Genomic DNA, 72,089 nt, shown 5'->3' with positions numbered 1-72,089 from the left:
TGGATGGACGACGCACTCGCACTAATTATGCTTGCAATACCGCACAAAGCCACGCTTTGGTATCAACCCCGCAAGAAACCCTCCTTGACTGGGGACTTCGGGGACTTGCACATACAGCCCAGCATACTTAGCAACGGTCACGTTTATGCCTCAGGGCATCTTCTTCGAGCTTCCTGCTCACGAGCTCTAATGCTCATGCCTCCGCGGCACCCCCGAGCTTCCTGCTCACGAGCTCTAACGCTCAAGCCTCTGCAGCACCCTAAGCTTCCCGCTCAGGAGCTCTAACGCTCACTCTTCCGCGGTACCCCCGAGCTTTCCGCTCACGAGCTCTAACGTTCATGCCTCCGCGGCACCCCCGAGCTTCCTGCTCACTCTTCACGACACCCCCGAGCTTCTCGCTCACTCCTTCCTGGCATTCCTGAGCTTCACTCTTATGCCTTCATAGCACCTCGAAGCTTCCCGCTCACTCATTTTCGGCACCCCAGAGCTTTAAGGCTCACGCCTTCCTAGCATCCCCAAGCTTTCAAGCTCACGCCTTCCTGGCATTCCTGAGCTTTCACGCTCATGCATTCCTGGCAACCTCGAGTTTTATGCTCACGCCTTCCCAGCATTCTCGAGCTTTACACTCATATCCCCTCGAAATAGTACACGTTAATGGAACATTGATTTCTTCTACCATTTGTCATTAGCAGCAATCAAATTCTTTTGGCGTTCCATTAACACCAGCAAAAACCAAATTAACACAAACGTTTGCATATTCATTGTTCATGAGTCACAAACTCTTGCCTTCACGACACTCATTCAACTAACACCTCATCGGTGTAACCTCGTCAACTCGATCTCATTCGTTTTCGTGCATGCATCACAGATTTATCATTTGCAATTCATATGCTCATTCTTAGTATGCTTACACAACTATATGCGTTCTCGAGTTTATACGTCATAACCTACCATATTTGGTGCCATGAGCATGTATACATCAACATGTATCATACACCTCGTACATTCGTATATGCCAATGCACATCGGAGCAACTCACATATGTTGCCTAATACAACAAGCATTCTACATGTATACATCAACATGTATCATACACCTCGTACATTCGTATATGCCAATGCATATCGGAGCAACTCACATATGTTGCCTAATACAACAAGCATTCTACATGTGCGCGCTTTTGTCTTTGTTGTATAGGTTAAAGAGTCCCTTCTTAATTAAGGAGTTCGGGGACTTGTAGGGGCTAGGCGCCTCGCGGACGTTACTTATGCTTGATGACATCATGTGTATAACTCCCCAACCAAGAAGCTCCTCTTACTTGGGACTTCGGGAACTTGTACATAGCTCCACTAATATGGAGGATTTGCTACATCAACAAGCATAAGTAGCACCCTCTTAGTGGTCCCACAAGCAATAGTGGGACCCAACCACGATATACATCTCATACCTCGACACTCAAAGTACCCCATGGTAGTCGGAAGCCGCCAAGAACTTACCAGGAAGCCACCTTCCTAGCCTTGCCAAGATGCCTCCATGATAAGCTTTCTATAATATAATAGAGGTTTCTTGTCCCACATTGAAAAACACGTAAAATAAGGAGCCTCATTCCCCTATAAAAGGAGACTCCTTCCCACTTACTCTACATCTCATTACATACTTTGTAATCCGTCTGGGCCGCAAGGCCCAAATTCATATAGTGAAATACTTCAAGTGGACGTAGTTTCCCGCTAAGGCGGGAGACGAACCACTATACTTCTTGTCTCTCTCTCTCTCTCTCTCTCTCTATATCAATTTCTCTAACGTTAATTAGACCCCCCTCGTTCACGAACATTAACATTATTTATTCTCAAAAATTCGTCAAAACATACCAGCCCCATTGATTAAGAGTAAACATAAAGTAATGGGAAGGTCAATATCACCATACAACAAAGAAGTCTCTTAGACCCAGGTCGTAGCCTCCCAGGCTCTATCCTCGACTTTGACTCACAAAGTGAAAGTAAATGAGGAGAAGCCTCGATTACCACTCATATGAGGAGGAGAACTAAATGAACAACTTATATCAACCCAAGTATGGTGAAGAAAATCATTCAAAAACCAATAAATCCGTAAATCCATAAAACTTCCCCAAATCTCACAATAGAAAACACAAGTACGAAAGTGCTTGCTAATAGGTTGAAGCCCATGCTTGATTCAATCATCTCTCCGTTTCAATCTGCCTTTGTACCTGGCAGACCAATATCTGATAACTCTCTAGTGGCTTTCGAACTGTCGCATTACTTGAAAAGACGAAGGAGTGGGAAGAAGAAATATTGTGAGCTAAAGCTAGATATGAGTAAGGCTTATGATCATGTCGAATGGGTGTTCTTAGAAGTTGTGATGGTGAGAATGGGTTTCTGTGAGGGCTGGGTGCAGTGGATTATGAATTGTGTGTATACCGTTTCTTACTCCTTCATTATCAATGGGGTGCTTAGTGGACAGATTATTCCAAAGAGAGGGATTCAACAAGGTGATACCATTTCTCCATACCTTTTTCTTATTTGTGCTAAGGTCTTCTCCAGGCTCATAATTAAGGCTAAGAACAGTAATTTGCTGCATAGGGTGGAGATATGTGTAGGGGCACCAAGTATTAGCCATCTATTTTTCGTGGATGATTCTTTTATCTTCTTCAAGGTTGAAGTGGCTGATGTTCAGATGGTGAAGGGTATTCTGCAAGAATATGAGTATCTGTTGAGCCAGCAGGTAAACTATGATAGAAGTTGTATTTTGTTTAGCAAAAATGTGGATTTGGAGTTTCAGGATGAGTTGGTTGCGGTCCTTGGAGTCTCTAGAGTGGAGAAGCATGACAGGTACCTCAGGCTTCTTACTGAGGTCAGCTACTCGAAAGAAGAAGCGTTCTCCTTCTTGTATGAAAATGTGCATACCAGAATGCAAGGTTGGAGGGAAAAAACGCTTTCGGTGGCTGGAAAAGAAGTCTTAATTAAAGCTGTGTCCCAAGCTATTCCCTCCTATGTGATGAGTTGTTTCGAACTCTAGAAGCATATGTGTAATGAGATGCAGCGATTAATGGCAAAATTTTGGTGGGGTGACTCAGAGGATGGCAGAAAAATACATTGGGTATCTTGGGAGAAGTTGTGTCGCCCTAAGGTGGAAGGTGGTTTGGGTTTCTGTGACAGGCATTGTTTCAACCTTGCATTGCTTGCTAAGCAAGGTTGGAGGTTGATCCAAAGACTAGACTCGTTGACTGCACGGCTATTAAAGGCAAGGTATTTTCCCAATTGTACTTTCATGGAGGCTAAGCTTAAAAGGGCGCTTCGTTCACATGGCGAAGCATTATGTCGGGTCGTGCAGTGCTTTAAATAGGTGTGCGATATCAGGTTGGTGATGGGGCCAATATTTCACTATGGCATGATCCATGGGTTCCGACTCCATATTCATTTCAGCCTTTCTCCCCTGTGATGGAAGGGACGGAAGAGTGGAGGGTGGCGGATATTATAGATGCTGAGAGTAAGGTATGGCTGACTGACATTATGGAGGAATTATTTACTAGTGAGGAGGTTAGCAGAATTGCTTCAATCCCTTTGAGAATCTGGTCGGCAGAGGACAGGATGGTTGGCATTATGATGTTAAGGGTATCTATAATGTTAAGAGCGGTTATCACACTTTTCATAATTACCAGAAGATGGAGCAAATGGCTTCTACGTCTACTGCTGATCGTGGTGGACCGCTCAAGAAGTACTGGAGTAAGATTTGGAGTGCAGTTGTTCCTCCCAAAGTCAAGTTGATGGTATGGAAGCTTGTGAATGGGATCATTCCTACCAGGTCAGTATTATCTCTTCGTCATGTGCCTATTTTGGACGTTGCATGTGTTTTTTGCAATTATACTATGGAGACATCCATGCACGTATTCAAGGAATGTGAAGCAATCCAATGCTTTTGGAGGTTGGGCCCACTGAAGCTAAAAGCTAGAGAACATGCAGCTAGTAATATGAAGGATTAGGTGTTTGATATGATTGATATATTGAGCACTGATCAGATTAATTACTTCTTTATGGCCCTATGGGCCGTGTGGTATGCAAGGAATCAGATGGTGTAGCAGGATGAGAGTTTTCAGCCCATGCATATGATTCAGTTGTGTGAGAGAAATGTTGAGGAGTTTCAAAAATATCATAAAAAAGCTACAAGGAAGGAAAAAAGGTCGTTGACCAAGTGGAAATGCCGTCCACGGGGTAGGTTGAAAATAATGTAGATGGAGCTTTCAAAGTTGATAGTGGTGTTGGAGCTATTAGGGTGGTGGTCAGAGATGATTTGGGTACGGCTATTGCCGCTATTGCTAGACTTTTTCTGCATGCACACTCGGCTATTAATATGGAGGCTGAGGCTTTCAGAGCTGGTCTTCTACTTGGTATTCACAAAGGCTGGACAAAAATAGTTATTGAGAGCGACTTTGCCATGCTGATTGCTGCACTCAAGAGTGAGGAGGAAAATTTCTCAGAGGTAAGTCAGGTTTTTAATGATTGTGAGGATTATATGACTGCTTTTCAATCAGTAGAAATTCGACATATTTTCTGTGAAGCAAATGATGTTGTGCATAGGCTTGCACACCTTGCTAGTTCTGATTGGCTTGATGATGTTTGGATAGATGAGACTCCTGATATTATTCAGGATGTGATCTACGAGGATTATTGTAATTGTTCTATTGTAGCATGGGATTCAGGTTTTGTGTTCCCCCCCCCACCCGGTTGCAAAATTCTACTATTAATATAATAAATGGAATCAGGCGTGGGGCTGAGCCTCCCAGGTAGGCTGAGTTCCAAACCCCTTTCAAAAAAAAAACACGAGTACGATTCCCAACCGTACTCGGTAAATCTCAAGAGAAAATAAAGTAAATTAGCGACGCGTCCCACATGTCAAAAGTATTCTCAAATCGATAACCAAACAGTCGAAATTAAACAAAATTATATGTCCCAATTCAAAATCATTACTAAGGCATTCCCAATGCCAAAACCAAAGGTCAAATATATGATAAATAATTATAGTTCCAGGAATCTAAAAATCAACGAATGAAAACAACATTTAATTCCGGAAATCACCTCGAAAAGTAATTCGTCAAAAATCATTATAAATCATAAATTCAAATTCGAGCATAGAAACTTACATTCAAAAATCACGATAGAAAATCCAATCAATATTTCAAACCCAAATAATATCCGAAACTAAATAATATGCTCGACAAAATAATTTGATAATTAAATAAAGCATTGATTCAAGAAACAAGCGCATGCATCGTTATTTAAAACAAAAGTTCACTCACAGTATACAGCTAACGTGGCCAAGCATACGGATCCTCGTCAAGCAATGGGTCGGTACCGTGTCCTGTACAAGATTACAATTCGTAAATGACGATTCAAAAGCTAAATACGATTCTAAAACAAAACCCTTGCAAACCAACATCTCCATCTCTTCTCGAATTCAACCCAAACTTCACTACTAATATCAATCTGTCGATTTAAGTATTCCATAGCGGAACAAGGGAAATCCGAAGGTCGGATTCCCATAAATCGACATCCGAACCTTCAAACTTCGGAAATTCACAACCGATATCAAACTTCTCCAATTTCCACCAAAATGAAATCTACGATTTCTACAATTGACAAGTAATTTATCTAGCTAAAAACAGAAAACCAAGACCTCTCCTACGCGCCGCCGCGTGCCACCCTAAGTACGTGGCAGCGGGTGGGGCCAACTCCAAACCAGTTCACCAAATTTTACCAGTAAGTTCATCTCAACAATCCAAACAACTTTCTCAACTACAACAAATCCGAGAAATACCTTGGTTGGCCGGAAATTGATCTTGATCGGAAGAAGGGGCGATTTGAACAGTAATAGCTTCAAATCTTCAATTCTCCTTCCACACCTCAAATTGGATCATGAAACTTGGAAGGTGATTACACACATTTTTATATGTGTAATTATAATTAAAATATTAGAATTAAGCTAATCCTCGAGTAAATTTATATGTAATTAATTTATTTTTATTTATTTTTTTGAAAGTAAGTGGAGTGATGGATTTTGGAAGTAGTGCGAAATTGGAGCAAAATAGAGTTTCCGACAAAAGGATGAACTAGTTGGCACGGTCAAACATGGTCAATATCAGCAAGAAACAGAACATGTACGATCAAGAACAAGAATGTCTACGATATTACTTTGAAGAAAATTCAAGGAAAGAAGAAAAAGAAAAAGAAATAACACTAAAAATGATGACTGCACTATCATTCAATTAACCAAACGGTTAGTTAACATGATGATTGTTTAGCATGATTGTTGCCACCTGCACATCATCCATCATCCTCTTTCCATTTTATTTTATTTTATTTTCTCTCTTGACCAACCACTTGCTGCCACCTCACACTCTTTCCTTATCCTTTCTTTTCTCTCAGCTGACCACTGTGACTAATCCTTTCCTCTTATTTATAAAACGCAGCCATCGCTTCTCCTTCACCAACCCTACAGTAGCCGCACACCCCATTCCTCTTCCTCTCTTCAACACCAGCCGCAACCCACCTCCATCTTCATTCTCTCTCTCTTCCCAATTTCTCATTCTCCACCATTTTTCAAGGAAAATCAAGGGACTTTTACTACCCATACCATAAATTGCTTATCAGCACAAAGAAATTTTACTTTTGGTAAAGAGTAGGGGCTTAATACCAAGTTAAGTTCATGTTTGCCTATAGCAAATTATGAGCCTAATTTGTGTTCCCTCTCTCTTCTAAACCTTTCTCTTAATTTCTTATGTATTGGATAATGTATTTGAGTATGGGTAGTGAGTAGTTTCATTTTGGAAGTTAGGATTGTGAACCCTAACTCATCTTATGTAAATATTGATGCTTACTTTTAATAAATACAATTTCCATTTTGTATGCTTTAAATCAGAATTTATTGGTCCTTAGAAGCATGTTTCTAGACTTTGTCAATCTTCGAAATTATGTTGTGGCCAATTGTGATGAATAGATTGATATATTGACAACTTATTAGTCTTGTTACATCTAGGATTTAAGTATGGTGACTATTAGTTAGCTTAATTGTAGCTAAGCTTGCTTGGGTCTCTATTATTTTGCTCTCTAGGCCTCTAATTTTAGATGTTGCAGCCTTGATCGGTGTAATGCCTAAGTTAGGAGTTCATTGTGGCCCTAACCGGCATAATCGATACACCGAAAGGATAATTGCTTTAGTAGCCTTGACTGATACTAGATACGGGACTTAACACATATAAGAAATGCATCCATTTATGAAATTGGCATCGATGTTTACAAGATAGTTAGTGTGAATAACTCGACACTCCCATGTTTCCATTAATTTGAATTCCAATTTTAATTTCTTGCTTGATAATTAGTTGTTTGGTTTTATTTTAGTTTGCTTTTAATTGAGCTAATTCTCAATTCAAAACTCCCAAATAAAATTCGACCTTCCATTGTGCATAACTTATTTGGGCTACATGTTAGTGGCTTTGACTAGGCTTAGTGTGAGCTAAGCCGAGCATTGCCGAGGTTTGGTGCCTTGTGAATATTATTTTACTTTATTTTATTTTTATTTTTTATTGTATGCTTTTAAGTCATTCTAGCACCAATTACCTCGGTTAAGGCCAACACATAATCCCTGAGGTACGATAACTAAGGTCCAAAAACTTCCTTTACTTAACACGATTCGTACGCTTGCGAGAGTAGATGTATCAAGTCAGAAGGATTCATCAATGAAGGATGGGTGTTCGATTAGGACCGGTTTCGTTGAAGATGGTGGCCGGAATCGGAAGAAATCGGCGAAAACTCTAGTTTGCTACAGTGACTTTGGAGCTTTGATTTGCTCTTCTCTGGCCAAATCGCCGTGACCCACTACCATTGGCGTGTCAAGGAGGAGGAGGCGGTCCTAACCAGACTGGTGGCGGGTTGATTGGTGGGCGGACGGTGAAGAAACGTCGGAAAAACTCAAAAACTTGAACTGTCAAGGAGAGAGAGAGAACGCGGGGAGGAGAGAGTGAGAGTTACCGTGGTGGGTTTCCGGAATTGGAAACCTACCATATTAAATTTCTCTATTTATACAAAATTACCATGAACAGTAAATTTAGTTTTTTGATTATAACTTTTGCACATAAACTCTGATTTAAACGTGCCACATGTCTGCGGACTCGATTTAACATCCTTTACGACTTTCATGAAGAAATTTTTTTTCAAACACTAACTCGAACAAAAAGTCAACTATTTGGTCCACTAAAATTATCGAAAACAGTGAAAGTAATTATTGTTTACCGTCTAAATGACTAGTAAACTAGTAAATTGAGATGCATGACGTGACACTGAATCTTCATCCCAGGTTATGGGACGATCCTACTCAAATGATCATGGTCCAATTGCTCCTAATAAGTTGGATAGCACAAATTTCATCTCATGGTCCAAACATGCTAAATTGAATATACTGGGAGAGGAAAACTCGGATATATTACAAGGAAGTAAAAGGATCTGCCAGAAGATGATGAAAATGAATATGAAACATGGGTCTAAGAAGACAGTCTTGTTCAAGCCTGGCTTCTCAATTCCATGTAGAGGGATGTGAAAGAAAATTATAAGGGACTCAAAACTGCAAAACAGATTTGGGATGCAGTCAAGCTGACTTATTCAGTGGCACAAGACGATTCTCGAAATTATGAACTCCAAATAGCTACAGTGTCTACAAAAAAATGGGGCCCCACTCCGTGATTACTATAGCAAGATTGAAAAAATGTGGCGAGAATTTGATATCCTAGATCGTGTCAGTCTCACGTGTGCATACTACATTACTGTTGCAACAAAGAGAATGAGTAAACATCGTGTGTATATGTTCCTCACAGGTCTTGACCCTCATCTTGATGCTGTAAGAAGCAGGGTGCTTACTACCAAACCATTATCTAAAATTGAGGAGGCATACTCAATTGTTAATGCTAAAGCTAATAAGCTTAAAACAATGATGTCTGGGCCAACTATTGCCAATGGTGATTCATATCCCATTATTGGTGCTGGTTCGGTATCTGTGGGTGACTCCATCTATGACTCTTGATACTGTTTTGCTTGTCCCTTCCCTTTCCCATAACCTATTATCTATCAATCAGATTACCAAAACACTTTACTGTTGTGTGATTCTTTACCCTTGATATTGTGTTTTTCAGGACACCTCCCAGGGGAGATGATTGGTCGTAGTGTTAAGAAAAGGGGGCTCTATTACATGGAGATGACACCTGCTGTGACCGTCGTGCTAGTGAAGTCAATAAAGTGCAAACCTCTTACACCGATAAGGATAAAGTTTGGTTATGACATAAGAGACTTGGACACCCATCATTTAGTTACTTAAAAATTTGTTCCCTTTGCTCTTTCAACATTGTAAGGAATCCAATTTTGGGTGTGAGACTTATCTTGGGAAAAAGTCATTGTGTAACCTATCATTCCAGTTTCAATAAAAGTAGTGCACTATTTGATTTGATTCATTTTGATGTTTGGGTCCCTTGCCCTTCTACTCCTTCTAGTATGCATTGGTTTGTACTATTCGTTGATGATTGTACGCGAACGTGTTGGGTTTACTTGTTAAAACATAAAAGTGAGGTTTCTTATGTTTTCAAGATTTTTCATTCCATGATTTAGACTTTATTTCATACTCCTATCAAGGTTTTTCGTTCTAACAATGGTGGTGAATATGTCAATCATGACCTTCATGAGTACCTATATAGAAATGGCATTATCCATCAGACCACATGTCCTCTAACACCTCAACAAAATGGTGTGGCTAAATGAAAGAATCGACAAATTCTTCAAGTAGCCCGCTCAATCTTGATCGATGCTCATATGCCTGAATACCTTTGGGGTGATGTCATCCTCACAACCACTTATCTTTTGAATCGCTTACCCACATAGGCTCTTAAGCCACCCACTGAAGCCGACCATATCGCCCTAGAAACACCACTTTAAGCTCTTGGACAATTCTTCACTCTTCCACCTACTCACACTCTTCCACCCAAGATCTTTAGTTATGTGGCTTATGTCTACATCCTTTGTAATCAAAGGAGTAAGTTAGATGCTTGTGCGAAAAATGTGTTTTTGTGGGATATGCTTCTCACTAGAAAGGATATAAATGCTACAATTAATCCCTCTACTCGCAAAATGCATGTGACCATGGATGTGACCTTTCGTGAACTTGATATTTTCTTTTCCTCGAAGACTCCTCTTCAAGGGGAGCATATATCTGTGGAAGAGCAGTCTTCCTCAACATCAGAGGACTTTCATTTTCTTATGGGAAAAGATATTAAAGGAAGCCAAGACAATGGTGATATGACAAACTCATCAGAGAAGTCCTTACTCATACGACACTAGTACCAATATCTCCAGAGGACGCTCCTGAGTAAATTCAAACCCTTTACTCATAACAGATAATGTTGTTCATGATGTGTCTAACTCTAATCCTCATAATGTCACACATGATATACCATATCTTTAGTCCAATTATGTTGTGCATAATGAGGATGCCATAATTGATAAGCCCAATATTGAGTCTAACGACCATATACATAGTAAAGGTGACCCTGAAACAAGACCCAACCTGGAAGGAAGTGAGGTCCCAAAGTATCAGTTACCATCTCGATCTACGAGAGGGAGAACCAAAGTCAATTATGAACCTAACCCTAAAGCCAAGGCCAAATATGCATCCAACTAAAGTGTATCGACCCATAGATTGTCGGAGTCATATGCATCCTTTGTATTCCAATTATCTACTATTGCCATTCCAACTAAAGTGCAGGAAGCCTTAGCAGGCGCTAAATGGACCCAACCAATGAAGACTAAGATGGAAGCCTTGGAAAAGAATAGTACATGGGAACTTGTGCTAAAACCTGTAGGAAGAAAATTGTGGGGTGCAGGTAGATTTACACATTGAAGTATGCAGCTAATGGAACACTCGATAGGTATAAAGTAGGGCTTGTCGCCAAAGGCTACACACAAACATATGGAATTGATTATCAAGAAACATTTGCACCAGTGGCCAAGATCAGTACCATATGCGTATTAATGTCTATAACTGCAACTTTAATTTGCCTCTCAAGAAATTTGATGTGAAAAATGCATTCTTACATGGAGACCCCAAGGAAGAAGTATGCATGGACTTACCTCCAAGATTCATAGCACCATCACAAAAGGGTCTGGTGTGTAAATTGAAGATATATATCCCAGTATGGACTCAAGCAATCTCCTAGAGCATGGTTTGGGAGGTTTAGTGAGTCAATGATGACATTTGGCTATAAGCAAAGTAACTTTGATCATACTCTCTTCTTGAAGCAGAGAAAAGGCAAGCTGACTATTCTAATTATTTATGTAGATGATATGATTGTAACAGGAGATGATCAAGAAGAAGCAAAGAATTTGGAGGATCACTTGTCATCTGAGTTTGAAATGAAAGACTTGGGTGGGTTGAAATATTTTCTTGGCATTGAGGTGGCTAGATCAGAAGAAGGCATTTTCTTATCTCAAAGAAAATATGTCTTGAACTTATTCACTGAAACAAGTTTTTTATCTTTCAAACCTGATGATACCCCAATGGAACAAAATAACAAGTTAGGGGAATATCCTGATCAAGTACTTCCAAAAAGGAAAGGTACCAAAGACTAGTTGGCAGACTCATATACCTATCTCACACACGCCCAGATATTTCATATGCTTTGAATGTGGTAAGTCAGTTCATGCATTCCCCAAGTGAAGCTCACATGAATGTAGTTTATCGTATTCTTAGTTACTTAAAGTCAGCTCCAGTTAAAGGAATTATGTTTTCAAAGAATGGAGACTTGGAGGTTGCTGGGTACACTGATGCAGATTGGGCAGGATCTATCACTGATAGAAGATCGACCTCTAGATACTTTACTTTTGTGGAAGGTAACCTTGTTACTTGGAGAAGTAAGAGAAACAAAAAGTTGTTGTTAGCTAGGTCTAGTGCAGAGGCAGAATATAGAGGAATGGCCCAAGGAATATGTGAAATGTGGTGGCTTCCTAACCTATTGAAAGACTTGTGGTTCAAGCCTAAACAAGCTATGAACCTATTCTGTGACAACAAGGCATCCATAGACATAGCACATAATCAAGTTCAACGTGACAGAACCAAACATGTTAAAGTGGACAAACACTTTATTGGCAAGGAAAAGGTAGAGTCAAAGATCATTGATGTGTTACATGTGAAGACTGAAGACTAGCTTGCAAATATATATTCTAACTAAAGCTGTTTCAAGTAAAGTATTTCACAACTCACTTGACAAGTTGGGCATTCGAGACATCTATGCCCCAACTCGAGGGGGAGTGTTGACATGAGCTGTATCATATCAATTAATCTTTATTATGATTTATTTTGTGTATCGATTAGCATTAGTGATATATATAGTTGACTTAGATCAGAATTAATTACTTTTCTTTATATGTACATGGTTGTAGTACTATATAACCCTTCTTAAGAGATGAATATACTTACAACATTATTCCTACACAGTTCAAGAGTTTAGATATTAAACGTCCAACTGTGAGCCAGCATCTTCCACATTTACACAGGATACCATAGCCATTATCGACCAGACATCGCAGCCAGTTGCCACAAACTCCACTATCTCCTTACCACATAGCCTATCAATCATTACATAATAGCACACCTCTCCGTGCATTTTGGCTGCTTAGGCTCAGGCGTGTTTGCAAGATCGTTTCTAATCTTTCGGATTACATCCTCAGACCTTTGTTGAGCCTCTTGGGTAGTCTCTTCTGCTCTTAGTCTTGCAGCACGTTCATCTGCTAACTTTTGTTCAAGCATCATGGTTTTCTCTTTCATCTTTAAATCAATCTGCATATTTGTGATTCAGGTAAAAGTATACATGAAAGTAAAAGTTCAATATTTACAAGCATGTAAGAACAACTTAATATTAGAGGCAAACACCTTGTGCGCTGAGATCTATATTACCCACTCTATCTTTCCAAATCCAAAGAAAGGAAAAATGAATTGTTTTTATACGGAAGAGCACCTGAATCATAAGACCAACAGCCAATGCGAAAAAATATATACAAATTCATTCTTTACAAATACAAAGATCTCGATCAGTTTAAAGGGGTTGGTCAATAGATACAAGACTACGGCACAGGATGCAGCAAACTGCAAATTGTAGTTTTAACTAAGCCAACTGTTAAACATGCTGATGCCATTAATTATTGAATGCAAACAAAATGCAGATGAAAATATACCATCTCAGTAATTTGTTTAAGCTGCTGATCATGTGCAAGCTGTATCTGCTCATTCAAACGAGATATTTCTTGTTTTGAATACCCCTTCGAAGCAACCTCTTCTTGTTGATCACGAAATTTCTGTCCAGATGCAACAATGTTTGATCATTATATTCAATACCAATTCTCAAAAACTTACCATAAATAAAAGAGAAAACAACAAATACCTTCACTTCAGCAAATATCTCATCCGTGTATGGCCTCCCACCATTCTGAGCTATAACCAAGTTTACAAGCGAGAGAAGCCGCTGCACTTGTTCAACCCTCTTGCTTTCATCCTTAGACTTGTTATCAAAAAGCACACAGCGATTTCCACAGAGACCAAGGATTTCCTAAATTGTTGCAAGAACTGATTATAAGTCTAGTGCATGCATGATAGGCTAATATCAAACAGAGTACTGGATCAAGCAATAAAAATAGAAGCAAATTCTTACATAAAATATTTCAAAATGATCTTCCATTAATTCTATATTACTAATAGATTTCTGTCAACTTCTAATGATAGTACTGCTCATTTGAACCAAGTCTACCTTATATCACCACACTCCACACATCATTAATAAAGACCAACTTTATTTCTGGGAACAACAAATGACAATGACAGTATGACACCAATAATTTCTGTAAAGAGGTAATATATACACATTTGATGTAAGCAATGAATAGGGAAGAGTTCCCAAGAACTGTCTCATTAGAGAGGACAAGCATTTTCACTAAGTTTGATATCATTTGGAAACAAATCTGGGGACCAAAGAAAAGAAAAAAATGGAGAACCAACAGGAATGCTTCAACAGAACTTCAATACTTCTAAACTCATGTCTCAACTTGATTGTTTTCTTTATCAAACTTATAAGTCCAAATGAAATACATGATGCTGTTAACAGGTACAGTTAAAAAGAATATCATATCCCGCTCATTCAGAAATGGAAACGAAAGTAGCGATGTTATCATGACATTTTAAGCTCGGGAAAGGAAAATAAAATTGAAGAAACAAATTTACCTTCAAATGCTCCGGGCAATCACGGCCCAAATAATCTTCCAAAGTCTCATCTTCTTCAAGCTCATCTCCTCCCGTAAAGACAACAATCATATAGTCAAAGATTTTACTTCCAAATAGAGTTTCCAAGCTACGGATTGCAGACTCTTCTTCTTTTGTAAAGCGAGTTCTAGTTGAGAGAACCACAAGAACACCATGGATTCCATCCTCGGCCAATGTAATGCATTTGGCAATTTCTTTGCTAATAAAGTCTGATTTGGCAGAATTATCAAAAAGACCTGCAGCATACCACACAAATCAAAACCATTGAAAAGCAGGTTCTTAAATGCAACTACTTTATATACTCGTAGAGCTAGTCCTAGACACATTTTTCAGATACATAATTACAAAACAAATACATGTTGGCAAGAATTTACCAGGAGTGTCTATAACATTAATTTGTTGTCCATCTCTCAAGATAGCAGTCTTCAATTCAGTAGTGGTCGTGACACCACTAGAGCTACGCTTGGCCTTGAAGGCGTTTTTGCCAAGAATGCTGTTGCCTGTTGCACTTTTTCCATTACCAGTGCGTCCAACTAAGACCACAGTGCGAGCAGCATTAGAAAAGGGAAGTTCCTGGTTAACATCAATCAAACGTCCACCCATTATACAAAATCAGAATACCTGCAACCATATATGTTTTATATTCTGTCAATGCTTCATAAACGAAGAAAGTATTGCAAGTATAAAAAGGATACCTAGCAAGCATATAGTCAATATATATTATCTTTTTGAAAAGATCCACAATCATTCTGTTCGAAGAGAGAGAGAGAGAGAGAGAGAGAGAGAGAGAGAGAGAGAATCGTCTGATGAACACCCGCATGCCGACAATTGAAACAAAGCAGAAAAACTGTGGAGTGAAAGAGACGGTACGATTGGAATAAAAGCATACAAGATCGTCTCGAAAGGAAACTCAACTCAGGTAGTGGAAGAGCGAAGCCAAGAACAAAGAGACTCTCTCAGAGGCGCCAAGAACAAAGGGACTCTCTCGGAGGCCACACAGAGAGAATTAGAGAAGTTCTTTGTTATGTCTCTTTGTGTGTGTGTGTCTGAGTTGTGAATTTATACGATCCTCCTCGAGGTTTCTGCTCGTATACTCTCGTACATTGATGCTGACTTAATTTACACAGAAAGAAAGGAAAACAAATTAATTCCTTGCTCTTTCCACAAGCATGGGAAATTGATTCCTAGATTGCTTCATGACCTTCTTTGTTGTATTAGCCTCCATTTTGACACATTACATATGATTCTCCTCATTGGACTGCCATTTTATGCAATGCTTTTTTCCTCTCCTACATTACGATACTTATTTGAATTTGCGTTTCAGAGTAGAAGATTGTATAGACTGAGACTGGTAATTTATAAAATTTTAGTGTATGGTGTGGTTACTTGCTACGCATTCCTTGCTGAGTAACAAGGATGATATTAAGTAGGCTTTCCTTGCTAATAATGAGGACAGTGTTAAGTGCGCTTTTAGTGTTGTTGCGGGGATTCTGGACCCAAAGACCAATTATAATAATGAAGATTTGGTGCCAAGCTCAAGTCATTCATGTTCACGGATTATGCTGCTCTTGATAGGTCTTCGGGGAGGGGATGGGGGAGAGAGTTAGCTCTTAAATCAACCTCTGCTTGATTTGGATGGAGGACTACTACTTTAACAGGATGGAGTATCATTTTTATCTTGCTCCATTACAAGAGTCGAGCTCAAGTCTCATTTTTACGAGTGAGAGGTTTCAAAATCGACTCTCATCATGTTTGTTATATGAAAAATAAAAAAATAGATGAAACTTATTATTTGTCGCCGCATGTAAGCAATCATTTCACTAGGTACTTAAGTAAGAAGAGAACGGACAACATTGTTTCTCGGAGTGCTAAATTCTGCTTTGATGGTAATGGGAAATGACTATGCTTTTGGACCACCTAACCCGTTTTTCAAGTTAGTGGGAATGAAGGCATTTTAGTATCTCAAAAACAGAACAGAGAGAAACGATAGCTGAGAAAAGAAAGTAGTCCAAACTGTGTAATTGACAACCACAACTGGTTCAAATAGAATGAAAGTGATTGACTGCTAGAAAATTTGAAGTAATAATTGAAGCAACTTCTCTACCACATTTTTTATGGGTAGCTAGGTAAATCTTACCCTAGTGTTTCAGCTTTCTTGGTGAAAATACAAAAACATAATGTGTTTTCTGAAAAAAAGAAAAATGAAAAAAGAAAAAAAAAGAAAAAAAAAGGGATTGATAGGCACTGTACAACAAAAGTGGGCTTTGGATACCATTTCTTACTCAGAGCAAGTCCAGCGGTGGAGTTAATCGGGCAAGCCACATCATTTTGATGATGTGTTGACTGGGTATAATGAAAAAGGAGCTTCCACCGGGCCTTGCTTGACTGGGCAAGCTTTGGCTGTGCATGACCCAGGTCAAAAAAATGGGCAAGCCCATGACTAAACTCTTGCCCAAAGTCATTCGGCTGCCAGCTCGATATACTGTGGAACGTGGGTGACGTCAGTCGGTGACGCGCAGAGCCAAACGCTGTAATGACCCAGAGTGGAGGACACAGACCAATCGAAACGCGCCATGTGGCCGACCAAAGACTGAATTGGTATTTTGTCGCGTAGCGACAGTGAGTGGGCGCAGGGGACAGGTGGCATCGGGCCGTTGGCTTGTTCAGAAAATTTGAAACCAACGGTCCTTTAATCTGGGCCGTTGGTTTCAATTAATGTTCACAATCCGACGGTGGATGAATTAATAGGTATATATATGAATTGTAATGGTAATGTTCAGAATCCAACGGTGGTGGAGTTTTTAATATGTATATACATTAATTGTAACGGTAGAAACGGTAAGAAAAAAATTTATAAAAAATTCTAAAAATTTCTCTATAAATACCTAGCATTTTCTTAACATCTCACACCCAAAAAATTAGAGTTCATAGTTACACATTCCTCCTCTTCATATAGCTCTCACCATTCAATTTTTCATTATCCAATATAGCCGAACAAAGGGGAAACACACGTCCAGTGCCCGGGCAAGAGGGAGATCAAAGTGAAGATACCCAAGATAAAAGGAGATGGACGGATGAGGAAGATGTTCAATTGTGCAAGTCTTGGAAAGTTGTAAGCCAAGATCCGGCTGTGGGCACAAATCAGAAAAAAAAAAAAAAACGACTTATGGTTGTGCGTGAAGCGACACTTTGACGCAAATTGGCCCAAGAGCCGATCAACCCAATCTTTGCAGGGAAGGTGGAAAATTTTGAAGGTTGAACTCTTTGAGTGGCATTGTGCATTAAGGCAAGCGAAAAATTGGTACAAGAGCGGTTCGAATGCGGTTGATGAGGTATGTATTTGTTGATAAATCATTTAATTTGTTGATAAATTATAGTAAAATATTACATGATAAATAATTTAGTAATTATAATATCATTTTAATTGTAGTAATTGTTTTTTGTTACAATTAAGATAATTAGTTGATAAATAATGATGTAATTACAACGATGTTTATATTTGTACTTATTGATTTTTGTTGTAAAACGGTAAAAATACATTCTTATTAAAATTATGACCTTTATATTTTTTGATAAATCATTTAATTTGTTGTTACATTATAGTAAAATATGTCTTGATAAATAATGTAGTAATTATAATATCGTTTTAATTGTAGTAATTGTTTTTCTTTATAATTAAAATAATTAGTTGATAAATAATGATGTAATTACAACGATGTTTATATTTGTACTAATTGCATTTTTTATTAATTTTTTTAATTACGTAGCAAGATGAAGCACATAAATTGTGGCATAACGGGATGAAGAAAAAAGGGAAGACCAAAAGACACCTGTTTCAGAGTTTTGATAGTTACGCTGTTGTGGAGGGCTTTGCACAATTTAAAGACACCCCTAGCCATACATCCGGAGGAACATCAAATGTAGGAAGTCAACATACGCACACACAACCAATTACTGAAAATTCCCCCATCAACTTGGACATGGATGTAGATGAGGTAATTGCAGCCCAACCTGCAGATCCTAATGTGAGGCCTCAAGGAAGGAAGGCTGCAAAAGAAGCAATACGGAAAGGAAAGAAGGCAGCGAAAGATCAAAGTCCTTTGTCAAGCACTCCTGAGTATAGTGAACAACCAAATAGAGGCAACCGCGGGCAAGAAAAAAATCGATGACGAATTTGCTCGAAGTCTCTATGAGGAAGAGAAAAGAGCATGTATCCTCTTGCAAATCGAAATGCGAAAAGAGCAACTCCTATTTCAAGAAAGGCAAGATCGAATTAAAGAGAGGGAAGAGCGAAATAAAGAGAGGGAAGAGCGTATTATGGAGATTGATACAAGTCAAATGACTCCAAATAGAAAGCGTTATTGGTCAAGAAAGCAAAAGAAGATAGCAGAGTAAGAAGAACTTGGCGAGCAGACGCCACCATCTATGGGTGGATACTATCAGCAACCAAATTACGGTGGTGCATACCCATAACCTCCTTACCCTGGTGCATACCCACAACCTCCTTACCCTGGTGCATACCCACAACCACCTTGCCCTGATGGATTCCCACTATCTCCCTTCACCGGTGGATTCCCACAACCTCCATTTACCGGTGGATTCCCACCATCTCCCTTCACCGGTGGATTCCCACAACCCTCTTACCCCGGTGGATACTATCCGCAACCACCTTACCCCGGGGGATATCCTACACAACCACAATTTTCACCTTTCTCTACCGGTGATTCCACCCACCCTAACCCTAATGATGAACCTTCAAACACAAATTGGATTCCTAGAGAGGATGAGGATCATGATTTGAATAATTAGGTAATTATGCATGTTGTGTAATTGTATTGTACTTATTCCTAGTTTTTCATTTATGTAAGCGACTATTTAATGAAATAAAAGTTGTATTTGAAAATTCCTCTTATTAAAGCACATTCCTCTTACCAAAATCATAGCACATAATAAACATAATACAAACCAAATTAAAATCACACTGACATAAAAAACATAGACATTAGTCAAATTAAAAGCACACCAACTTCTCAAAACATAATACAAGCCAAATTCAAAGCACACAAACATAACAAAACATAGATATTTAGCCTATTATAGTTAAATATATTTTATTTAAAATAAATTTTTTTTTAAAATCCGATTACTACAATTAAAAAAAAAGTTAACAGTAAAAATGAACAGTGAAACCCGCTGGTGAACAGTAGAATTACCTGAACAGTATTGTGAACAGTGAAAAGTGTTGACCGGGCAAGAAAAACAACGGGTGTAAACCCATGTCCAGTGGCAGTGAATAGTAACTTGACTGGTCGAATTCTTGACTTCTCGACTTTGCCTTTTCTTGACTACTGGTGAACTTGCTCTCATGTTCAGTCTAATAGTGACAGTGCCCAAAACATGTCTCACCAATCTTTGTAATGGTGTCTCTATAATTGATTTTTATTTTTATTTAACCTATGAAATAAAAAAACAAAAATGTTCCAGACTCACCAATGCGTTTAGAAGTCAAAAAATATTATTTTACAGGGAAAATAGTTCGTACGGTACCCCGCCTTTGGCTCCTTATAACTTTTGGTACCTGACAAAAAAAAAATATCAATACGGTACCTGAAGTTCTTGGCCCGACCGAAGATCGGTACTTATCGCCGTTAGTTCCGTTACGGAAGTTGTCAAGTGACAATTTTTGAAGGGTATTTTTGTCATTTCATGCCTCTTTTTTATTTTTATTTTATATATATATATATATATATATATCTCTCTCTCTCTCTCTCTCTCTCTCTCTCTCTCTCTCTCTCTCTCTCTCTCTCTCTCTCTCTCTCTCTCTCTCTCTCTCCTCCTCCTCCTCCTCCTCCTCCTCTCGCCTTCTTCTTATGCACATTTGGTCAAACACATGCCAAAAATCGCAACAGCAAGGTGTGTGATCCCAACCCTGGTTTCAGACCCAAATCTGGAGCTTGAGGGGAAGCAGATCCGTTACAGATCGCCTTCGTCCGCCGAACCCCTCGAGTCTCAGACCAATTCTCCGCCCTCCGATCTCAGGGAGCTCCGACTCCCTCTCCGACAAACTCTACAAGTACCGCAGCCTCCTCCTTTCAGTTAAATACAATTTTTTTTTCTTTTCTCAAAGGGATAACAGCTATCAGCTGCCTCCTTGCTTCACCGACCTTACAACCTGATCTCCATCACATCGTTCTTCTTCCAGGTGCCCAAAACCTCCTGAAACAGCGCCTATTTTTGTAAAAGAATGAAATTTTGATTTGGGAAGAGATCTGCATTTTTGGTTTTGATTTTCATGTTGGGTTTACATGCATCTTGATTTGAAATTTGTTCAGATTTGGTTTTTCTGCATCTTGGTTGAATCTAGAGAACTCATGTCAACCAAATTGGTACACCCAAATACGTAAAAGCGATGGATAACAGAGGATGCATATGGGGCAATTGTGAATTGAAGATTAGACTGAGAAGTTGCATATTTTGGCACTAATGGTTCTGCCAATTAATTTAGATTTTCTGGGTTTGCCGTGAGCATGATCTTGGCTCCATTAGCGATCTCAGACTCCCTCCATTAGAGACCTTTGGAGATGAGCTTTTGGCCGCGAGGGAGGACATTGGTGAAAGGTTGAAGAAGGACCTTCAGATTCTACCCATACCCAACACCCCTCTTGTTTTTCAGTCTCTCTCATCTTCTTCTGGCCACGTTGATCGGTGGAGGATCCATAACCAAGAGCTCAGAAGAAGAGGAGCTCTGAGAAGAAGAGAAGATTCTAAAAGAAGTTAAAAGACAGGTGTTTAGCTATAGGGAAGCCACGTCAAGCATGGTTAGGAATGGCTGACCACTAGTATTGTCCAGTCGGGACATGACAGGAATTAATGAGGATTAAGACATAAAATAACAAAAATACCCTTCAAAAATTGTCACTTGACAACTTCCATAACGGAACTAACGGCGATAAGTACCGATCTTCGGTCGGGCCAAGAACTTCAGGTACCGTATTGATATTTTTTTTTTGTCAGGTACCAAAAGTTATAAGGAGCCAAAGGCGGGGTACCGTACGGACCATTTTCCCTATTTTACACAAAATCAATAATTATTTTTCTTCTTATAATTCTTATCTTTCTTTTTCTATGGTGCAGAACAACATCACTCTCTCTCTCTCTCTCTCTCTCTCTCTCTCTCTCTCTCTATCAGTTTCTCTCAGTGTCTCTCTGTGTGTGAAGCATGAAGGGAGCAGTAATCTTCCGATGATCACCTGTGCTGTACATAAACGGATTTAGTCTTTTATTTCGGGTGGTTTCTGTGTGATCTACGTTTCATCTCCATCAAAATGGCGAGAATAGCATACTCATACGCAGTCAAATCTCATATTCGCACCAAAGGTACAACAAATAGTTCTTTTGAAATTTTAGGGTATAGGGTTTTTCTTTTCTTGTGCATGATTGTTTCTTTATTTTGGTTTTAGGCTCTTGCATGCATCTTTTCTTGAAAGCAGAACTTCAATTTTGGGGTTAATTTTAGGGTTGCTTTTCATACTGGTCAAAACAAAAGAAAAATAATGGACCTTAATGGACCTTTTCATGATCTTTAGGATAATGAAAGGTGAAATAAGTTTGATTGATAAAAATTGCTGCTGAATTTATGATTAGTTCATAGTATTGCTGTAGGATTTCTAGTCTTTCTATTCGGTGACGGATATCTGAAACCTAAACCTAGTTTCAGTTCTACATAAAATGACATGAAGTTCTGTGAGAAACGAGCAAAATCGTGTATGAATAGTTCAATTTCTATTGCTATTGTCATTTTTGCTCAGTTCCATAGCATAATGTAGTGCTTGCTTTCTAGATTTTCGATCCTTAAGTTGCTGATCTCTACAGGGAATAAGCCACAGTCATTTCAGACTCTAGCGCAAAATATGGCAAAAACAAAGTGATTATGTAACTGGTTTAGGCTACTACATATTTGAGCTTCCGAGCTTTACAATCACCGAAGTTTTGATTTATTTAGGGAAGAAGCCACTGCAAAATTTGAGTGTGTTGCATAATATTATCAAAGGTTAATGTTATAGTACAGTTAATACCTCTAGTTATGATCTCATTTTGATAGCAATTGCAAAATGATTACTTACGCTCTTTTGCCAACTGGTTTAGGGCAATATGATTTGGGGAATATAACTTATTAATGGGATTTAGCGAACATCACTTCTTAAAATGTTCAGTTTCTTCCTTTCATCACTTATTAGTTCTGCTACATGCACATTTGTTACTCTCTTTATAGCCAGGCTTATATTTAACAATATTTTACATATCAAATTTCAAGAAGAGGGAACTACACAAGTATGGTGCAGCACTGAGTAGTCCCAAGGCACAACTAGCACAACAGGTTAGCTTGCGAGTTTGTAGCTCATCCTATATAAAACAGTTTCTTTAACTAAGCATTAAAGAAAATTTTTAATTTCTACACTGGTAGTGGTTTATAAATATATGCTTTACTGAAGCTTTTTCATTTTCATGTGTTTCAATAGTTTCATATTATATCTGCGGATTAATTGTTTTCCAGTCTTCACTGGCTTATACAAGTTGTTTTTAACCGTTGACCCTTCACTATGTAGAATCGCAAGCTTTGTACACCACACTTCTAACTCAGAAGGCGAAGAAGTATCATGATGGTTTTTTGCAACTAGCAATAACTGGGTCTCATTTCAAGCAGGTTGATTTATCTTGCTATCCTTATATCATTCTCCACAAGTCCCATCTTTTTATTTGTTAATCTCATTAAGTGACCATCCAATCTTATGTCTTCCATTTATCAAATCTCTATTTCCTTTTTCTCTTTTATTACTCCTCAGCTGTGCAAGTGGAAATCCTTTGTCAAGTCATGCGTGTAATTGCAAATCAATCTACCCTAAGACAAATTGATTCTCAGGCTTACCTTTTCTCTCTCTATTCAGATAATACTGTTGGATTCAAGCAGTAATCAGTTAAATAGGAGGTATTAAAAAAGATGATGCATGTTCTTTACCTTGTTATAGTTACAATATTCTTTTGGTTTATCTTTACTTGACTGTACTCCTATTTCTACGCAAATGTAGGGCATGCCCTTCAGAATTGTTATACCTTTTGTCAAATTCCAAAAGGCTTTATATGGGATGTTGGCATGAGGTTTGGAATTATGTTGGAGACAGAGGACTCCGGCAAGTGCAGGTAAGGTCATTACTTGTGCTTGACACATCATTCTCCATGACACCTGGACTATCGTTGTGTTTGAACATGCATTTGTTTCTTTTGTCTGTTAGAGTACAAGCCCCCACAAAGAATTAAGATACTTAACTGTTGAAAATGGGAGGTTTAAACCTTGTTGATGGGTTACCTTCATTATTTGCTTTCTATGACTTCTGCACGACCATGCTCCAGTCATTTGTGGTAGCCTGAAATTCCAATGATTTTTATTCTTCCTAATATTATTACATGCAGTAAATTGTCTTGCTGAGAAAATAAAGTATTGACATTGCCCTTAATGGTCCATATAAACATACACCTATAAATAATTAGCTGATTTTTAGTAATTAATAATATATATTATGATTTCACATGACATTCTGGATAAAAGTATTAGATAATTCACATGCTAGCATCCAAGTGATCTTTTCTTTTCTTCACATGTGTTCAGGCATGGGTTACCCTTGGCAGAGCTCAGTTAAATTTTAGGGAACCTGATAGTGCCATTCAAAGCTTTGACAAAGCATTAGCCATCAAGGTACTGATTCTAGAAGATTTTACTTATAGTTTGCAAAGCTTTTTCTACTCTTCTGTGATGGTATTGAAGTGGGTGATTATTGTTTTAAGTGTTGCTTGCCAATATGTTTTTTTTTTTTTTTTTTTTTTCGTTTTGGAAATCATAGTCGTCCTGTTGAATTGCTTAAATGGAAATTTATAAGTTTATGGTATAAATCTCAGCAGAATGATACAAATTTTTACCTGTACGTACAGCCTGATTCTGAGGACGCTCAAGATGACATACTGTGAAAAGGCGAAAGCATCTCCATTCATCAGGTTCAAGTCCTACAAGAAACCGTTATGCAATTGGTGATAGCACTTTAGATCATTAAAAGTTTTCCATGATAATTTTTTAAATGAAATATATTGAGTCACCAATAGAATTGATGTGTAGGGTTGTAAACTACATCACAAAAATAATTTATAAGTCACCTATGCACTTAATAGTGTGTGTTATCATATACTATGGGACCCGCATGAGGTAGGCACCAAAATTGTAATAGTTCCTTTCTTGGGTATTTGTCACGCCTTCAAAGGAAACCAACATGATAATAGTGAGCAAACCATGGCTATTGGCCACACACACCAATCATTGGTGTCCTTTCTCCCAATAGACACCATTACGGATGGTGTGCTAAGCCCAGTTTTGTAGTGGCACGTTTCAATCCGTACTAGGCAGAAACTAAAAGTTCAAACATAACATAAGGATTTCAGATTAAGCAGTGATAACCTCAAATATGAAATTAAAAACACTGTGAGTTTCTTACTCTTGAGAACTCAAAATAAGAACAATTGAATTATGATAAAGGACATTACTAGCAAAATAACAATTATCCACAGAATAAAATTTGTGGGTAATAATACTTTCTCACACGGATTTCAGTATGTGATGGCTTTTACCTACAGTATATGCACAGATTGAATTACCGTGTGGTTTGGAAGGGGGGTATTACTCATCTCACACGGATTATTTTGTCCGTGTGAATATTAGACTTGGGCCCCACTATCTTTCCATAAATGGAATGTAGTTCGTGTGAACAACTGGATTTCTGTGAACAACTCTATTATGCATGGATTTCTGTGTCAAATATGTAAACTCTATTTCACACTGATTTCTGTGTCAAAACCTATAACCTTATTGGCACAGATTTTCGTGTGAAATCTATATAATCTAACTCGCACTGATTTCATTGTGTAAAAATGACAGCATTTAAAAAAAAATATTTACTAATTAATCTACAACCTAAACATAATAACATTTTTATTTTTCTACAATAAATATACTTCAAATATTTACAATAAAATGAATAAATCCACAACTAAATCGAAAATATTAAAACTTTACATTCATAGCAACATGTTTCTTACAATTCTAGCAAAATACATTTCATATCAAGGTAAATTCTTGGATTGCAAAAAACAAGGCAGTTTTCTAGAATACATTGTTGTTTAAGGTGGAATATCACTAAGATTTTTCCCCTTTAATAACATAATCCTTGTCCAAGAATAATTTTCATCAAAATACGTACTTTGAGAACTAACTCAAAGTAGGCAAAAACATAACCATCAAACTAGATACTGGTAGGTGAAACTAATTAACCCTTTCAGTTCAGCTGCGAATCTGGCACAGTTTGAGGCATTTCAGGTTGATACACATCCTTGATAGGTGGGGAATCATAGGTCTATTGCATCGTGGTTGGACTGCTACAAGTTATGTCATTGGGTCGCTATCTACTTGTGGTGCCGTTTCAATTCCTGAAAAACTAGCTTCTTTCATTCATCTACCAATTTGAAGTGTTGCTAGTTCCTTCACCTTCCTTGCATTCTCTTCCATAGTTGCCTCTTGTTGCTTCTTAAACTCCTTCATTTGGGGGGCGAAATGTTTGTTCATCTCAGCAGCTTCAATCCTAATCCTTTCCTCCCTTTGGGCGGTTTCTTGTCTCTCTTTTTCAGCCTTACTCCTCAATCTTGCAGTCTCCAAGCATTGTTCCTCAATTGTTCTTTCATTGCTTCCATAGTGGCTGAAATACTTCTTTTCTCAATATGAATGTATGGAACATCATGCCAGCATTTTCCCGCTCCAAGTCCTCTCGCTCAATTACGCTTCTCTGGCCCAAGAACCTTTGCATAGATGTTTTCTCTAACTTGTGGAGTAATATCAACATTTAACTTCTTTCTCTCCTCTTCAGCCTTCTCCAAATCTTGCTGCATTCAAGCATAAAGTTAATTATAAGTACATAATCTAGATTGTTGCAACTTTAAATTGGTATATAAACTACATAGATCAAAGCCTATCTGATTGGCAAAGAATGTAATTATAAGTATACTGCAATTTCTGAAATGCTGCAGTTTCTGAAATGCTAATAATACTGCATTTTCCCCTTTCAGGCCCAATATTACTTGCAAACAAAGTCTAAAACATACTTAAATTGCAATCAAACAATTTGAAAGGAAAATTCATAAAACTATGCAATCATATGTCTAAACTATTAGTTATAATATGGATATCAGATTGAATTAAAACAATGCAATCACTCTACTAGTGTAAACGTGAACACCATTTGTACTTAATAAGGATTATATAACTTGATTCAAAACTAGGCATACAACCACAATAGGAATATCTCAATTTCAATACTCACCACTGCTTTGGTAGATGCAGCATCAACATACTCATTTTGTTTTCTATTCTTACGGTGTGTCAACTTGAAGATTTCCAACCTATCAGGTTCTTCCTCAACCCCATTCTCAACTTGCTACTCTTCATGATATACACATTATTCAAATCAATATCCATTTATGGGAAGTAGCATAACAAGTAAATGAACATTACAGAGCAGACAACAAGAATAAAAACAATACCCATTCATAAACAACTGCTAGAAAAGTCCTTGTGCCTGTACTGTGATGCATTACCTGCTGCGATCGATTACTTACATTTATGGCAGCCTTGGTCTGTTAAGGAACATACACACACACATATATATATATATATAATTATTTTTTCTAGTTCATATGGATTCTATTCACATCTTTATTATTTAATATAATGTACACATATTATCCATTACCTTAGTATCCTCATCATCTAAGTGAGTAACAAATCTTATCCATTGATCTCTGTCAATGGCATTATTAGGGCTGCTAAAACGTTCTTCAATCCCTTGATTGGGTAACCAATATAATTTCTTCAACTCTGACTTGTGATGCTTCCAGCGATCTACAAGTTTTTCAAAAGCGTATTTCTTGATTTCAGATTTTTTAACGATAGCTGCTTCATCAGACCAATCAATTGTCCCTTATTCCAATAAACATATGTTATAACATATTAGATATGTGCTTTGTGAATGTATACTATAACAAAACATGTAATTCTTGTAATTCTTTTGTTGCAATGTAGGATATTAGTAAATGCAAGACCAAATATGAGAAGCATGACTCTATCCTTGATATTGTCTGCTATACTTGATCAAAAGTGATTACTCTTTGTAGCCTATTGACATAAAATCTGGGACATCATCAAGCATGTCAATAACCTTTATTTAACACATGCATAGACCCTCTTTCAAAGTGTTGCTTCTGAAGTAAACATAATGAGAAAAGCAGAACATTGAAAATGCTGATGACAAACAACATAGTAATCCTCAAAATTTCACACAAGCAAAAATGATACCAGACAAGTTGTCCCAAGGAGACAACTAAGATTGAATATTAAAGTAGACAAATGAAAAAGAAATCTTTCTTATTTCCTGCTGTCAAAATTTGCTTCGTTGAATTTCCAATAAATACAACATCCATCTCTAAGACATATTTTGTTATTATTGTTTAAGAATGAGAGAAATTGAGAGATTGATGAGAGAATTGTATGTTTCATTATTGAGAATAGAAGCCCTATATATAGGGATTACAAAGTACATGTTCTAATGATACAAGGAAAACTATTCCGAATAGGACTAGGAATTCTAAAACCTTCTCTCCTATTACAATCATGGAACTACTCCTAGTTTGATTAGGCACACAAAGATGATTTCATTCAACACTCCCCCTTGTGCCGCTCAAACTTGGTGGTAACGCTTTATTCATTGCCTCATTAAAAACCTTGCTCAAGTAAAAAACTCTGTGGGACAAAAACAAGCTCGAGGAGGAGAAAAAGAGTACAACACGTCCTTCACTCTTCGAGATCGAACATGTAGACATCATAACTCCCCTTGATGTCGATACCTCCCCTTAATTGCTACAATCATGGGAGTTCAGATAACTTTCTCAATCCAATGCTCTTCACATGTTTCTCGAACGTGGATTTAGGTAACGACTTAGTGAATAAGTCCGCTACATTATCCTCTGATCGGATTTGATTCACTTCAATCTTTAGAAGTGATTGTTGTTGCTGATTATAGAAGAACTTAGGCGATATATATTTGGTGTTGTCGCCTTAGATGAAATCTAGCTTCATTTGCTCAATACAAGCTGCATTATCCTCATAAATGCATGTAGATTCATCCATGGTAGACTTCAAACCACAGCTTCCTCGAATATGTCTAATTATAGACCTTAGCCATATACATTCACGCACAGCTTCATGTAAATCAATAATCCCTGCGTGATTTGAGGAAGTAGCAACAAGTGTCTGTTTTGTAGACCTCCAAGATATCGCAGTGCTTCCCATGGTAAAGACATAACCTGTTTGGGAGTAATCTTTGGGAGTAATCTTTGTTTTGATGGATGGGAGTAGGGGAACGCCGGCCACCATGGCCGGGGGCAAAGTCTTGGACGGCGGCGTTTTGCCTTTTGATTCCTCTTCTCTCTGTAGGGATAAAATAGGCCCATATCAATCATACCTCTTAGGTATCGAAACATTGTCTTTACACCAATCCAATGGTGGTGTGTTGGCGCAGAGTTATGTCGAGCTAACAAGTTCACAGCGAATGAGATGTCTGGTCTTGTGCATTGAGCTAAGTACAATAATGCGCCTATTACACTTAGATAGGGCACTTTGGCCTCAAATAATTCTTCGTCCTTATCCTTTGGATGAAACAGATCTTTTCCGGGCTCAAGACTACGGCCAATCATGGAAGTATTCACAGGCTTTGCTTTATCTTCATTAAAGCGCCTTAAAATTTTCTGAGTATATGCAGACTGATGGATCAAAATCTCATCACTACGGTGCTCGAGTTCTGAACTGAGACAAAGCCGTGTTTTCCCAAGATCTTTCATCTCAAATTCGGATTTCAAATATTTAGCAGTTTCCTTTAACTCATCTAGAGTTCCAATTAGGTTAATGTCATCGACATAAACTACTACGGTTGCAAATCCGAAACTTGTTCTTTTAATGAGCACGCATGGGCATATTTCATTATTAATATATCCATTACCAATCAAGTAGTCACTTAGACGGTTATACCAGATCCGTCCGGATTGTTTTAATCCATATAATGAGCATTTTAATCTTATTGAAAATTCGCTCCGTGGTTTAGAGCCACTTGACTTGGGTAATTGAAGTCCATCTGGAACCTTCATATATATCTCTAAACCTAGATCTTCATAGAGATATGCTGTAACCACATCCATAAGCTGCATGTCAAGTTTTTCGGAAACTACTAAACTGACAAGGTAGCGGAATGTTGTAACGTCCATTATGGGAGAATACGTCTCCTCGTAGTCGATTCCAGGGCGTTGTGAGAAACCTTGCGCCACGAGGCTGGCTTTATATCTAACCACCTCATTTTTCTCATTACGCTTTCTAACAAAAACCCATTTATGGCCAACAGGTTTTACGTATGGGGTGTCTGCGTTATAAGCCCAAATACCTGTCACTTTGCTAGTGAATCCAATTCAACGTAGATTGCATCTTTCCATTTAGGCCAATCCGCTTTTCATTGACATTCTTCGACAGAGCGAGGTTCGATATCATCATATTCTATAATTCCTTCTGCAATATGATATGCAAATTCATCATCAATAGCCATAGAATTTCTATCCATCATCTTATGTACACTAGTGTAATTCATGGAGATCTCCCTATTCTCTGAAATTGGTTCTGACATTGGAGCGTCCCTCAATGATATCTCTTGGACATAACCATAATCCAGAATATTCTCATGAGATGGATTATTCACATCGATTATTTTTGGATTATTTTGTGCCAAACTCGCTTTTTTTCTTGGGCGAGAATCCATCGACCCTATGGGCCTTCCACGCTTCCTGGCTGGAGCCGTGGGCCTAGCCACAACGTCACCAAAGGAGAAGACGTTGGCGCCATTCTCAGGTACTCTTGAGATGGCGTCATGTCCTCTAATTTTAGGGACATCAATCCTTGCAGGCACGTTTGCAGCAGGTATGTGTGATCTTGTCACTTTAGCGATATCAGAAAACGCATTAGGCATCGATTCTGCTACATTATGAAGATCAAGAATTCTCCGCACTTCAATTTAGGACTGTGCGGTTCGGGGATCAAGATGAGACAGAGTGGGGACAGACCACGACAATTCCTGTCATTCTTGTTGAACATTTATGTTCTTATCTTCCCCTAACGATGGGAAGACTGTCTCATCAAAGTGACAATCCGCAAATCTAGCGGTAAAGAGATCGCCTGTCAAGGGTTCTAAGTAGCGGACAATGGTTGGAGAATCATATCCAACATAAATGCCTAATCGTCTTTGAGGACCTATTTTGGTGCGCTGTGGCGACGCAATTGACACATAAACTGCACACCCAATATGCGTAAGTGTGAGACATCATGCTCATACCCAGTCACCATCTGGGTCACAGAAAAGGGTTGAGTGGCAGTACGCCTCAGACGAATAAGCGCTGCTGTATGCAATATTGCATAGCCCCAAGCAAAAATAGGGAGATTGGTGCGCATTACCAATGCTCTAGCGACCATTTGTAGTCATTTAATGGCGGCTTCTGCGAGACCATTTTGAGTGTGAACATGAGGAATAGGATGTTCAACTTCAATCCCAATGGACATGCAATATTCATCAAAAAATTTTGATGTAAACTCCTCAGCATTGTCTAGTCTTATAGACTTAATAGGATAATCAGGGTGGTGAGCTCTTAACTTAATAATTTGGGCTAGGAGTTTAGCAAATGCAGCGTTCCTTGTGGACAAAAGCATGACATGTGGCCAGCGTGTCGATGCATCAACCAACACCATAAAATATCTAAATGGTCAGCAAGGTGGTTCCTCACCTTGGATTCTTTGTAAGAATGGTATATTTTCTTTAGTGTCCTTTGCATAGGATGGTCTTAATCCTAATTTTGCTAAAGAGCATGCTTTGCAGAACAAATGATGGGCTTTAGAAACAACCAATGAAGATTTTGGTTGAGCCATGAAGTCACAATTGACTTTAGAAGTAGGATTTGGAAACATGGGAGCATAGATGGCGTCAAAGCCACCCATAGGCCGCCGGGGGATGGCGGCACCGGCCTGTGAAGGTCGGTTTTGGGGGTGAACGGCGCCGTGAGGCGCAGGGGCTCCTTCGGGGTCCAAAATCCGATTTTTACTTCTTTTTGTTCTGAAAAATGGATGTCTGTGCGAAGTCTTTAAGATACGGATCATCATATCATGACCTGGATGTCCCAAACGGTCATGCCAAAGCCTATATGTGTCAGAATCCCATAAATCATCTCTCATAACATGATTGGATTCAATTATTGGAATAGTGGTTGCATACAACCTACTAGATCGATACATAAGTTTCTCTAAGACTCATTTATGTCTGTAGTCATTAGAGGTGATGCAAAGGAACTCTTGTTCACTCTCACAATGTGTTTCTACATGAAAACCATTGGCTCTTATATCTTTGAAGCTCAAAATATGTCCAAGACATTGAAGAAAATAAATCGAGACTTTATTAATAATAGCCAATGATTACATCAAAGTTTCGTGACCATAATCTAATCCAAAGTATCAAACTTTAGACAAATTGTAGTCACTCAATCCGTTGGGTAACTCCAATTAAATATGACCAGGTAAGTAGGGAGAGATGTCGGTGGAGAGAAGCTCACTTAAGTACCACTAATCTCAAGCTACTTTCCTAGACATCATACTTAATTAGATGAGCCTGGTGAGAAAGAGTTAATCCAATAAGTCATTTTATTTATTAAGGCGTAATTGTCATTACATAATTCTTGGAAATATAAAAGACTATACTAATAAAATCTGCGGTATTTTGTCTATCGCCAGATTTAAAGTCTTCCATAGCTCGATATCTTGATCACCATTGATCAGGTACTCCTTAAAATACCATGAAGAGGATGCTCTCTTGATTGAGATGTATTGACGCGATACATATGGCCCCTAGGATCAATGGCATCGGAATAGTGCTACAATGGCCAAAAGTGGCGCCATGGTGTTCTAACTTATACCCTCAACGTCATGACTCCTATAGTCACGTTAGGGTTTTCTCAAGCAATTTGTTCTTTTGTGATTTTCCACAATCATGCATCAATGATTTGATGCAGAGAGCTTCCGAACAATATTTCATAACTCTTTCAAAGTTTAGAGAAGCGGATATTATTCCATCGTGCTTCTAAGTTCGGAAAATCGTGAACGTTACTAAAACGTTTACGAGACACAACCCAAAGGTTCTTAGCTGTATCCTCATTCATGTACTCAAACTGGAGGGCCATCTTCATGTGGCGCTTCATCAGAGTAAATTCCCTGGAATTATCTATCTCAGTTTGAGAGCCTTGAGTGGTTCCTTTAGAACAAGACTCCTGGATTGTAGGCAACAAATAAATGGCAATTAGGTGGAGTTCAACATTATGAGCCCGCTTGAAAATATCCTATGCCTGTGGAATCCAATGGAGTAAAATCGAGCTCGTTCAAGTCTAACATCCTGGAATGGAAAGCAAGAACGTATTTAGTTTCAGAGTCAGTGCTTCCACGAAAACTAATATAAGATTTCTGAGCCTTAATGCTACCAAGAAATCGATTTCCAAGAATATTTGGATTAGACTGAAACAATGATGTTTATATGGTCATAAATCGATGCTTATGGACGCACTTAGTCCGAAGCTTATGAACACTCTTAATCCGTGATATTTCGATGCTCATGAACGCTCTTAGTTCATGGTTTACGAACACTCTTAGTTCGTATAGCATGAATCCCCACGATTCCGCTTTTCAAAGAATCGAACCCACGTTATAAGAAAGATGGGATGTAGAAGAAGGGAGGTTACAATTCCCCAAGAAAAAAAAAAAAAAAGGAAATTAAATTTCAAAAGCCGTAACTTTAGTTTAAAACTTACTTGTTGAAATTAGGAGCAGATTTGCTTCTGAATAGATTTCACTTCGATTAGTGTACAGGTCTCAAAACAACTCCAATAAGACTAAAATTTGGAGATCAGATAGAAGAGACAGAGACGAACAACTTTGATGAAGGAAGGATTTTGATCTGAGGTTCCGATCAAGATGTTTCGGGGCATGCAAGCAGGCTGATCTGCACAGGAATGAGAGTGCGGCGATGCTGCAGGGGTAGTAGGCTGCACACGGGTGCGTAAGTGCTGCAGGGGTAGTGTACAGTGCAGGGTCGCACAGGTGGGCAGCAGCGGCTAGGCTAGCTCGGGCTAGGTGCAACAGTTGAAAAGGTGTGCTGAAGAGAATTTCAGTTTTTGGATTTTTTGGTTTTGTGGTTAGAACTCGTGCTGATAACGTGTTTAAGAATGAGAGAAATTTAGAGAGATTGATGAGAGAATTGTATGTTTCATTTGAGAATAGGAGCCCTATATATAGGGATTACAAAGTACATGTTCTAATGATACAAGGAAAACTATTCCGAATAGGACTAGGAATTCTAAAACCTTATCTCTTATTACAATCATGGAACTAATCCTAGTTTGATTAGGCACACAAAGCTGATTTCCTTCAACAATTATGACTTTCATATATAATGGCGCAAGTATCTAAAAATGATTAGGAAAAGGATAACTCAAAGAAACATAACCAGATAAGGATCACTTCATTATTTTAATTTTCATGGGTTGCTCACCCTCTTTTGAGAATGATTTTTTCTCAATTTAAAAAAATGCAAAAAGAATGGCAATAGTTGAGCTTGAACTGCTTGGAAACAGAGCAATTAATCACATAACCAGAATCAATGTGTGAGCTTGAACTTCTACAATGACAAAAAGATGAACCCAGAAAATTTAAGTTATTTCAAGCTCCTGAATTGTGGGGTGTTCTGAAGTATAGTTAGAAATTATGAAAGAAACAATGCGTCTCTCATACCAGAAACCATATAACAAGTTTAGCAGATCCCAGAAGTACCCAAAATTGCCAAAAAGAAAAAGATTTTACCTTTTTTCTGATTTAAAGCTATATCATATGATATGTAAAATTTCAAACATTGGTCTTACAAACTGATAGCAATTTCATTACTATATTCTTGACATCAATAGGGTATAAATATGCTTTCATACCTCAATACATGTCCATGCCCTTTGATGGTTGTCGTCCTTGTCAAAGTGCCACCAATCCTTGACATTAATAGGATGCAATCCAGGGTCAGCCGCCAGACTACTAATGAAAGAGAATACTGTGCACGTTTTTCCCTTGGAGACATAGGTATCCCTTGTTTTCCCCACTGAACTCTTTCTCACACTCATGGGCTTCATTATTTCTGTTTTCAGTACGAACTATTGGTTCATGCACAAACAAAAGGCCAACATCTTGGGTTTCACTATCATCAAATTGGACGTTGTCATGCATCGATGGTAGGGCATCATCATCCAACTGGAAATCCATGTTGTAATTGGACATATCTATAATTATTTAGCACAATCTCAGATAACATTAACATATTAATATCAGCAATATGAACCATAAGTACTATAATCACCCTTTAAACTTTTTTCTATAGTTAAGATTATATGACCATATGAAAATATAAGCTTATCAAATTGAGTAAATTATGAATGCACACCGACATTTCTCTTACACTTGCAGACTAAGCTTAGTCTAAATCTGCAGTATGGCAATGTACATTAGAAGACAAAAGGAGTACATGGAAAAAGTATACCAAACACCTTGCAGGTCAAAGCAATATTGCATATTGAGAAAAAAAAAAAAAAAAAAAAACATCGAGTGGACATGGTTGGTGGTAAAAATATTTTGAACAAGAAAGAATAAGCTTGTGAACAAATTAAACTAATTATATGGGATATGAACAGGGAAACTTGGTTAGACTGTAAGATATAGAATTGGGAATGCTGCTGATTCGTTGAACCATCTGTATGTTCATTGTAATTTTTCATAGCCATGAAAAGAACTTTATTTTTCTCTCCTCTTATTTTCAGTACTAAAGATCATGCCAAATTTTCAACTCTTACATTGAGGTCTGTGGAGTAAGGTTCATAGCAATGTCATTACCCTTCCTCAATATCTCCTCTTCTTGGACACATGCTAGCTATGAGGCTAATGAGATCCCCAATTAGCCTTTTAACCCTGTAAGCTAGTTGCATTCTTCTTGTGTTTTAATTAAAATTCTTTTTAAGTTGTGTGATATATTTTTAAGCTTCTCAAATGCTGAGGGATTTCAAGGTTTTCTAAACAATCACGCAGCAGCCTAAACATATGTATCAAACATATAGAAATCCAAGGTCAATAAACATATCAATCACACCTCAACAAGGGTATTTCAATCAGTCCTGCAACATATATAAAGACTTCAACAAGGCTCTTCCAATCAATCCAGCAACATATATAAAGACCCCAACAAGGCTATTTCACATCAATACTGCAACTTATATAAAGGCCTCAACAACACATGAATCAAGCATCAACAAAGCTACTGATATTATGAATAAGAAAAACATTTATACATTTCCTCTGAAGACAATCACATTATTCACTACCCGGAACCAACTTGGGTTTTTGACACTGTGGCATGAACTGCAGTAATGCATACAAGTGGATTGTCAATATAATCTTCAAACCTCATCGGAAAAAAAATAAAAAAAATTGCAAATGTGGAACTGCTTTTTCTGAAAGTGATTGTGTATGGACAAGAATCAAGTCTATTATTCATTAGTTAGAAATTGAAATAAGCCAAAGAAACACCAAGTGATAGAAATCAGAAAGGTACCTCTACATTGAAATGGAGACAGAGAAGGAAGAGATTTGGGGGTTTCCTCGATTGCAGTAGCTTAAGTCTTGAAACCTGGAAATTCAAGAGAAGATTCAAACACCATTGAAATGGACCATGAGCAGTGATTTCACCAAGACAAGTAGTGGATGAAACAGAAGAATGATCGAAGATACTGGTACCGGACGGCTTTGGGGATGAACTCCATGTTTGCTCTCTCACCTTGGTCTGTAGCGGTCGAAAAGAAAGTATACCCTAAACAAATCGAGTGCTAAGAGCGGAATTCTGTCTTTAGTCTCCTTTTTCACAAGGAATTATGTCTCTAGTCTCCCTTTTTACAAGGAATTCTGTAGTTAATTGTTCTTTTCACACAGATATGTGTGTAAAAATTGTCACACAGATATTCGTGTATTACTCATTTCATAAAGAAATTTGTAGCAAATACTTATTGTAACAGAAATCCGTCCCTCAATAATTCACATAACAAAAAAATTAATAATTTCGAAATAAACTAATTTGTAATACATACAAAAATAAGTGTGAATTGATTTTCACACAGATATCCGTGTAAAAATATATTAGCTTTTACACAGACATCTGTCACTGCTGTTTATTCACACGAATTTCCATCGATATTGTTATTGTATAAATTATTATGGACCCAATTATGCTCTTTTCACACGGATATCAGTGTCAACATTTCACACAGATATTTGTGTGTTACTCATTTCACATAGTAATTTGTATCAAATACTTATTGTAACGGAAATCAATCCCTCCATAATTCACATAACATAAAAAATTAACGATTTTTAAATAAACTAATTTATAATACGTACAAAAATCAGTGTGAATTGATATTCACAAAGATAACCGTGTGAAAATGTTTTAGTTTTTACACAAACTTTTGTTACTATTGTTTATTCACACTTATTTCCGTTGATATTGTTATTGTATAAATTATTGTGGGCCCAATTATGCTTATTTCACTTGGTTATCTGTTAGTATTTGTATTTCGCACGGATATCTATGGCTTTTAAATACAGTAAATCCATGTGTGTTGTTATTTTGCTAGTAGTGTGATATGTTGTTCTTTACAAACTCAAGTAGCACTAGCTCGGCTACAATCACTAGACAAAACTAATGAGAAGTTTGTCTTCAATCTTGAACTCCTTCTTCACTTGAACGATCACCAACTATTGCTCTTCTTTCTTCACAACTCTCTACTGATCTCAAGAGAATCGATGCATATGAACAAATGATCAAGAACACTTCAACATGGAACAAGTGTTTTTGACTCTTGTGAAAACTTGATCTTAAGCAAGCAAGACTCTCCAATACTTTTTGCGTCTATATTCGTAAATTATGACCGTGTATTTTCTAAATATATGAGGGACCAATGCAAATCCTCAATCCACCATGATTCTACCCTACTTAGACTCCAAATATGAAATAACTTTCAATAAAAGATATCCAATAAAAATAAACAAATCCTAAAGATATCCAATTAAGAATAGACATATCCTAAAATGCTTAGGACTTCAATACTACGATTTTAATAGATGGAGATATCTTTGAAACATAATAACTCAAAACCCAAAAGATACTTCCCAAAATCAACCTTCATAAAACATAGGGCTGACTCATACAGACTGGAACTGACTCGGGGATTGCAACATGTATTGCAATCCCATGCTTATGCATGAGATGCACTACCTGAGATTCTCCGTGATCAGTATGGGCTTTGTCACAGCATTGTATGGAAATGCCAACACAACATGTACAACTATAGTACCTACACTTGGGAAATTATTAAGCTATATATTTATACTACATTCAAAGAAAATATTAATAGATATTATAGTGAGATGAAAGAACCGCATATAGTTGTCTAGTAGTAGACTAGGGAACTTTACAAGGAAGAATGTGAGAAAAGTAGAAGTGGTTACCGGAAGGCTTCGGCTTGTAGTAAGAGAGAACTGAATACACGGTCTGTATGACGGTCAAAATTATTATAAACACGACTGCATTAATGATGGATTGTACAAGTAATCACGCTTGATTGACGTTATCCATCTACGTAGCCAACGGTGATCATAATACCCGGTCACTCAGGTAGAAAGTAAAAAGATAGAGGAACAGGAGGAAACAGTATTATTATCATCAAGAATGGTGTTGAAGAAATAGACAATGTCCTCCTTTCTCAAACTTAATGGTGTTAATAATGCCTTTTTGCATGAGAAACTCCACATTTTTGCTAGATTTAATAAGTTCATGCATGCCCCTGGCATAGGAGGTAATTTGATACTTATGGTGCCTTGGTCCACACTCTCTCATGGCTAAGAGATTTATGAAGGCAGATTTTTCCGCGTCCAAAGTTATTGGTGCAATCTCCATCACTCCATCGAGCAAGGTCATGCTGAGTATGTTGCTCAAACCACTTTTACATCTGAATTTGACTCCGACTTGGAAAATGGACAATCATTCTCATTCTTGTCTTATTCAAATTCAACTGAAAGGGTTCTAAGAGCGTCGAGTAAATGTGATGCAGGAGCATATGGGCCAACATCAAATGCATTATTCTGTTATTTTATTATTTAGATATCTTTAGGGTATCATTTTACATTTAATTTAGGATTTACATTTAATTAGCTTTCCATTTTAGCTTAAGTCTACTTATTCTCCAAGTATTGTAAACCCTATAAATATGGGTAATGTAATCCTTGTTATATAGCTTATAGTTTATGAATAAAATCAGTTTATTTGTGGCATGGATTTGCCCTATTTTATGAGTTTGCTACTCCTTATTTTTGGTGTCTGTTGAGTGATTATTGGAGGCCTTTGTTCGATACCTCTTCCCCATCAATTGGTATAAGAGCTTTGGCAAGAGCTTGGTGGATTCCATATCTCAAGTTAGGCGAAGAAGGGGAGGTTTTCGAATGGAGAATTGTGACATCAACAACGACATGGCTGAAATCAAAAGGATGCTTAAGCAACTTGCGGTACGTATTGATCACATCGAAGCTCGACGACAGCGTCGTAAGAGTTCCGACTGGGAGAGAGACGTTACCACCTATCATCAACGTGTTGATCGCATCGAAACTTTCTACTAAGATGGTGACTGTTCCGACGGGGAGATATGCGTTGGCCCAATTCATAATTGTGCTCCGCTGTGTGAGTCAAATGAAGAGGGACATAGTACTTTCAACTATTCCGGTTGTAAGTCCACTATCTTTAATTCTCCATTTGTTGAGGAAGTATTTTTAGAAAAAGAAAAAAATAATTTCATGAGTTTTGATATGCCACCAAAGTATGATTGTTATGAAGATTCTGAAGTTTGTGATGGTGTTGTGGAGGACCAAAGGAAAAAAGATTTTGTTCCTAGAAATTGTGATGATGAAGACGACAATAAAGCCGCAATCAAGTCAATATTGTGGAAAGATATTGAGCATAAATTTGTTGATTTTGTTGGAGTTAATGCATTCATTATGCATATTCCCAAAGAATTAGTTAATCTTGTCACTCAGATAAAAGATGGTGAGAAAAATTTTGGGATTACGAAGTTATTGTCGGAGAGAAAATTTATGGGATCAAGGTTAATAATTTATTCCAAATATCTATTTGTTCGGAAAGGAAGGATTCAATTGCAAGTTAAGGGTTCAACAAAAGATCTGAAGCAATGGAAGACTTTGTCAGGATTTCTTCAATCAATGGCTCGAATTCAAGGGCGAATTCTTTCCAACTAGGGGAGTCTGATGCAGGAGCATATGGGCCAACATCAAATGCATTATTCTGTTATTTTATATTTTATTATTTAGATATTTTTAGGGTATCATTTTACATTTAATTTAGGATTTACATTTAATTAGCTTTCCATTTTAGCTTAAGTCTACTTATTCTCCAAGTATTGTAAACCCTATAAATATGGGTAATGTAATCGTTGTTATATAGCTTATAGTTTATGAATAAAATCAGTTTATTTGTGGCATGGATTTGTCCTATTTTATGAGTTTGCTACTCCTTATTTCTGGTGTTTGTTGAGTGATTATTGGAGGCCTTTGTTCGATACCTTTTCCCCATCAAAATGTTTGCTTTGGAATGTATTTGGAAAATGAGAAACAAAATATTCTAAACCTCTCCAACTCGGAAGGACTCTTTGAGTAAGCTCCCAAAAGGACTTGAATTTTCCAACAGGTACTTGATGGAATAAGCAGCCAAGAACTCTCCAAGGCAATTGGTTTTCTAGTAGAAGCAAATCATTTAGTACTGTTGGCAACATCCCTAACCTATTGAACAGAGGATCGTCCATGCCTCTGGGCATGTCTCCTATCATCTTGCGGAAGAGTTCAATAATAAAGAAACCAGCAACCACCAACATCTCTATAAATTTTTGACTACTCAAATCAATTTTTTCATCATAGCAATCACAACAATATTCCTCCATACTTCTAATTTTTTCAACAATGTGTTCCATGTTGGTCTCGGGAGTGGCTTTTTGAATAAGAAGGTTGTGCAAGTACCATAGTTTCATTCCTTCCATTGCTTGCAGGTTCTTTTTTCCATGGTGAAGTGGTCCAATTGAAACTAAACTCGAAACAAAATCCTTTTCGCGCGGCCTCTGTAGTTGATCGGGGATTCTATATATGCAAGCACTAGGTGGTGATGGAGCTTGCAGACGAAGTTTTCCTAGAATGGTGTATGCTATATATGACTTGATCGATCTTCATTTCTAATATTTGCACTCAAAGCTTAGCTATTCACATTATTTGCTACTATCACATTCTTTTCCTCGTCTCTAATTTTGATCAAGCATTCGCCATTGACATTACACTCTGTTATCAGGCAATTTCTTTCTAGCTTTGAAATAGTGGCAATCGTCCTCTTTCAGTTAATTATAGGAGAAGAATGGATTAAGCTACAATCAACTGTAAAGGAAAAAGAAATAGATAATCGGGACAAGCTATAGTACCGTGATGTTTATCATATATTCATGAGATAATTCCACAAATGGTCACTCAATTATGACTCATTCGACACTTTGGTCACTGACGTTTCAAATATATCACTTTGGTCACTCAACTATTACACTGTCAATCACTTAAGTCATCCAAAGAGTATTTTTTATAAATTTTTTTAATGAAAAAAATTAACAAAGTGACTTAAGTGATTGACAGTGTAATAGTTGAGTGACCAAAGTGATATATTTGAAACTTCAGTGACCAAAGTGTCGAATGAGTCATAGTTGAGTGACCATTTGTGAAATTTTTCCTATATTCATTTTATATCTATTGAACAAAAATTATAATTTACATGATGTAAAAGTAAATGGAGATTGGAATTGGTCTACTCATTTCATTTCATAACCCCTTTATATAGGGAGAGAATTACAATGGAAAGAACAATTACAATGATGACATTAACTACTGATTGGTTCGTAATCGATGCTGATTGATGTTAATCGATAATTGCTTGATTCCCTCTCCGTCAATCACTTTGACGAAGGCACACAATATGTTTTTCCTTTAGCACTCCCCCTTGTGCCAAGTCAAAGACGAAATGGTGCATGAGTTGTTGCCTCACTAAAAACCTTGCCAAGTAACAATAAAAACCCTGTGGGACAAAAATACACCTTGGTCGAAGGAAAAGAGCACAACGCACCTTTTACATTTGAGTATGACATGTGTGTGTTAGACTCCCCCTGACGTCTACACCTCCCTCTGATACTTACATTAATCTAGGGAGCTTGGAAAGTCTTCGCATTCCTATGCTTTTCACATGTTTCTCAAATGTGTCCTTAGGCAATGATTTGGTGAACAAATCTGCCACATTCTCCTCAGACCTTACTTGATTCATTTGAATATTGAGGAGAGTCTGTTGTTGCTGATTGTAGGACAACTTTGGCGATATGTGTTTTGTGTTATCACCCTTAATATAACCTAGCTTCATTTGTTCGATGCAAGCTGTATTGTGTTCGTAAATGCAAGTAGGCTCTTCAGTGGTAGAACTCAAACCACTAGTCCCTCGAATATGTGCAATGATAGTTCTTAACCATACACACTCAAGAACCGCCTCATGTAGAACAATGATCTCTGAGTGGTTCGAGAAGGTAGCCACAAAGGTTTGCTTGGTTGATCTCTAAGATATCGCTGTGTTCCCATTGGTAAATACATAACCAGTTTGGGACCGATATGTGGGTCAGATACGTATCCAGCATCAGCAAAACCGACCAAAACGTCATTTGGCGTTTTAGTGTAGTGAGTGGCGTTTTCGCCATCAACATTTCCTTTAGGGATTGCAGTTCCATCTGCGGTCCCTCTTGTCTCTCTGTAGGGAAAGAACAGTCCCAAGTCAATGGTTCCTTTTAGGTATCGAAAATGTTCTTGATACCATTCCAGTGACTCTGCGTTGGCGCTGAGCTAAATCTAGCTAACAAGTTCACTGAGAATGCAATGTCTGGTCGAGTAAATTGGACTAAGTACAATAATGTGCCTATTGCACTTAGATAGGGAATTTCAGCTCCCAACACTTGTTCGTCATCTTCCTTTGGACGAAATGGATCTTTCCTTGCATCCAAACTTCGACCGATCATGGGAGTGCTAGCAGGATGTGCTTTGTCCATGTTATATTGCCTGACTTTTGGACATATGCAGACTGGTGGATTAATATTCCACAAACTCGGTGTTCTAGTTCAAGACCTAGATAGAATCGAGTTTTCCCAAGATCCTTCATCTCAAATTCGGATTTCAAGTAACTCGCGGTTTCTCTTATTTCATCAAGAGTACTAGTTATGACATATACTACTACAATTTGCAAATCCGGAACTTGTTTTCTTTATGAATACGCAGGGGCATAATTCATCGTTCTGATATCCCTTCCCAATCAAGTAGTCACTTAGATGGGTATACCACATCCGTCTGGATTGTTTCAATCCGTAAAGTGAGCGTTTCAACTTAATTGCAAACGCACTCTGTGGTTTAGAGTCACTTGACTTGGGTAATGTAAGGCCATTAGGCACTTTTCATATATATCTCTGAATCTAGATCCCCATAGAGATATGCAGTAACCACATCCATGAGCTGCATTTCCAGTCCTTCGGAAATTACTAAGCTAACTAAGTAGCGGAACGTTATAACGTCCATTACGGGAGAGTATGTCTCCTCGTAGTCAATTCCAGGGTGTTGTGAGAAACCTTGCGCCACAAGGCGAGCCTTGTACCTCAGGACTTCATTCTTCTCATTACGCTTTCTGACAAAGACTCATTTATGTCCTACAGGCTTTACACTAGGTGGGGTTAGCACTACCTGACCAAATACCTGTCTCTTTGTCAGAGAATCTAATTCTACCTGGATTGATTCTTTCCATTTAGGCCAATCTGCTCTTTGTTGACATTTTTCAATAGAGCGTGGTTCGATATCATCGTGCTCTATGATTCCTTGAGCAACAGTATATATCATCAATGTGTATGGAAGATCTTTCTATCAACTCATACGTACTCTCGTAATCCTTTGAGATTTCTTTGTTCTCTGGAATCATTTCAAACATCGGAGCGTCCTCCAGTATTGATTCATGGACATAACTATAATCAGAGACAATCTCATGAGAGGGATTCTATACATTGATGATTGGTTTGTGCCTTACTCACCCTCTTCTTCCTTGGGTGAGTGTCAATCGAACCAAGTGACCTCCCCCTCTTCCTTGGGGAGCCATGGCCTCAACCACACCTCCACTAAGTGCGGTTGCAGTGCCTCTATCTGCGGCACCGTGCCCCTTGTTGGGGACTTCTAACCTTGCAGGCACATTTGCAGCTGGTATTTGTGATCTCGTCACTTTTACGATATCAGTAAACGCATCAGGCATCGAATCTGCTACGTTCTGAAGATCGATTATTCTTTTCACTTCACTTTCACTTTATAAAGTGCGGGGATCAAGATGAGACAGAGTGGGGACAAACCATGACAATTCCTGTCGTTCCCTTGGAAAATCCTTTTTCCTATCTCCCCCTAACGACGGGAAGACTGTCTCATCAAAGTGACAATCCGCAAATCTAGCGGTAGAGAGATCGCCTGTCAAGGGTTCCAAATAGTGGATAATTGTTGGGGATTCGTATCCAACATAAATACTTAATCGTCTCTGAGGACCCATTTTGGTGCGCTGTGGGGGCGCAATAGGCACATATACTGCTCAACCAAATATGCGTAAGTGTGAAGTGTCAGGCTCATATCCAGTTACCAACCGGTACGCATAAAATGGTTGGCTAGCTGTGGGTCTTAAACGAATAAGTAAAGCTGCGTGCAATATTGCATAACCCCATGCAGATATAGGCAGGTTGGTGCGCATAACCAATGCCCTAGCCACCATCTGTAGCCTTTTGATGGTGGCTTCTGCGAGACCATTTTGTGTATGCACATGGGGTACAAGATGCTCTACATCGATCCAAATAGATATGCAATAATCATCAAATGCTTTTGATGTAAACTCTCCAGCATTATCAAGCCTTATAGACTTGATAGGGTGATCAGGGTGGTGAGCCCTCAAACGTATAATCTCTGCTAGGAGTATTGCAGCATTTCTTGTGGACAATAAAACGACATGTGACCAGATTGTCGAAGCATCCACCAGAACCATAAAGTACTTGAATGGTCCGCATTCTGGATGGATAGGTCCACAGACAACTCTTTGTATCCTTTGTAAGAATGGAATGTTTTATTTTGTATCTTTAGCATAGGAAGGTCTCGATCCTGTTTTTGCTAAAGAGCAGGCTTTGCAAAACGAGTGATGTACCTTTGAAATAGTCAATGAGGCATAATGGGAGGGAGGTAGTGCTTCTGGGCAGAACGCAATGACTGCATTTGAGCAATACTAGAACCCACACCTTGCAGTATGGCGGATTTTTCTCACATTTTTCACTCGAAAGAAGGGATGTCCGTGTGAGTTCTTGAAAAATACGGATCATCATGTCACGACCTCGATGCCATAGGCGGTCATGCAAAAGCCTGTATGAGTCAGTGTCCCACATTTCATTGTTGGTGACAGTATAGGATTCAATGATCCGAATCGTAGTGAGGTACAGTCCACTAGATTGACTCATAAGGTTCTCTAAGATGTGTTTCCTTCCACAGTCATTAGATGTAATATCAAGGTATTCAGTTCCATTCTCATGGTGTATTTTTACATGATAACAGTTGGCACAAATTGCTTTGAAACATTAACAAGGTTCGATTAGCTCTTAGTGCATACAGAGCGTCTTTGACTTTAAATATATCTCAGATTCTTTAGAGTAATTCTATTTTAGTAGAATGATAATCTTTTCATTCTAATAATAATTTTTTCTCTAGATGTATTGCTTTACATCTTTATATTGCAATTTCGAACCATGTAAATATGTGTATAGTAAATAAATTTGACTAAATTCAGTGCTTCAGAATAAAATTCAAAATTTATTAATAAGCCAACGATAATCAAATCAAGGTCTTGTTCTAATTCATCAAACCATTATTGAAATAAACTTTAAGACCAAGTAATAGTCTAATTAAGAATGAGGCATTATGCCTTCACAACTGTTTTTGGAAAATAAAGTAAATAAAGCAGATCAGTCAAAATCTGGGGCATCGGTTGACTGAGCAAGTTCCTTGTTGCCATTAAAGTCTGCAATTGTGAGGTTGACGTCTGGGTCATGGCCTCCTTCTTCCATATAGTGAGCCTCTTGTTCTTTAGACTCCATATACCTCTTGTAATTGGCTGCTACTCTGTTGCTTGCTTGGCAGTTCTTGTACCAATGCCCAATGACTCCACACCTATAGCATGGTTCATTGCCAACTCTATTCTGTTTGACTGAAGGGTTCTTAGGTGCCCTTTGCACCTTGGTTCCATGACCACTAGTGCCACCATCTCTGCGCCATACATTGGGAGGGCCTCCACGGCCCATATCACGACCCCCATGTCCCTTGCCACGTGGTGCATTATTGTCACGTAGGAAGGGATCAGCACGTCCAACCCCCTTTGCATTGGGGTTCTGTCCACCTTTCACTTTGCCATAATTAGCTTCAGGAATTTTCTTTGTCCCAACAGGCCTGGCATTGTTGTTCAAAAGAACCTCATTATGCCTCTCAGCCACTTGCAGTAGGTTGATCAGCTTGTTGAAGGTTGTGATTCTTTTGTTATCATACTCCAGCCTATACTGGTTCGCTAGTATAATTGCTGAAGTAGGAAAAGTGGAAAGAGTCTTCTGGATCATATCATCTTCTGTGAGTTCCTTTCCACAGAAATTTAGACGTGCTTTTAGGCGTAACATGTCCTTGTTGAAGTCATTGACCTTTTTGTAGTCAAGCAAGAGGATTTCATTCCACTGCACGGTCAGTTCTGGGAGCAAGGTGTCATGAATGTTCCCAAAACGTCCCTTAAGGGCATCCCACAGTTCTTTGGGTGTCTTCAACTGAAGGTATTCCCAGCGTAGGCTAGGATCAATGTGTCGCCTCAAAAACATTAAGGCATTTGCTTTCACCTTATCAGACGGTCCATCGTCTTTGGGGTCAGTGGGAGTTTTGATGGTGGCAGTGTAGTCTCGTGCCACAAAGGCAGTTTCTACATCGGAAACCCAACGGTGATACTCAAGTCTGTCTGAGTCCAAAATGTCAAACTCAGGTCGAGTTGGATCAGCCATCTACATAAACAAGAGAAAAGAAATAAATTACGCAGTCATAAAGACATCCACGTGAATTATTTTCCAAACGTATGAATTAGATTTCAAGACCAATATTCGTAATGGTCACATTTTTTTCGATGCTATGTGAAAATACTTTATCACAGTAAGTGAGTGTATAATGCGCATGAATTTTCATTATCATGGCCAAACGGTATTGATATGTTGCATTTAAAAATAATCATAGTACATTTAAATATATCATATAAAAATAAGCTACATGGCATGCTCAAATTTCACAAATATACAACAAATTATATACTACACATAATAATAATATATCATGCGTAAAATAAAATATAAATAATAGCATAATATAAAGGCATGCTTAGGAATAATTATATATGAGTAAATAAAATTCACAAAACATGCTCACAATTGCATAATAAAAACATAAGCAATAAAATATAAAGCATGCTTAAACATAATTATAAATCATGCTTAAATATAATGATATAAAACATAAATAATAAGGCATGCTTAAAACAATCAAAATTATCTAATTAAACATGCTTAATAACAAAATATAATAAAAGCATAAACAATAAAATTATCTAATTAAACATGCTTTGTTAAAATCATAAAATAAAATGAAGAAAACATACTTGATTTCGATAAAACAATTCTAGCACACGCGCGTGTTGATGCAGGCGTGCGTAGCGATGTTTTTGGACTTGAGAAAACTGGGCCGCTTTCTCTTTTTCAGCAATGGGCCTTTTTTTTTTTTTTTTTTGGGCTGCAAGCCTACTTTTTCTTTTTTTTCTTTTCTTTTCTGGGCCTGCTGCTTTTTTTTTTTTTTTTTTTTCGCCCTGGGATTCCCCCTTTTTTTTTTTTTTTTTTTTTTTCGACCGGGCCTTTTCTTTTGGCCGGTTGACTTTTTCTTTCTCTTTTTTTTTTTTTTTTTTTTTTTTTGCTTTTTCTTTCCTCTCCTTTTTCTTTCCTTTCTTCGTTCTAGTTCTCTCTCTTTTTTTTCTTGCAGAGGTGGCTGTGTCGTAGCCGGTGGCAGGGGTGCACGTCCGGGTTGGGTCGTGCGTGCTATGTAGTGCAGGGCTGTAGGCAGGTCTGGATGGCAGGTGAGGGGAAACTGTGCAGACTCGCGCTGGATTGCAGGTGTGGGGCTGGGTTGCAGCAGGGCGCGGGGCTGCTGTCAGGCTGGTCGGGCACGCTGGAGGGCGGGCTGGGCTAGGCTGGAGACAGCGATGGGCGTGCGTGCGCTTTGGTGCGGGGAGGCGAGTGATCTGCGCAGCGAAGGAGCCGGGCGGGATTGGGCGGAGCAGCAGCGAGGTGGTTCTGCCGGTTGTTGTTGATGCCCACAGGTTGAGGTTGGCTCTTGGAGGGAAAAAGGAAGAATTTTTTTTTCTTTTTTAGTTGGTGGCGGCAGGAAAAAGGAAGAAATTTTTTTCTTCTAGGGTTTTGGTTTCTTTTCGATAGAAAGAAAACTAGAAAATTAGGATTTTTTCTATTGGCTATTTGCTCTGAGTGTGCTGATAATGTGTAAAAGTAAATGGAGATTGGAATTGGTCTACTCATTTCATTTCATAACCCCTTTATATAGGGAGAGAATTACAATGGAAAGAACAATTACAATGATGACATTAACTACTGATTGGTTCGTAATCCATGCTGATTGATGTTAATCGGTAATTGCTTGATTCCCTCTCCGTCAATCACTTTGACGAAGGCACACAATATGTTTTTCCTTTAACACATGAATCAAAATTACAACATTGAGAAAAAAGTTACCATATTCATTTACATTATTTATATATAATTCAACTAAAATGATAACATTGACTTGTTCAAAAATGAATTTGTTCAAAAACTTGTAACAATGTCTTAGGTGGTGTAATTACAAATTTTTTTTTTTTTGAAGGGGAGGTAGGGGAAAGCTCCCCTAGCGTAAATATTATTATTGATAGTGGAGATAAAATGCCTCGGAGAGGACATAAAGCCTGGACTCCAAGTTATAATAGAAGCATTACTAATATCCTCATAGAGAACATCTTGAATAATAACAGGACTCTCATCTAACCAATATTCATCAACATAAGAAAAACTAGCAAGGTGTGATAACCTATTGGCCACACCATTTGCTTCACGATAGATGTGACGCAATTGTATAGAACTGAAAGTAATAAAGTAGGACTTACAATCCTCCACAATGCACCCACCATCTGATAGATCTTCACCCGTACGTGTAATTGCCTCTATACAAGCACCGAACAATCACACTCTAGTTCAATGCCATCCCATCCTTGGTGTATAGCAATAAGAAGGCCCGCCCTTAGTGCCTGTACCCCCATATGCAGGGTCGAGGAAACATGTTCAAAGGGTCAAGCCAAAGCAGCCAAACAAACTCCCAGCTCATCACGAGCCACTACACCAATGCCTCCCTTACCTGTATCACTTTGGAAAGCCCCATCAACATTTATTTTTAGCCTCCCACTAGGTGGGAACCCCCACTGAACCCGTGGCCTCCTCACTTTGGTACGAGCAGTACTGTGAACCGATTGGTACTCCTCCAACCAACGAACAGACCAACAGACCATACTCCATGAATTAAATCCACCAGCCTTCCAAATAATATTGTTATGATCATTCCAAATAGCCCATGATAGTACAAAGAATAAGTCCCTCTGCTTTGGCTTGAGAGTATCCATCATGGCCATAATCCATTCATCAATTGAATGAGTTGGGTGCTCAGGGGAACGCAATGCCAATGGACAGCTCAACCATAAGGGAGCCACCTCCTTGTAGTTCTTGAACAAGTGCAACTCATCCTCCATATGCTTATAACAGAATACACACTGCAGATCCACCAATGGAACATGCTTAACAAGATTCCGGCGTGTTGGGACTATGCCACGCATAAGCTTCAGAATAAAACTCCTCACTTTTGGTGGAACATTGGACTTCCATACACTCTTCTAGTACTTACCCCTGGTGTTGCCAGCAGATGAGGATGCCCTACTATTCCCATGTAAACTGGAAGCTGTCCTAGCAACATGATAACAACTCTTCACCGTGAATATTCCCTTCGGAGTAAAATGCCAAACGAGCCTATCATCCAGAGCACGCAGGCTTATAGGGATTTTTGTGATAATTTCTGCTTCCATATCAGAGAACATTTCAACAACCACATCCTCCAACCACTCATGCAATTCGGCATCAATTAAGTCATTCACGAGCCAATCTTCAGTACCTTCCATAAGGAGTGAGAATGGTTTAAAGTTATGAGGTAGAGGGACCTAAGGGTCACTCTCGACCCTAATCGAGTCACCACGCCCAACCTGCTGGTACCTGAGTCCCTTGCGTAACAGATCTCTCCCTACCAAAATACTTATCCACGTAAAAGACACCCCTGACTGTAACTCCGCATCCATGAAATCAACGTTTGGATGATATTTGGCTTTAAATAGTGGTGCAACAAGAGACTTAGGCCTGTGGATTAGCCTCCATCCCTGCTTAGCCAGTAACGACAAGTTGAAAAGATGCATATCCCGAAACCCTAATCCCCCCTCTAATTTCAGAACACATAGTTTGTCCCAAGAAACCCAATGAATCTTGTTGTCATCACCCTTGTCGCCCCACCAAAATTTTTCCATCAACCTCTGCAACTCATTGCACAAGTGCTTTGGAATTTCAAAGCAGTTCATCACATAATTGGGAATGGACTATGCAACCGACTTGATCAGGATTTCCTTTCCTGCAATACTCAGCAATTTCTCACGCCACCCTTGCGTTCTTTTCTTCACACACTCAGTAAGGAAACTGAACGCTTCAGCCTTGGAATAACTCAATTCTGTTGGGAGCCCTAGATATTTGTCATGCTTATCCACTCTAGAGACTCCCAACACAGCTGCAATACAATCTTGACGCAATCTTGGGACATTTTTACTAAAAGATGCACAGCTCTTCTTATAATTAATACATTGTCCAGAGGCCTTCTCATACCTCAAAAAAATCTCCTTAACTCCAAACACTCCTCAAATTCTGCCTTGAAAAAAAATAAAAGAGTCATCTGCAAAAAAGAGATGACTTACTGATGGTGCAGCGTTGCAGATTTGGATCCCGTGTAAATCTTCTTGTGCCTCAGCCCTTGAAATCAGCTTGGATCGGACCTCCGTGCATAAGAGAAAGAGATAAGGTGAGATAGAGTCACCTTGTCTCAAACCTCTTCCTGGTAACACTCTCCCACGTGGTTCCTCATTAACAACAAACTCATAAGAAACAGTTGAGACACAAACCATAATCCACCTGATCCAAACACGGCAAAACCCTAATTGCTCCAAAATCGCCTCCAAGAAAGGGCACTCAACCCTATCATAAGCTTTGCTTAAGTCCAATTTAAGAGCTGCAAATCCTTTTTTACCACTCCTCCTATTCTTCAAAAAATGTGATATCTCAATAGCAACAAGAGAGTTGTCTGAAATGAGACGTCCAGCCACAAATGCCCTCTGAAATGGACTTATTATACCATTGAGTAAAGGCTTCAAACAGTTAGCAAGCACTTTGGAACCAATTTTATACAATACATTACACAAACTAATAGGACGCAGCTGTGACATAGACTCAGGAGCTTTTACTTTGGGAATAAGAGTGACACACGTATGATTGAGTTGGCGGAGAAGAGACTCATCCCCCATAAAATTCCTCACCGCAGCTATCACATCTCTCCCCACAATATGCCAAAAATGCTGATAAAAATCGGGAGAGAAGCCATCTAGGCCAGGAGACTTACAAGGATGCATCTGTTTCAGAGCAGCATACACCTCCTCCTCCCCAATTTCCCTAGTAAGCTGCATATTCATATCTGCTGTAATAACTCGAGGCAACACACTAACCACCTTTAGCTCGAATATTGGAGGGGGACGGGTAAACAGTGTGCGAAAATAATTCAACACGATTTGCTTCAAGTCCCCATCCTCAGTGCACCACCTCCCAAATGCATCATAAAGCCCCTTAATGAGATTCTTCTTTCTTCTATTGCTAGCTCTCTGATGAAAAAACTTAGTATTCATATCCCCATCCGACAAGCAAAACACTTTTGTGCGCTGCTTCCAGAAGGTTTGCTCCTGTTGCAGCAAAGCATTAGGCCTTGATTCAAGCTCACCTCTGACCTCTTCACCATGAGAACTAAAATTAACATCAAAGGACGCGGTGGTGTAATTAAAATTAATAGAACTAAGATTACTCAAAATAGAACTCACATTACCAATGTAACAACAAATTTATTGTCTTGTAAATATGTGTGTGACATACGGGTATGTATTATAGAATTTTCCTAGATATTTATATAAAAGGTTGGATTCCAACCTTGTTTCAAATAAGGGGAAAATTCTATTTACTCCCTGAAGTATGCCTTCGTCCTTGTTTCAGTCTCTGCCTTTCTAATATAATCACAAAAGTCCTTGAACTCAAAATTTTCAGTCCAACTGATCCATTCCCTCCATTTCATCCAGTTGCTTGCTAACATGTCAGTTTTTCTACTTGCCAACTCAGCGCCACGTAAGACGCCAATTCTATAAAGTGATGAATTTGCCCCTGGCCTCTATTACGGTAGTTTGAGACGTAGTAAGAACCCGTAATTCCCCTCAAACCCTAAAATTTGAAAACCTCGACGCTCTCCCAAACCCGTAATCCCCAAACCTACAATCCTTAAACCCATAATCCCCAAACCCATAATTCCAATTTCGATCATGTTCAAATTCGAAATCGGTACACCTGAAAGTGAAATTAGGCTAGAATATTGAACGAAATTGATCCGAGTTGGAACCCGATAAATAGAGGTGGTGACATGGTGGTGAAGGACATCAATGTTTGGGTTCATCGAGATGAAGGAGGCAAGAATGATGAGCTCCTTAATTATGGTGAGTTTTGATTGCGCCCAATTTGCTGCGATTTGTGTGTATGGATTGATGGTCTTCGTTTCTAGGGTTTTTGAAAAAAAAAAAATTGAGAGTTTTAAATTTACAGGGTTTGTGGATGACTATGTAACTGTTTTTGGTCAAAATATTCAATTTGAATGATTGGTGCTGGATTTAAAGAGTTTTGCTATGGTTTGGTCGATTTGTGAGGTTTTGCAAAAAGTTTGTGGCTTTTTAGCTTTTCGAGTTTCTGAGTTTGGGGATATATGTTTAGAGCTGAGATTGAGGGTTGGTGTGAGGTGTGAGGTGTGAAGTATGAAAATGAGTGTTTGATATAGTTTGTGAAGATGTTGGTTTGTTGAAACCATGTGCATATGCTTTTATTATAGGCCAAGTTGTTGTTGAACTAATTTTACCTTTTAATATTGGCTCCTAGTAATGTTGTGTGTGGTCTTAGCAAAGAAAGAATTGTTTAGTCTCCCATGTGAAATGTTTGGCTGTGTGTGGTCTTGTTGTCTGCTTGTTGAGTTTTATAGTTGTCCCTTTTCTATTTTGTGTTGTACCTCTTCTAAGAGGCAAAAAGTAGTGGTCGTGGAGTCTTTATTAACTGTTAGGTTAAGTAACTAATGCTTTTCATTGACCTATGCAGCTCATCCAGACTATTTTACAGTCAATATATTCCATGGAGGGCTCATAAGTAGCAACAACTATGTTGGAGGGAAGGTAGATTACTATGACAATGTGGACAAAGATAGGATGTCCCTTGTTGAAGTTGACAATATGGTGAAGCAGCTAAATCCAAGTTAGGCAGATCAAAGGATTAATTATTGGTACCGGGTTGGTGATGAAGGAGACTAGTTGACTAAGTTGGTGACGAATTTGGATGTGGTCACTGTGTGTACTGCTGTTCCTTTTTAGAGATTGATAATTCTGTACTTGGACCACAAGAGACCAGAAGATATAGCTGATGACTTGTTCATTTATGAAGACTTCTTTTTTAGTCAAGTTGGTAGCACTGTTGTAATATAAGAGCTACCTGATGAGCCTAGAGCTAGACCTAACAAGAGAGTAGTGATTCGGGACCTTGAGGACCATGTGCCTACCCAAGCTAGCAATGCTTGTGGATTTGATCCAAAGGAAAAAGGGAAACGTAAGCTGCTAGAGTATACAATACCATCTGATAAGGGTGAGGAAAGTGGTAAGCAATGTCCAAGTGTTGTAGGGCAAGGTTCAAGAAGTATATATAGGGCAGACAAGTGTACGAGTAGGTTCAAGTGGTGCAGGGCAGTCAAGTAGTGGTGTAGACAATGAAGGGCAAAGGCTGCAAGGTGTTGATCATCTAGATTATCTTCAGTCATATGGTGGTGGTGAGGGCATTGATGTTGACCATGAAGATGAAGATGAAGATGAAGACGGGATAGCTAGAGGAGAGAGTGAGGGTTCAGACCATAGTGAGGATGATGATTACAATCCTATAGCAAAAGATGATGACTATGACCACCAGTGCGGGGTAGATGATGATGATTGGTTGGATGATGTTGAGCATGAAGAAGCTTCACACAAAAAAGGAATATTAGGGGGCATTGTTGAACAAAGGTCTAGTGTGCAACATAAGGAACCAAATTTTGAAGATAATGAAGACATGTTTGCTGAACAAGAGTCTGATGAGGAACCACCTAAAGTAATGAAGACATATATATGTGTGTGTGTGTGTGTGTGTGTTTACACACACACACTAACAAGACTGAGCTCTCCATACCAGACAATGCCCTATTTTGTGGTGCTCTAATCAAATTGCAAAAGTATGTGCCCATCACCTATATATACTAGTACCAAACCTTCTCATGTCATTAATAAGTAATAGCTAATAACTACATATGAATCCTCTTTTCAGGCCTGAAAACATCTCTCGGAAGCATCACTCACTATTGGTCAATCAAAGGTGTTCTTCACTCTACTAATGATCATTTGCACTTTAATGCCCATTTTCCACTAAAGGGTTAGGTTTTTCTGAGTGTCATCCCCTCCTCTATGTCTGTTGGAGCCTAGGTCTTAGTGAGAGGTTTTGTGGTTTAGTACACACACACTGTCATGCCCTGACTCGAGCTAATTTTCTAATCTCGAGTTAAAGTGTGAATCACATCTTAATTATAGAACTAAAATTTCTATAATCAAGATGTGATAAAAAAAAAAAAAATCGTGAACTAACAACTAGAAAACAAAATCTCAAAATTCCAGCGGAAGCATATATGACATAGTCTTTAATTATCACATTGTACACTAGTACTCATACTTTATTCCTGTTAATGCTTGGATCCGTTGGGGATCTAATTAACGATAAGTAAGAGATAGAGAGAGAGAGTGACACGAGATGTATAGTGGTTCACCTCCCGCCTTAGCGGGAGACTACGTCCACTTGAAAGCTTATACTAGTGTGTCGAGCCTTGCGGCCCAAGTGCATTACAAAGTGTGTAATGGAGTGTGTTGAATCGTGTTTAAGTGGGAGGAGGCATTCCTTTTATAGGTGAAGGAATGCTTCTCCTTTACATTTTCTTAGATGTGGGACAAGAACCCACTATTCTAGTCTAGAGAAGCATATTGTGGAGACAACTTGGCAAGGCCGGAAAGGTGACTTCCCGGCGACGGATTTGCGACTTCCGGATACCGTAGCGTAGCTTGAACATAGGGCTACAAGATGCAAGTAGCGGTTGGGCCTCACCATGGCTTGTGGGTGTCCCAAAGAGGGTGTTAATTATGCTTGGTGAGATAGCAAACTAGTCTCACTAGTAGAGGTATCTACAAGTCCCCGAAGTCCCCAAGTAAGAGGAGCTTCTTGGTTGGGGAGTTATACACATGATGTCACCAAGCATAAGTAACCGGGCGGTACGGAGCCCCTACAAGTCCCCGAACTCCGTAAGCAAGAAGGGACTCGTTAACCTGCACAACAAAGACAAAAAACAGGCATGTGTAGAATGCTCGTTGCATTGGGCAACAAATGTGAGTTGCATTGATATGCGTTGGCATATACGAATGTATGACGTCGTGATACATGTTAATGCATATACGCGAATGGTGCCGAGTACGATCGATTATGACATACAAACTCGAGAACGCGGATGGTCGTGTGGGCGTATGGATTGCATATGATAAATGTAAGTTGCATGAGCGGTGCGAAGGTAAGCGCTTGTAACTCATGAACGATGACCGCGCGTACGGTTGTGTCTGTTTGGTTTTCGCTCGTATTAATGGAACGTGAAAAGAATTCGATTTGTCACAAGCGACAAATGGTAGAAGAATTCAATGTTCCATTAACGTGTGGTGTGTCGAGTAGACATGAGTGTAAAGCTCGAGGATTGCCGGGCAGGCATGAGCGAAACACTCGGGATTGCCGGGAAGGCATGAGCGGGCAGCTCGTGGGTTGCCGGGAAGGCATGAGCCGAAGCTCGTGGGTGCCGGGAAGGCATGAGCGGGAAGCTCGGGGCTGCCGGGAAGGCATGAGCGGGAACTCGGGGGTGCCGGGAAGGCATGAGCGGAAGCTCGGGGTGCCGGGAAGGCATGAGCGGGAGCTCGGGGTGGCCGGGAAGGCATGAGCGGAAGCTCGGGGTGCCGGGAAGGCATGAGCGGAAGCTCGGGGGTGCCGGGAAGGCATGAGCGGGAAGCTCGGGGGTGCCGGGAAGGCATGAGCGGAAGCTCGGGGTGCCGGGAAGGCATGAGCGGAAGCTCGGGGGTGCCGGGAAGGCATGAGCGGGAGCTCGGGGGTGCCGGGAAGGCATGAGCGGGAGCTCGGGGGTGCCGGGAAGGCATGAGCGGAAGCTCGGGGGTGCCGGGAAGGCATGAGCGGAAGCTCGGGGGTGCCGGGAAGGCATGAGCGGAAGCTCGGGGGTGCCGGGAAGGCATGAGCGGGAAAGCCTGGCGGTGCCCTGAGGCACGAGCGTGAGAGTCTGGCGGTGCCACTGAGGCACGAACGCGAAAAGCTCGGCGGTGCCGCTGGGGCACGAGCGCAAAAAGCTCGGCGGTGCCACTGAGGCACATGAGCGGACGCGGAAGCCTGGCGGGGCCGCTGGGGCACGTGCGCGGAAGCCTGGCGGGGCCGTTGAGGCATGTGTGCGGACGCGGAAGCCTGTCGTTGCAATGAGGCATTAACGGGTAGCTCGATGGTGATGCCCTGGGGCATGAGCGTGGCCGTTGCTAATTATGCTGGGCTGTATGTACAAGTCCCCGAAGTCCCCAGTCAAGGAGGGTGTTCTTGCGGGTTGATACCAAAGCGTAGCTTTGTGCCGTATATCAAGCATAATTAGTGCGAGTGCGTCGTCCATCTAGAATTGGTTGGAGCGAACGCTTTTGCCCTTTCGGGTGGGCCCCTGCTAGGCCCTGCGAGGAGTCCCCCACTCCTGGCTATAGACCTCCGGATGGTCGGAAAATTGTTTGATGAGGGGAGCTGCGCGGAGCAGAGGGTGTTGGGTAGCGAGCCCAATCTTTGGTACCCAAGCGTCGGGGTTAACTGCCGGATCAATGGCTGCCGTGGGCTGTGTTAACTAGTCCCTTGCTGTTTTCTCGAAGGAGAAAAGCTTGACTGCAATGCCACGTAGCGGTCATTGTCATTATGAGGCGTTGCCTTACCGCTTGGCGGTTGGATGCCGATGAAAAACGATAAACAGATAGAGCAAGTAATAATATTTTGTTTGATTGTCCCATGTTTATTTAATTTTGCAATTAAAGTAGAAGCATGGCATATTTTGTATAGCATGTACTTGTAATGTGGATGCTAATATAATTTTTGCATTTTTGTAGATATGCTAAAGGATCACTGAGATCGGTATGTGAAGCATGGCATATCTAGTATGTGAGATCTAGAAAGTGTTGCCAAATCTACGAAATGTTGTCGGCATGCTCAAAAGTTTATGGAAGCATGTAAAAGCATACCAAGAGTGATATATTGTAGGAATGCTAAGAAGTAGTAAAAGCATGGTATTGGCATGGTAGTAGCTCTAATTGCAAGAGCGTAAAAGATATAGTTACTTATCTTATGCCGATTTGGAGCGAGTTGGAGTTGGAATCAATGTAAGTACCCAAATCATGTTGGAGTTGTCCAAGCATGACGCTCCATTGCCCCGGCAAAGTACCTTAGTCAAAAGGTGATGATTTCGCTAATTGGAAATGGTGTTCCTGGTTGAAGTATATCTTTGAAACGCGCAGGGAGAACGTGATTTCATAGAGAGTAGCGTGAGCTGCTTGCTCGAACAAGAACTGTGGGTGCCCAGAGAGGAACACAGCCAAACATGGGTGTCCAAAGCATGTGTTTGCTGGGTTTCATGATTTGCAGCGGGTACAGCCGATGACAGGGGGATGAGCTAGAGTTTTGGCTAGCGGTGGCTTAGCGGAGGAAGGTTTTACTAGCAGTATCCTTGGCCAGCTGTAGCGGTTGGCGGAGGAAACTTTTGCCAGCGGAGGAAGCATATTTCTGGGTGTTCAAAGCTTGGCGGTGCCGCGAATACCAGGTAGCGGTACTTGGTGTTCAGCGGAGACACAGACCTCGGCGGAGACTCGGAGCTCGGCAGAGTTTGAGTTCAGCGGAGGCTCAGAGTGCGGTGGAGACGGCCGACTTTGAGCGCGGAGAAGGCCTTGTTCAGCGGAGGTTTGTCCAGCGGAGCGGACCTTTGGACTGCGACGGTTTGGCCAGCGGAGGCTTGCTTTAGCAGTGGTTTACCAAGAGATTGAACCTCCGCTGGGATTGAGTCTCCGCTGAGATTGCATCTCCGCTATGATTGAATGAAGTTCTGCTGAGATAACCGAAGCTCCGCCGGGATTATAGTCCAGCGGTGGTGGTTTTGTTTGTATCGACAGCTAGCGGAGGTCGCATATGTCAACAACTAGCGGAGCTTATGGGTTAAGTGAGAGGACGGAGCCTTGCTCAGCGGTTGCCGGAGCGGAGGAAGCCAGCGGAGGCTCCTGGTGTTGACATGCAGAAGCGGGGTGGCCAGAGTATCTCTGGGTGACCGGTAGACTGATGCTCCGCCTTGAAAGGGCAGGTCGTCCAGGGATTGAAGCTCCGATGGGGAATTTGAAGCCTAGCGGTGGTTGTCCGGCGGATGCAGGCTTAGCGGAGGCCTTGAGTTCGGCGAAGACTCGCTTGGGGGAGGCCTGCCGGCGGAGGCGAAGGGCTTGGAGCTGCAACCTGACGGGGGAGTAGGCCAGCGGAGCATGAAGATAGTCCGGCGGAGCGGAGCTTTGGCTAGCGGTTGCTCCTAGCGGTGGTGGTGCTCGGCGGAGGTTTTGCCGGTTGACGGAGCGGAGCGTTGGCCATCGAAGTTTCTACCAGTAGAGGGCGGCCAGCGGTCATTTGCCCAAAGAAGTTTCTAGACGGCGGAGACAGCGGAGACTCAACACTTGCCGCTGGCTCAGGCTAGCGGTGCCGCTGAAGCTGCTGGCACGTTGGTGTGCTAGTTGACGAGCTTGTTATTGACGGAGGGCTTAATATTGACGGAGCACATGTACCCCTGGGTCGCTGCCATGTTCGCTATCCGCTGACGAAGAAGGTTGGCGGTGCAAGGCCGCCGGACATTTGTGGAGCCCAAGCCTGGCCGTGGAGTCCAGCGGAGATGGTGGCAGCGGAGCACTCAACGGAGCTGGGCGGAGCCGAGCCGCTGGTGCTAGCGGAGGTTTGCACAGTGCGTCAAGATGGCTGGTGGAGGATTGCTAGCGGTGATCGCTGCCGGAGCTAGCGATGCTACGATTGAGGTGGGCGTTGACTTTGCCTACGGGCGTTGACCGACCCCGCCTGGCGTTGACCAGCCATGTTGGGCGTTGACCGGCCCTCAAGGTGCAAGTTACCGCTAAGAATTTCAATTATATAACTCAAAGAAAGAAATTATTTTGAGCTCGGTTAAGATGACTTAACTCAATGGTAAGTGACGAAGCCTTTGTGTTGGCTTCCCACAGACGGCGCCAATGTTAATGCTTGGATCCGTTGGGGATCTAATTAACGATAAGTAAGAGATAGAGAGAGAGAGTGACACGAGATGTATAGTGGTTCACCTCCCGCCTTAGCGGGAGACTACGTCCACTTGAAAGCTTATACTAGTGTGTCGAGCCTTGCGGCCCAAGTGCATTACAAAGTGTGTAATGGAGTGTGTTGAATCGTGTTTAAGTGGGAGGAGGCATTCCTTTTATAGGTGAAGGAATGCTTCTCCTTTACATTTTCTTAGATGTGGGACAAGAACCCACTATTCTAGTCTAGAGAAGCATATTGTGGAGACAACTTGGCAAGGCCGGAAAGGTGACTTCCCGGCGACGGATTTGCGACTTCCGGATACCGTAGCGTAGCTTGAACATAGGGCTACAAGATGCAAGTAGCGGTTGGGCCTCACCATGGCTTGTGGGTGTCCCAAAGAGGGTGTTAATTATGCTTGGTGAGATAGCAAACTAGTCTCACTAGTAGAGGTATCTACAATTCCAAACAAACATAAAGAAAACACAAGTTTCACAACCCATTTGACATTATATACATATTGGAACTTCTTGCTCTAGTATCTTGATTCCATACCTACAAAATCTGTTAAGGGGTGAGCCCAACCAGCGGCTCAGTAGGGACATGAAACCTCTTCATAGATAATTGACCAAAATAAATCACAATGTTATATTTTAATAATAAAACACGCACGATAAGTAATGATGCAATGCAACTCCATCTATATACCCTTTAATCCATATACCAGAATACGCAAGCCTACACGTCCCATACCGTGTACTTTATAGTTTTGCAACTGTGACTTGAATATCCAAAATATAAATTAACGCCCTGACTCAATCAAATCCCCCAAACCCCTTTTGCTAGTCATCTAGTCTGAAACATTGATCTCCAAGCCCAAATCACCCAAATATATCAACAATTATACCGCCGATATTTTAAACCTAAATATGCACACGGTCTCGCCTGAGCTTGATCCCTACAATGTTCAGACTCAACTACACAAAAGATAATTCCCACAATCACCAAATAACCATAATTTCTCCCCAACTCCTTTACACTTAATAAATAATAACCTCCATAAAAACATGCACTTACATCGATCAACGCACATTTAGTACATGTAATTCAAATATAATCAAAGAAATCATTCAAACATAATATTAACAAGAACAACATATACACGAAGCACATAAAATCAACATCCAATCATAAAAAGTTTCTTTGAGATCTCCCTACGTTATCTCCGACAATCGTGGACGATATGAAACAAAATCAAGCCTCGTAGGTCGTCAAAAATATTTTCACCAAATCTGACTTTTCTTTCCACTAATAGAAAGATCTCGTCGAGATGAATATGTAGGCGAAAACATATCCTAAATCGGACTTACGGTTTAAAAGATTTGACAAAAACAAGTTCTAGAGAGAGAAACTGAAATAGAGATATATGTAGGAGAGAGAAACTCTCCGAAAATTGTGGGGGGAAAAGCTAAAGCGGGTCAGCCTATTTATAGGGTTTGGTAAACTGACATAAGAGCAAGCTCAAATGGTGGACTTGCTCTAATGGGTCAGTTTTATGATTTTGGCCCATGAATGAATGGCACAAAGGTGTGTCTAACACAACAAATGGGTGCCACGTGTCTTGATCTGACTGATCTCCTCCATCATTATTTGTCACATCACATATACATATTCCCACTTGCAACATGTAGGGCTACTGTCTTTGGTCACCAAGTAATGCATGCGGACCAATAATTACGCACCATGTGTCCAAACTTATTTAATTTCTACTCAAACTTAAAAAAATCAATAAAAATAGTTTAAGAGAATCCGTAAAATTAACTGAAAAATGCTGCAAACTCGTGGAGACCTCTACTTTCTATTTCGAAGTTCAAAAACAAAATTTGAATAACTTTAATATTCAGAATCTCACACACACACACACACATCTACAAGTTTAGCCCCAGTAAAATCCAATCCGAGTCGATCTCATCTAACCAAAAACTCAATCCTTGAGATTGATTTAAACAAAATAAAAGGAGAAATTATACAATTTTAAGTTCTGACCTACTGCTTCACAATGTAACTAAATACAAAATTAGTGTATAATTTCTGGGGGAAACTTACTGTGATGCAATACTTCTGCTTTCTGACCTAGTGCTTCATATGCTCGATGTTGATGGAGTACGTAGTACTTCTGCTTGCTGCAGGGACGTCTTTTCTTAATCAAATTTATAACGCAGTTTATCGATTGCGATATCTCGATCATTTGCCTCTCTATGAAAGTTCTGTGGACTTTGTTTGCAACATACAAGCCAGACAACCTATATATCAACAGCCGACTGAAATAATAAATTAGAAAATTGAAAGCAGCCGATTGCCGAGAACAAGACGCCCAGATTAGTCCATAATTATTGTTTTAATTATTCAACAAACAGGGTATCATTCAAAAATCATGTAGCTAAATTTGTTGTTTCTTGTTGTTCTCATGTATTTGCATGGAAATATTATATTCCTTCATAGCTTAATTAATGGATCTCATCTTTTCCATCATATATAATAATGTATAATGTATATATTCCTCTATCCCATTCCCACATGAAATTTCCGATGCCTTGGGTCATAAGAAATTCAACAGGATCTTTGAGTATTGCATCTTAAATTATATTTACGCGTTAATGACGAGTGTGACTATATATGGTATAGTGATTTTTGTCATACCTCTCATACATTGATGAAACCAAAATTACATTTTCAATAATCAAAGCAAAATATATTATACTATTTAATTACATGTATTGAATCAAACTTACATGTATATTGAATCACCCTGGAGATAAAGCTACACCAGATTAATGCAGACTGGAGCGGGAGCTGACCGGGAACAATCGAGAAGCTTCCTTCGAGCGTTGACTTGGAGTTTGACCGTCGGCTCGAGGAGAAGGGGGGTTACCTGCAGAAAACCCTCCGATGCCTAAGTCAGTACGTTTCTTAGTAGTGGAGTAGAGAGAATTGGAATTTTATGGATTACCTGAACGTCGAGCCTCCTTTATATAGGCGATGACTTACTTCGGGAACAAGCCGCCATTATTTCTGCTTTGATGGCTGCATTTATTTACACACTTATAATGATAATTATTGCTGCACTAATAACAGTTAATCATTGCGTATTTATCATAGTCATTCATTGCGCACTTATAATCATAATCATTGTGCGTAGTTATTGTCGTAATAATTGCCGCATTCGTGACTGAAATTTAACGTCATACTAACTACGGAGTTAATCGCCTTAATTGCGGGCCCAGCAAAAATTGACCACTCCCACAATGCCCCCAAATTTTCTCTTTGGACATTCGTCCTAAGAGGAAATTTCCATTCTCTGGCTGTTTTGAATCTTGCCTTGAATATTTCCTCGAGCCCTGGCCGTCCCGATTCTGTCCTTGAGCCCTGGCAGCCCCGATTCTTTCCTCAGGCCCTGGCCGCCCCGAATCTTTCCTCGGGCCCTGGCCGTCCTGGCCGCCCCGAATATTTCCTTGGGCCTTGGCCACCCTGAATCTTTCCTCGGGCCCTGGCCGTCTCGATTCTTTCCTCGGGCCCTAGCCGCCTCGATTCTTTCCTCAAGGCGAAGATTCATTTTTAGCAAGAGACATGGAATTGCCCCCATTTCCCTTTGAATCCAATCAACAACATTTTATTCTCTTTGGCCTCCGCCCTTGGGAATTTACTCTGGCCACCAGCCTTACACCTACATTTCAACAACACTGACCACAAATATATTTCAAATATAAAAGGAAAAAAATCAGAATATGATTACTTCCCACAGACGGCGCCACTACTTGTTGGTGACGAAAAATTCCGTTGAGGAGTTTAACTCACCAATTAATGTGGACTGGAGTGGGAGTTGACCGGGAACAATCGAGAAGCTTCCTTGGAGCGTTGACCTAGTGTTTGACCGTCGACTCGGGAAGGGGGGGTACCTGCAGAAAACCCTCTGATGTCTAAGTCAATACGTTTCTTAGTAGTGGAGTATTGAGAATCGGAATTCGATGTCTTACTTGGTCAGTATGCCCCCTATATATAGGTGAGGGAGAGCTTGCACCATAAGTCGCCTTTAATATCGTTTTGATAACTGTACTTATTATCGCCATCGCTCCGCGTTATGGCATTATGCGTTATTCAATAGAGCCATTATTCCACATTATGGCATTCTGGCGTTATTCAATAGCGCCATCACTCCACATTATGACGTTATGGCGTTATGCGTTATTCAATAGCGCCATTATTCCACATTACGGCGTTATGGTGTTATTGAATAACGCCATCACTCCGCGTTATTGAATAACGCCATCACTCTGCGTTATTAAATAACGCCATCATTCAGCGTTATTTAATAACGTCGTAATGCCAACCATGTTATTAAATAACGCCATCACTCACCGCTTTTAATAGCTTCCTTCATTGTGGTGCTTCCTTTGTTGTGGTATTAACAACGGTAGTTGCATTTATGATAGTCATTACTTGCATTCTTATGGCAAAGTTTCACCGTCATGATGGTGGGTCAAAATTGTTGACTACCCCGACAATGCCCCCAAATTTTCTCTTTGGACACTCGTCCTAAGAGGAAATTTCTAAAATCTGGCCCCGGCCCCGACCCGAGCCCAACTCTGAGGTTCCTTCTTTCAACGCCGTATGATCTCTTTCTCCTACTAGCCTTGATGCGGTTATCACCTTGAACCTCGACAAGATTTGACACCTCGACGAGGTGACGCTTAATGCTTTTTGAATTTACCTTCTCAGCGATAGCTTTTTCCCTTGGCGAGAGCCTTTTTCCTTGCAAAGAGATATTTTCTCATCGAGAGCATTGTTCTTCGCTAAGAGCTTTCATTACGGAGAGACTTTTCGTCTTCGAGAGCGTTTGTCGTTGACGGTGTTCTTCCTTCGATGAAGGCCCTCCTCGTCGAAGACATCTTTTCTTCACTAAAGGTTTATCGAGGGCTTGCTTTTCCTTCATCGATAGTCCTTGTACTCCTCATATTGCCCCCATGTTTTTCTTTGCTACGTACACAAAAGCATAGGAAGAGTAACAGTCCGTCATCTATATATCAATGTCGTTCTTACCAAGAACCGGTGCTTAAGAAAAGTTCAATAACAATGAAAAAACACAAATTTACTCAGAGCAATAAGAATTCGAATCAAACCATATATGATGAACTCATGGATTGCCCTCAAGGTGAAGAATTAGTTTTTGTATGGGACACAAAGTTGCCACCATTTTCCTTCAAGTCCAATAAACAATATTTTATTTACTTTGGCCACCGCCCTCATACATTCCTCTTGGCCACCGGCCTTATGCATTATTTCGGCCACCGGCCTTGCACCTACATTTCAGCCACCGGCCTCATGTAGTATTTCGGCCATCGGCCTTGCGCTTACATTCTGGCCACCGGCCTCATGTATTATGTTGGCCATAGGCCTTGTGCTTACATTTCGGCCACCGGCCTCATGTTCATGTATTTATTATCAAATGAGATTCAGTTGTAGCTATCCTCGCTTGTTCGGCAGGTAAGGTTTACCATGAAATCACACGAGTTAAGCAAATGATATTTTATTTATTCTAGCCACTAGCCACAAATACATTTCTAATACAAAAGGAAGCGAAAATCAAACAAATGATTATTAAAAGAAAGAACGTCAGTCTACGTTACCTGGGTTTTGTCCCCTCAACCCGAATTTCACCCTCGACCCTTATAATAATATCATCCAAGTCTCTTGGCAGGTCGCGTAATAGATTTTCATATAAGGGTGTACCTAGGAAGAGTCCTTCTCGGAAGGCGATTGCCACGCATTTTGGGTCACAATTGATATGCATCATCTCTGCCTTGAATCTCTTGAAGAAACACCTGATTTTCTCTCCTACTTTTTGCTTGGTGTTGAATAGGGTAGCCATGTCCTTTTTTTGCTTGCAACTGCAGAAATATTGAGAGATGAAGGTTCGGCTCAACGTTTCAAAATCTGGGATTGATTGGGGCTTGAGGTCCTGGAACCATATCGATGCGGTCACCATGAGGCTTAAAGGGAAGAGTTTGCAGATCAGTTTCTTGTCGGTTGTCTCGATGGACATCTGCTGTTTGTATCCCTTGCTGTGGTCTACTGGGTCAGTAGTTCCATCATATTTTTGGAAAACAGGGGTGGTGAAGTTGCAAGGTTTCACTGTATTGAGGATGTCATCAGTGAATGGAGACTCACCGACGTCTCTTGCGATTTCAGCCGCAAGTTCTCGTGGGCTGGCACGCTTGCATGTATCAATCATTTTCTCCATCTTTTCGCGCCACAATTTGTCGCGTGTTCTCTTGGATTGGGCTAGTTTGGCTCCATCATTTTGCCCCCACTCGATATTCCTCTCATTCCCCCGACGAGAGGCGCTCTGGAGACTCCCGGGGTGACGCCGACACCGCTGGCTCCCGCAGTTTCTGATACTTTGTTGGTCGCTACCAAGTTGTAAAAAAATTTCGAACTTTTGCCGTCGGTGGGCCTCGCGGTCTTGTTTTTCCTTCCGGAGTTGCAAGAGCTCTCGTCTCAACCTTTGTGTCTCGTCAACCAGAAGCAAGTTCAGGTCACCGATTGAGTTTGGGATGGATCTATTCGGGGGCTGGTAAGGGAAAATTTCATCACTTCCAATCCTTAGTGACAAAAATGGGATCCCGTCAGGGGCAGCTCCCGCCATCACTTTTTAGGGAAAAGTGTTTCCCACAGACGGCGCCACTTGTTGGTGACGAAAAATTCTGTTGAGGAGTTTGACTCACCAATTAATGTGGACTAGAGCTTGAGCTGACCAGGAACAATCGAGAAGCTTCCTTGGAGCGTTGACCTGGAGTTTGACCGTCGACTCGAGAAGGGGGGTACCTGCAGAAAACTCTCCGATGCCTAAGTCAGTACGTTTCTTAGTAGTGGAGTATTGAGAATCGGAATTCGATGTCTTACTTGGTCAGTATGCCCCTATATATAGGTGAGGGAGAGCTTGCACCATAAGTCGCCTTTAATATCGTTTTGATAACTGTACTTATTATCGCCATCGCTCTGCGTTATGGCGTTATGCGTTATTCAATAGTGCCATTATTCCACATTATGGCATTCTGGCGTTATTCAATAGCGCCATCACTCCACATTATGACGTTATGGCGTTATGCGTTATTCAATAGCGCCATTATTCCACATTACGGCGTTATGGCGTTATTCAATAGCGCCATCACTCCACGTTATGGCGTTATTCAATAACGCCATCACTCCGTGTTATCGAATAATGCCATCACTCCGCGCTATTAAATAACACCATCATTCAGCGTTAGTTAATAACGTTGTAACGCCAACCACGTTATTAAATAACGCCATCACTCACCGCGTTTAATAGCTTCCTTCATTGTGGTGCTTCCTTCGTTGTGGTATTAACAACGGTAGTTGCATTTATGATAGTCATTACTTGCATTCTTATGGCAAAGTTTCACCGTCATGATGGTGGGTCAAAATTGTTGACTACCCCCACCTATATTGACCACAAAATTACAGTATTCTATTTACACTATTTAGATATAATTAAAAATTACAATATTAACAATAAAGATACCTTCAATCGCTCATAAGACAAAATTGAAGGTACATTCTTTAAGTGGTTCATATATATTCCAAAAAAAAAGGAATTTAAATTTTTTCCCATTTTCAAAAGAAAAAAGATGATAGATTTTTAATTTTGGTCACATATAGGCTATAGCATAAGCTCTGAAAAATCATGCAAAAAGAAACGAGACAAACAATATTGGTTTTGAGTTTTCATTTTTGCTTTGATGGTAATGTAAAATGACTAACCTTTTGGACCACCAAATCCGTTTTTCAAGTTATTGGGAATAAGCTAGCATTTCTTTATCACAAACCCAAAACAAAGAAAAAAAAGATAGCTGGGAAAAGCAAATGGTCCTAACTGTATAATTGACAAGAACATCTAGTTCAAATATAATGAAAGTGATAGATTATGATGGCTAGAAAATTTGAGTAAATGAAGCAATTAACATTTATCTCTACCACCTTTTGTATGTGCGAGATCTCGGAATTTCGGTTTCCTATTTTTGAAAGGAAAAATAATTTCAAACTATTTTAAACTTAATTTCTATTATTTTTAAACTATTTATAGTTTTTGAAAATTATTAAAATTTTTGGTTTGTTAAAATTTATCTTTTGAGTCAGTAGGATTAAACTAGAGTTCGTTACCAGTTCGTAGGAATTTTTTGGACACGCGAACTATTTTTAATGATTTTTGAACGTTAATATGATCCAAAAATTATTATTAAATATAATTTAGAGGCTGTTTAATCTGGAGCGACCATTTCAAACACCGTTAGATCTTGACCGTTGATTTCAAGTACATAAAAGTCGGACCGCGTCAGATGACAGCCCAGACCGACGCTGCCTTCGACCCGTTTTCGTTGCAACGGTGATCCGAACGCAGCTCCGATTTCCGGCCTCGCCTGGACGTCAGAACGGTGGTATTCGACTCCTATAGGCGGCGCGAAGCGAAGACTGGTTATCTTGGCTCCGAACGACCTGGGCGGCAGGAGCAGCCCTGAAAGTTTTCTGGGTTTCCAATCGTGTTTTCCTATTCCGGCCACTTCTCGGCCAAGGACGGGTATTAACGGCTTCCTCTCGACATCAGAAACCTTTCTGTGGTGTCAGATAGTCCCAAAAACCAAGCATGAGAGAGAATCGAATGGGAGAATTTTCTGAGTTTTTCCGGCTACGTTCTGTGTTTTCCGGCGACCTTCAATTTCAACTCAGATATCAATCTTCATCTACTGGTCGAGCTCTACAAGATGGTATAATCAATTTACAGTTTTGGTTAAGATTCAAGGAATTACAATTTTAGGATTTTCTGTTCTTTACGGGTTTATTGTCGATGTGAGGAGTTTGACTTCCTTTGGATAATTTCTGACCATGATAACGAGTTTTGAACAAGAATGATGTTCTGGCATGATTAAATGACTTGATTGAATGAAGATTTGGCAGAAAATTATGGAATTGCAGAATGGGTCCATTGAGTTTATGTCGAGCTACTGTTGATCGTGTAACTACTGCTAGTTTATAATTTGGTGAATAAATGTCTCAATTGGTCGAGCTTCATGTCAGAAGTGGAATGGTTGGATTGAAAACCCGGAATTGGGACAATATGGTTGTGATCAGGTTGCGGCAGTTAGCTTTCGAGTTTCGACTACAAAAGAGTTGTAGTCCAAGGAAATGTAGGGAGAAATGTAGTGGTGTGTGTGGAAGGATGTGGTGGATGTTGATATCCAAATGGGATTGAAAGTAATTGGGTAGTTGAGTTTACGTCATGGGGCGTTTAAGATCTATGCTATGTTCAGCTTGGGTTTCGGAACTATGATTCCAGGGTATGTCCAAGTTTCGGGTTTGAAGACCATGAGTAAACAAGATGACTAACAAAGGGGGAATGCGTATTGAATTGTTAAGGGTGTTAGATCATATATTTGAAACATCTAGAGCTATCCCCAGTTGGTAAAATACACAGTATGAGACGTGTAGGCTCTCTTGTTTTGATATATGGACTAACAGATAATGAAGCGAAGTTAATTTGGCATACATGTATCATTTGTTTTCATTTATAAAGTATTGATTGATAACTTGATTGTCTTACATAGTTAAAAATAACCTAAAGAAGTTTGGCCCTACTGAGCGAAAGCTTACCCCTATAGATTTTTTACTTTGTTCAGGACGTTTGACAAGTTTATTGAAAGGACTAAGCGAGATGTTACTTCTGTTTGCGAGACTTGAAAAGGATTACAGAAGACAAGTTCGAGAGTGAGATGTAATTTCTCTTTATTTGAGTTTTGTTATTTTAAATGTTTTAGTTTCGACGATTTCTGAAAATGTATCTTGTGTTGTTTTTAATTTTGTTTTACTTTCTATCACAGACACCTTGGAATATAGGCATTAGATACCAAATCTCATCTCCACCTGGTTTGGGGCAACACGGTATGCGTAGGTTAATTTTATCCATAATGTGTGTTTCAGCATTGTTGGACAAATATTAACAAGGTAAATTTGACATGCTTGGTCAAGTTGATCGATCTGTGATCAAATTCCAGGCTTCAAATCTGATTCAGGACATATGCATGTCCTTTTTTTGGTTATACCTAATCAAGTATATATATATATATATATATATATAGATACACATATATGTTTACTATGTTGAAAATGATTTCACATATACATGTTTACTTTTTTTTGTCACACTAATTGGAAACCTAGCTCGATCTTCTGATCTTAACTCATTTTGATCTCCGTCACTACTAGCAAAATAACAACACACACGGATTTACTGTAGTTAAAAGCCACAGATATCCGTGTGAAATAGAAATACTAACAGAAATCTATGTGAAATGAGCATAATCGGGCCCACAATAATTTATACAATAACAATATCAACGGAAATCCGTGTGCATAAACACCAGTCACAGATATCTGTGTAAAAACTAAAACATTTTCACACGGATATCTGTGTGAAAATCAATTCACACTGATTTCTGTACGTATTATAAATTTGTTTATTTCGAAATAATTAATTTTTTATGTTATGTGAATTATCGAGGGACGGATTTCCGTTACAATAAGTATTTGATACAGATATCTGTGTGAAAAAAACATAATTGAGCCCCACAGTGATTTATACAATAACAATATCGACGGAAATCCGTGTGAATAAACAATAGTAACAGATGTCTGTGTAAATGATAAAATATTTTTACACGGATATCTGTGTGCAGATCAATTCACACTGATTTCTGTGTGAAAATCGGAAATTAGTTTATTTCGGGATCATTAATTTTGTTTGTTATGTGAATTACGGAGGGACAGATTTCCGTTATAATAAGTATTTGATACAGATTTCTGTGCGAAATGAGTAATACACACGGATTTCCGTGTGAAAATGTTGACACGGATATCCGTGTGAAAAAAACAATGAGCTACAGAATTCCGTGTGAAGATGAGACTACACACAGAAATCCGTGTGCATAAACAACAGTAACTGATGTCTGTGTAAAAACTAAAACCTTTCCACACGGATATCCGTGTGAATAGAACAATTAGCTACAAAATTCCATGTGAAAAAGTATATATGCATATAAGGTTAACCACTTATTTGATATTGAAAGAACGGCAGATTGAGTTAATTTTTTTACACCATACCTATTAATACGCTATAAATAGATGAGTAATGTCAAATTTATAATTTTTTATTTTTATTTTTTGGATTGCACAAAATTCTTATATGTCTACTAATGTGGTATAACTAGTTTATTAGTTATAATGAAAAGTATACCTTCCATAAGCAACAATGCGTAGGAAATAGACTTTATCAAAATCGACCGTAGGATGTTATCATGATAAGAATAAATGGTTGTGTTCAAAATTTCAGCGATTTTCGTCGTCGTTTGGGTTTCGATCTAGTAGGTCAACCATAAACCTTAATTACTACATAAAACTAATATGCTCATAACCGATCGCTCGTAACTTATTTTTTTGATCTGTAAACTCTCATGCTCTCATGGGTAGAAGCTATATCAACTAATGTAAAAATTTCTGAAATTTTATCTCCTCAAGGGTCGGCTCCCCTTAGGGAAGTAGAAGCGTTTAAAGGGTTGACCGGTTTTTGGTACAGACATCTGTGTGAAATGGGTAACACACACGGATATCTGTGTGAAATGTTAACACGGAAATCCGTGTGAAAAGAACCATTAGCTACAGAATTCCGTGTGAAAAACTATATTAGCTACAGAATTCCGTTACAATAAGTTTTTAATACAGAATTCTATGTGAAATGAGCAACACACAAATATCTATGTGAAATGTAGACACGGATATCTGTGTGAAAAGAAAAATTAGCTACTAAATTCTGTGTGAAAAAATAGAATAGAGACAGAATTCTGTGTAAACAATAATTAACATGACTAGTTATATATTACCGAGATATATATCAGTGGTAAATATATATGTATCTCACACGGATTTTCGTGGCAAATTTTTTCCCGCTCACTTTTTTGGAACAATTTCAATTTCCCTCCCCTAGTAGTATTACACACGGATTTCCGTGGATTACTGAGGTACATACACAAGGTTATTAGTGGTAAAGGTAAATGTATTTCACACGGATTTCCGTGGAAATTCCTCTTATAACCAGCAAATTGATCCAAATCTGAAGCTATTGAGTTACTGAAGTAAATTCACACGGATATCTGTAATAAATGTAAATGTATTTCACACGGATATCTGTGTGAAAT

At 39.5% G+C, this 72,089-nt stretch overlaps 3 protein-coding genes across 4 annotated transcripts; 1 reads left to right on the top strand and 2 right to left on the bottom strand.

Annotated features, from left to right (window-relative positions):
* Positions 1 to 12,435: 12,435 nt before the first annotated feature.
* Positions 12,436 to 15,411, bottom strand: LOC112179870 (immune-associated nucleotide-binding protein 9). Of its 2 annotated transcripts, none has more exons than XM_040511937.1 (6): positions 15,270 to 15,411; positions 14,730 to 14,976; positions 14,317 to 14,591; positions 13,484 to 13,648; positions 13,278 to 13,397; positions 12,436 to 12,882 (listed from the first exon to the last, which is right to left on the bottom strand). In XM_040511937.1, the coding sequence occupies exons 2-6, from the start codon at positions 14,956 to 14,958 to the stop codon at positions 12,682 to 12,684; spliced, it is 990 nt and encodes a 329-aa protein (XP_040367871.1). In that variant the 5' UTR covers positions 14,959 to 14,976; positions 15,270 to 15,411; the 3' UTR covers positions 12,436 to 12,681. The 2 variants fall into 2 exon arrangements, with proteins under 2 accessions (XP_040367871.1, XP_024174127.1); XM_024318359.2 differs by having other exon boundaries at positions 15,245 to 15,399.
* A 6,139-nt stretch (positions 15,412 to 21,550) lies between these two features.
* LOC121050444 lies at positions 21,551 to 38,608 on the top strand. Its single transcript, XM_040510396.1, has 7 exons — positions 21,551 to 21,732; positions 22,962 to 23,059; positions 23,301 to 23,341; positions 23,442 to 23,553; positions 24,020 to 24,106; positions 24,340 to 24,402; positions 38,509 to 38,608. Exons 1-6 carry the CDS (start codon positions 21,681 to 21,683, stop codon positions 24,373 to 24,375), a joined length of 426 nt encoding a protein of 141 aa, XP_040366330.1. The 5' UTR covers positions 21,551 to 21,680; the 3' UTR covers positions 24,376 to 24,402; positions 38,509 to 38,608.
* Positions 38,609 to 49,247: 10,639 nt separating this feature from the next.
* LOC121050669 lies at positions 49,248 to 52,597 on the bottom strand. Its single transcript, XM_040511497.1, has 5 exons — positions 52,473 to 52,597; positions 50,958 to 52,098; positions 50,255 to 50,546; positions 49,853 to 50,116; positions 49,248 to 49,771 (listed from the first exon to the last, which is right to left on the bottom strand). The coding sequence occupies exons 1-5, from the start codon at positions 52,595 to 52,597 to the stop codon at positions 49,248 to 49,250; spliced, it is 2,346 nt and encodes a 781-aa protein (XP_040367431.1).
* Between the last annotated feature and the right edge of the window lie 19,492 nt (positions 52,598 to 72,089).

This window comes from Rosa chinensis, chromosome 7, assembly GCF_002994745.2.
Source record: "Rosa chinensis cultivar Old Blush chromosome 7, RchiOBHm-V2, whole genome shotgun sequence".
NCBI classification, from domain to species: Eukaryota; Viridiplantae; Streptophyta; class Magnoliopsida; order Rosales; family Rosaceae; genus Rosa; species Rosa chinensis.
Note: the sequence above shows the minus strand (reverse complement) of the source record. Positions and strands in the feature narration are given on the sequence as shown.

Bases quoted from the DNA above. Each gene is read 5' to 3' on its own strand.
- LOC112179870 (XM_040511937.1), bottom strand. From the start codon at position 14,958: ATGGGTGGACGTTTGATTGATGTTAACCAGGAACTTCCCTTTTCTAAT. The intron at 14,592-14,729 runs GTAAATTCTTGC...GGTATGCTGCAG, and splicing joins TAATGTTATAGACACTCCTG to GTCTTTTTGATAATTCTGCC. The intron at 13,398-13,483 runs GTATTTGTTGTT...GCATCTGGACAG, and splicing joins AGATATTTGCTGAAGTGAAG to AAATTTCGTGATCAACAAGA.
- LOC121050444 (XM_040510396.1), top strand. From the start codon at position 21,681: ATGGCGAGAATAGCATACTCATACGCAGTCAAATCTCATATTCGCACC. The intron at 23,060-23,300 runs GTTGATTTATCT...CTCTCTATTCAG, and splicing joins CTGGGTCTCATTTCAAGCAG to ATAATACTGTTGGATTCAAG. The intron at 23,342-23,441 runs GTATTAAAAAAG...ACGCAAATGTAG, and splicing joins AGTAATCAGTTAAATAGGAG to GGCATGCCCTTCAGAATTGT.
- LOC121050669 (XM_040511497.1), bottom strand. From the start codon at position 52,597: ATGGGTTTGGGGATTATGGGTTTAAGGATTGTAGGTTTGGGGATTACG. The intron at 52,099-52,472 runs GTAATAGAGGCC...GAGTAATCTTAG, and splicing joins TTACTACGTCTCAAACTACC to TTCTATTAATTTTAATTACA. The intron at 50,117-50,254 runs GTATTTTGGTAG...TCCTTATGGAAG, and splicing joins GGTGTCTTTTACGTGGATAA to GTACTGAAGATTGGCTCGTG.